The sequence below is a fragment of the Nyctereutes procyonoides genome, unplaced genomic scaffold, assembly GCF_905146905.1.
Source record: "Nyctereutes procyonoides isolate TBG_1078 unplaced genomic scaffold, NYPRO_anot_genome, whole genome shotgun sequence".
In the NCBI taxonomy this organism is placed as follows: Eukaryota; Metazoa; Chordata; class Mammalia; order Carnivora; family Canidae; genus Nyctereutes; species Nyctereutes procyonoides.
In genome coordinates, this window is record NW_026575048.1 from 24,888,546 (window position 1) to 24,960,634 (window position 72,089).

Consider the following 72,089-nt stretch of genomic DNA (forward strand, 5'->3'; position numbering starts at 1 on the left):
GTTTTAATAGTCAATTTTCAATGCCATGGAGAGAACTGGAAGTCTCTTATTTCACAGAGCCCAAGCTACACCTTAAGATTTATTTCTTTTTTTTTTAAAGATTTTATTTATTTATTCATAGAGACACAGAGAGAGAGGGGGGCAGGCGAACAGGCAGAGGGAGAAGCAGGCTCCATGCAGGGAGCCCGATGTGGGACTCGATTCAGGGTCCCCAGGATCACACCCCAGGCTGCAGGCGGCGCTAAACCACTGCGCCACCAGGGCTGCCCAAGATTTATTTCACTCAGAATTTTTTCCCATCTTTCCTGAACATCGGGGGTGACATCTAGCCTTAGCACATCCTCCAGTACCTTCCCTGCACCTTCTTACAGTTCTGAACCGTGGCTGAAAAACCCTATGAGTTATATTTCTCTTTTGTTTTCAACTCAGAGCCCCTGATTTCAAGTTGATAAATGAAGAGAGATAAGCAAAAAAGGAAGCTATACTTTTTTAAAGAAGAAAAAAAGTAAAAAGAAGGGTGAACAACAACAGAAAAAAAAATCACATACTTCAACACCTTATAAGCATCTTCATGAGCCCAGGAATCTTTTAATTCAAACAAAATTACTTAACATCCATGATTTGAGAGGCATTTAATAAACATAAAAACATTTATATGATTACAATTTGTATTTTTCAGTAATATACATCATCCTTGGACCTTTCTACTCTACTATTTCTTATACAGTAAATTCCTCTACTTAGCACCTCACCTGATAAAATTGATGTTCATTTCTCAAAAGGGCTTGCTAAATATTCCTAAGGCTTGCCACAAACCTGGACCAGAGGAAACGATTATTTTCCTACATTCTAATTATGAGTATTCAGCCCCTCCCTCAGCCCAGTGTCTAAGCATCCACACTAGGGTGACCCTTCCACCGAGGCTGCAAATTCTAATGCATACTCGCTGATCAGTCCCCATTCTTAGCAGGCTCTGTGGGCCCACAGCCTCCTACTGTTGCAAGGAAACTGGAATGTAGAGACCTAATTTTGAAATTTTGGAAACATCCAATGTGAAAGAAAGAAAGAAAGAAAGAAAAGAAAGTCAAACTATGTGTGAATCCCTGTCTGAGCAAACAAAACAGGTTTTCTGCTCAGCCCACACCTCTGGTGGCAGCTTTCAGCCTGTGCCCTCAGGAACTTGGAGGACTGATGTTCAGGTTGCCCCTAGGAAGTGTCTTTCTGAGTAGATCCCGAGGACCGCCACGAAGAAATTCCAGAAAAGTTGCCAAGCACTTCCAGAAATGCTTCAGTGTCATTGTAAATGTCATGTCCAGGCGAGCAACTTATGATCTTGCTCAGTCGTTTCCCTTTGATACTCTCTCGTTATTTGGCTATTTCCACAGGTTTCTGAGAATATCAGAGTGGGCAGCGTCTACTGTAAAACACTTTTCTACTCTCTCAGTAGCCAACCAGAGTCATGTCTTTCTCTTTGTGGTCATGAAAACCCAACCTTCAGTAAACCCCACACCAGTTTTCTGGGATATCTGACAGGGATTCTGGAACTTTCAGGAAGCCAGAGGAGCTGAGACAGTGCACAAATATGAAATGGGTTAATGCCTCCTTGTGACTTCGGTAATATGAAGAGAGGGCTCCTCTATTAAAAGTCCACTTGATCATCTCATATCTTTCATAATTAACAGAGGAAAAGAAAAGTGTGACTGGGTTTTAAGGAGTAGACTTACTCGGGGTCCATGCAGCTTCAGAATTTCTGAAGATCTGCTGATTTGTATGGACCTAAGTAAAAAGAGTACCTTTAATAAATTCTCTAAGCACTGCCCTCGACTGAAAACTTTCCCAACTGCAGAGCTGTCAGACACTGATCACCCAAAGAAGAAAATATATAGGGAATTTCTGCACTTTCTAGAAGGAATAGATAGGTTGCAGACAGATGCCTCTGTATGGAGAAGAGCCTTGTGGAAGCTTCAACAGGAGATCAGGAGAGAGACTCTGGGAGAGTAGAGTACAAAATAAGTAGCTGCCTCACAGCATCTCCAGGCCAGCTGTCAAAACACAAGTGGTCTCCAGTTACATATACACGGTGGAGCTTTAAAAGTTACAGGTTCAGCAGCTTGATGGTGTTCAACAGTCGTGTGGGAGCTTTGCTCCTTTTTTATCTGGTTTCTTTAAAAGAGAAATGGAATGAGGGCCTTCCGAGATTTGGGGTAGTCCTCAAACATCTTGAGGTAGAACCTAAAAGACAAGACAGGAATAATTAGAACAAGCAGCAATCAACAGTTATGGTTTGCTGGGTCTGAAATTCTTGTTCCAAACCAACCTACAGTTACTCAGGGCCTCACTCTTGCAGAAGATACCCATTTGTCCACCTCCTTTCTCCCTCCTGCATCCTCTCCTATAAATGTTGAAGCTTCTTATGATGGGAAATAACAAATAATAGCCAGAGGACACTGACAGTGGTTGCACAGCTTTATGGATGTACCTAATGCCACTGAATGGTAGACCGAAAATGGCCGAGACAGAAGATTTTAAGTTATGTGTATTTTACCACAATATAAAAGGGGAAAAGCCAGAAAAAACTGCTCAATGAATTCAATTGGGAAATAAGGGACCAGAGACCCCAAAGACCGTGGGCAAAGTTAATCCTAGAGAACTGGTAATGTTCCCAGGAAAATGTCCCCTCATGAGGCCTGGGAATGCCAAGAAAATATAACCTCATATTCTGGGTTGAATTATGATCCCCCCACCCCCAATATATGATTGAAGTCTTAACCTGGAGGACTTACCTGGAAACAGGGTCATGGCAGATATAATTTAAGGCAAGACAAGGAGTAGGAAAGGCCCTTAATCCAATTTGGCTGAAGGGGACAGGAAACACCAGGACTGAGACAGACAGGGGAAGAGGCCATGTGGAGAGGAAGGCAGACACTGGGGATGGCGCTATAGACCATGGAACACCTCGGATTGCAGGTGCAACCAGAAGCCAAGAAGAGGCAAAGGAAGGATCCTCACCAAGAACCTTCAGAGAGAACGTGGCCCTACATACACTTTGATTTCACACCTCTGCCTCAGGACCTGTGAGAGAATATATTTCTATTGTTTAAGCCACTCAGTTTGTGGTCATCTGCTTTGGCAGGCCTGGAACATTCATATGTGTTGTGAAATGGCTTTCACCTTCAGTGGTCAGGCTGCCCTAGCTAGTTGAAGCTAGTAGCTAAGTTTCTGTTAAAGTACCTTAATTTGAACTGGAGGACAAACAGTAATAGTACGTGACAAGAGGTGGCTGGGTTTGCGTGCTATGATTAGAGAGGTCTGATGAGTAGTTTCTCACAGAGCCTAGTTAGGCCTGTGGAAAGCTGCCCTCTGGCCCTCCCTCCGGAGCAGTCTGACCTAACAGGACAGGGCCAGGCTCCGGATTTTGTTGTCACACCAGCTTGAAACCTCTGGTGGAGATGCTACCCCTCCCCTGAGCACTAGCTGATGCCCTCTCTGCCTCTCTCTCTTTCCGCCCCCAGTGGGCGACAGACTGGGCCTCAAGACAGGAAGGAGAACGTGGACTGTCTTACAGGCTGGAGACTCTGCAGTCTGTCCCCACCAAGTCTAGGCAGTCACGAGGACAGCAACTGTTTCATTCACCTCTGACACATCTGCATGAATTCCACACTGTGGAAAATAACCCATTCTCGGTTTAACCTTCAAAACTACGAAATTAATCATTAGCCCAAATAAAACACCCATGCAGGAGCTAAAGGGGTCCCCCAGGTCCCGGTTCCAAGGCTGTTCCCCCTTTAGTTATCCCTCCCTCTCTCTGTGTCTCTCCAGCTGCAAATGCCATTTTAGAGAAAGGATCTGAAGTTCAAGTTCAAAGCCCAATAACAACTTAGAACAGTTTCCCTTGCAGGGATACCTGCAGATACTGCTTTTGTCCCCACCCAACCCAGCGACAGGGTTTGGGAGGGAGGTGGAAGTTAGTAAGGCTTTAGGCTAGACCTACAGAAGAGAGGCTCTAAACCCCTACAATTCCTGGCATTCCCCAGGTGAGGAGACAGTCCTGAAATCACACCGCATTAGGATTCACTCATCCTACCTTCCCAGGAAGCCAGCAATGACCTTGGCTATGATTTATGGAGGGTTGGGGTAGGGAACAAAAGGGAGTACCAAAATAAGCCCTGGTATTACACAGATTCTAGGAAAATAATCCTGGAGTTTCCAGGGCTCTCCGATTACCTGAACTATTAGCACCAAACCTAGAATTAAAGATAATAGCCGGGGATCCCTGGGTGGCGCAGCGGTTTGGCGCCTGCCTTTGGCCCAGGGCGCGATCCTGGAGACCTGGGATCGAATCCCACATCGGGCTCCCGGTGCATGGAGCCTGCTTCTCCCTCTGCCTGTGTCTCTGCGCCTCTCTCTCTCTCTGTATGACTATCGTAAATTAAAAAAAAAAAAAAAACAAAGATAATAGCCATACTAGACTAGACCAGGGGCTAGGCTTTTCCCTCGTAGTACTGTCTCCTGGCTGACCTCAGGATTATCTGTGAAGCAGTGGAAAGTGCTGCCCATGGAACACACTTTGAGAAATCTGGCAGAAGTGTCACCCAGCTAAATCCCAAGTTCAGTGAAAGCCTTCTTTGGTAAGGTGGCAGGTGGCTTCCCAAGTCACCTCAGGCACGCCTCTCCCTACATGGGTTTTGTTTTGCTCATAGGAAAAAAAATGTTTATAATACTGATACCCAGCTAAATCCCAAGTTCAGTGAAAGCCCAGGAAGTCAGAATTTACCAGTGTGGATTACTATATCAACCTTCCCTTATAAAAATACATGTCTTAGGTTTCCATATCTGACTCCAAGAGCTAAAAGACTGAAGAAAAAAGCTACTTGACTGCTGCCATCCTAATTGGAAAGTTTACCTATGGTGGTGAAAAGCTCGCAGACCCAGGAAGCAAAGTGAGAAAAACGCAAATGCAAGTGCTGGGAGGGACCAAGTAGCCAGGGCATAGCCGATCCATTCAATGATCTCACCAAGGAAATTGGCTCCAGAAACATATGTAAACAAGCCACCTGTGTGCAAAAGAATGAAAAAGTCAATTTTCGGAACTGGATCACTGCCACATTAAAACTCCTCTGTTTTGTTCCAAAATACATAAAGGCAGTTATGACAAATAACTCTTGGGGAAAATGGAAAAAGTGACAACAGCCTGTTGCCCTCAGAACATCCTGGAATCATGAGTAGCCCCCACTGCTGCTTGACGGGCTCCAGCCAATCTCTAGCAACTGCTGTACCACTGGCTCCGGACAAGTCCAAGATGAGGGGCAGTAGACCTGATTTTGGTTTTGTTCTATTAAATAATGTTTCCAAGCCATCCCTCACCTTCTCATTTCTCCCCTGGACACCCATACAGCCTATTTCATGTTGGCACTCAGACAAAACGAAAAACACACTATGTAGCAATAATAAATATCTGAGTTGATGCTAGAAGTTATAAGATTTTCCTTTGCCATTTGCCCTCCCACCCCTGCAAAGGAGTGTGTATACTCTGTTCAACTTTAAAGAAGTGAGTGGGAGCTGTGAGGGCTGGTGAGGTCTGCTTCTGCTGATTTTCAAGATTTACTTTTCTATCGAAACATATATGTCTGATATCAAACCTATAAGTAAAAATCAACATATTTCCAATGATAGTAAATATATCCACTTTCTGCCCCACATTCAACTAAATTATTTCTTTCCATACTTATATAAAGAATATGTTGTTTTTAAATCATTCTGTAACCTATCTTAATAGTTGGAAATTAACTTTGACAATCTAGCTTTTAAGAGAATTTTAAGAGAATTCTCCACTCTTTTTTGTTTAGCTAGTTATTGAGTGAATATTTAAAATCCCAAAGCCCCTTAAAGTTATATTCCTTAAAGATGACACTGCCTCAGCAGTTCTAGACCTGTGATTTGCCAGGCCCTGGGAGAAACCACTGAACTCCCGCAGAGGGTCTATAAATTGCCTGTGGTATATGGGTCTATAATTGCAAATGGTATATCTTAATATATGCTATTATTTTTGGTTGATGTAGACACCAAGAGGATGTCAGCAACATTTAAATTCATTTAAATGTGTTACTGAGTTCATTGTAGCTCTGCTTTATTAATAAATGAATACTAATACCATATTGTAATTTAGGAACAATTTTGATGCAAATAATAGGTTCTATTTACATCAAAAAGGAGGAGAGCCATTAGCCTACACAAATACCACCTAAAATAGCAAAGGATTACTTGGACTAATTCACTCTCACCTCATGTTTGTCAACCTCACACCCTGGTTTCCTGGGAACAGTTAGGGTTTCAAATATGTAGTTATGGCAGGAAATATACACAGAACTGCCTGAGTACTCACTAGATAAATCCAGGTCAACTGGAGAAGACAAGTCATACACAAATCAGCTTTATTGGCTAACTCGAGAAGGACTAACACTCTGCACACATGATGCTTAATTTTCTTTGTTAACCTGACTGGGCTATAGTATGCCTTAGATATTTGATGAAACATTATTTCTGGGTATGTCCATGAAGGCGTTCCTGGATAAGATTAATATGTGAATCTACTCCTTGACTGAGACAGATTACCCTCCCTGAAGTGGGTGGGCCTCATCCAATCCACTAAAGGCCTAGATAGAACAAAGAAGCCAGGTAAAGGATAATTCACTCTCTCTGCCGGACTGTCTTCAAGCTGGGACATCAGTCTTCTCCTGCACACAGACTAGAACTTATACCACCCACTCACTCCCCTGGGTCTTGCTGATGACAGACCATGGGATTTCTCAGCTTCCATAATCATGTGAGCCAACTCCTCAGAATAAATCTCTTTATGAATCCGTATCTGTGTCTGTATCTATAGCCTATTGGTTCTGTTTCTCTGGAGAAGCCTAATACAGCACATGATAACCTTACCTACTGTAACGAGGTGGCAGTCTATTTCCACCTTACCCCAAACCTCGCACTTCCCCATTTTTAAGGCATTATGATGTCACAACCTCCTAAGGGTGGCTCTATCTTCCTTGAACTTCTAGGTTCAGATCAGAAACGCAAAGGTATCGTGGGGTGAGAAGGGATATGAAGGAGAAGTCAGGGGCAAATTGGGATATACTGTATCATTTTTGCCCCCTCTCCATTTACTATTTATAACATAATCTAGGACAGGCTCTCAAGGAAGTGGAAATCTGAAGGGCAGAGGAGATATTACCTTGTGGAATCCTGTAGATGACTTCTCCAGGCTTCCTGAGCTGGCGCAATATATAGTCACTATGAATGTTGATTCCCATTCCCAAAATAAATAAGAAGATACCTTGGCAAAGAAGACAGAGGGAAGAAGTTAAAAATATATCCGGGTTTTGGTGCTTTTTTCTCACAAGCTAAGTTTTTTTTTTCTAAAAATAAAGAGAAGTGCATTTTATTTCAAATTCTGAGAATGCTACGAATATATAACAAAGGGTGACCAATTAGCCATTGTCCCAAATTTGGGTAGAGAGGCCACAGTGTTTCATAGACCAAAAGACTGACAATATACAGTGTCACATGATGGAGGTAGGTGGGAGAAAAGAGAAAGGGACTAACACCATTGTCCAATACTTGAATGAATGAATGAACGAACGAACGAACAAATAAATAAATAAATAAATAGCAAACTTTTGGTTCATTCATAAATAATTAAATTGTGGTTGGCAAACTCAACTGCTAATTCTAAACCCTTCTCCTTTGCTTCCCCCACTAAAGAGGCTGGAAGTCTGAAAAGTGGTCATGTGACCTATTTCTGCCACAAGGATATAAAGAGAAATGAATGTTCTTGGGGTTTCCTTGGAAATTGTTTTGCTTTTCTGAAAAAAGGGCGGATGGGACCAGTGTCTCTACTTCCTCCCTCCTCTTTCATTGCCAGATGCGATGCCTTGAGCTATAGTAATGGTCTTGCTTGCAATCACGAAGTGATATGATTAGGATGACAGGTAAACATGTTAAGACCAGTGGAACAGGAAGTATAGAAAGTTCCTGGGAACTTAATATCTGTAAGCAATTAAAGGAATCCAGAAGCTGTCTACCTTTGGACATCTTGTTATATAAGAAATATAAAATTCTTATTTAAGTCACCATGAACTGGTTTTCTGTGACTCACTGCTGAGAGCATTCCCAATTAATATACTCATTCTCATGAAAGTAACATGAGCCAGATTGGGGAGCTTGGCACCTCGCAAACTGGTTTCCACCACTGCCAGTTCATACACACATTCTTGTTCTTCCATTCATTGGTTCAGAAAGAAGCCCTGGTCTGACGTGAGGAGAACCAGGATTAGGGATGCTAGGGCTTGTACCTCAACGGGCACCTTATAGTCCAGAAACCCTCACTGTTCTGCATAGATGCCCAACTTCACCTCTCAACAATGTTGTTTGTGCTGATCAAAATACAGGAGGCAAAAAGCAAGAAAACTTGAATTAAAAACAGATCTACTCTCACATCATTTGCTGTGATAGGAAAAAAACAATGATTTGCAATCTTGTCTAGTCCAAAGATCATTGGCCGTTTATGGTGACAGATGCTGACTACACTTTTCTTGGTCTGCACTGAATAATATATAGAATTGTTGAATCACTACGTTATGCATCTGAAATTAATATTCAACCATACTTCAATAGTAAATTTTTAAAAATTATTGTTCTGGAAGAAAGGGAAACTGGAGAAAGACCCCAATGGCAGGAGGTTGAAAGAAGGAGGAGAGAGAGCGTGCACCGATGTGGACAAAGTGGAAACCTTGGATTCATTTTCTGTGTGTCCTCAGCAAGTCACTGGCCCTCCCTCAGCCTCAGTTTTCTCATCTGTAAAATGTGGATTTGAATAATACCTATTTCACAAGGATGAGACAAGACTCACTCATGTGTTCATTCATTCATTCATTCAACTAACATTTATGGAGAGCTTACAATAGACCAAGCAATATCCTAAACACCAAGGATACAGTTGTGGGAAAACAGTCAAGGTCTGTCCTCATAGACCTCATATTTTAGCAGAAGAAGACAGAGATGAATTCAAATAATTAAAACATTTTAAATCATCGAATGTCACTGCAAAGCAGAAAATCATAGGATCATGAGATAGAGAGTGAGCTGGGGAGGAGAGGAGGTGTCTCTACTTTAGATGAGGTGGATAGGGAAAACTTTTCTGAAGATTTGACATTTTGTCCTATGATTTGAATAAGAAGAACTCACAGATCTGAGGGAGAGCAATCTAGTATAGGAATTAGCAGGTGCAAAGGCCCTAAGGCTAGAATAGGTTTACTACATCTAAAAATGGAAGGAAGGCTGGTGCAGTTGAAACTTTTAGAGGAAAAAGTGAGAAAATGTGGACAGAATGATAACTACAAAAACACACTAAGCATTACAAGCCTTGGTGAGAAATTTGGATTGGTAAGTGCAAGAGAAAGCTACTGGCATGTCTGAAGCAGGAGAGAAATAGGAACTGATTTCCATTTATGATTGTTATGAAAGAAGTAAATATGTTATGTGGATTAGAAAAAATAAGGAAACCAAGACAGCTTATACCCAACACCCAGAAATCACAACCATTAAGCACCTTAATGCATACTCTTCCAGATTTTCATTCTATGTAATTATCTAAGCCATATTTCAAATTCCCCAGATAGCCTAAAAATGCTTCTTACAGCTAATTTGTGAAAACCAAAGTCCAGGATAGGACCACACCTGGGCATCTGGTCATTATCTCTTTTCAGGCCATTTTAATCTTGCCCAAACCCTTTTTTTTAAAAGATTTATTTACTTATTTTGGGGGTGGGGGATGCACATGTGTGCACAGGGTAGGGGGGCAGAGGGAGAGAATCTTCGAGCAGACTCCTCACTGAGTATAGAGCCCAACGCTGGGCTACATCTCATGACCTGTGCAATCATGACCTAAGCCAAAACCAAGAGTCAGATGCTCAACCAACTGAGCCACCCAGGCGTCCAATCCTTACCTTTTAAAAAATTGTTCAGGGCACTGACTTCTTGAAAAGACCAGACAGTTGTACCTCAGAATGTCCCCCTTTCTAGATAAGACTGGCTCACTTTCTGAGAGTGGCATTCAATTTATTTCTTCATTCTCTTTATTTCCTGTAAACTGGCATAAATCATTTCCCATAAATCATTTCCAACAGGAAATGATGTTGAAATGATGTTGAAATGATTCAACATACAGTTAGGTACATTTCTTTGTTTGTTCTCAATGTTAGGGAAGTTTCTTCTATTTAGATTTTTTAAAAAGTTTTATTTATTTCATCTCTACACCCAATCTGGGGCTCAAACTCAGGATCCCAAGAGCAAGAGTTGCTCACTCCACCAACTGAGCCAGCCAGGGTCCCCCATTTAGATTTTTGTTTCTAACTAAATTATAAATTTTCATGATTTAAAGGGCAAAACTATATTGAAAGAAAAGCTCTGCCTCCCATCCCATTCTTTTTCCCCCAGACCCTACATGTCACCTTTTTAAAATTAGTCTCTATATTTAAAAAAAAAAGATTTTATTTATTTATTTGACAGAGAGAGAGAGAGAGAACACAAGCAGGGGGAGTGGCAGAGGGAGAGAAACAGGTTCTGACCTGAGCAGGGAGCCCGATGAGGGCCTCGACTCCAGAACCCTGGGAGCATGACCTGAGCCCCCCAAGCACTCCAATTAGTTTCTTTTTTTTATCAACCCAATATTCCTTTTTCCAGTTTTACACACACACACACACACACACACACACACATACTTCCTTTCATCATTTTTACATGAAAAGTAGCATACTAGATACACTGTTCACACTTTTTTTTTTTTTTTAAATTTAACCACATAGTCTAGAGATGTCTCACAGGAGCACATAAAGATCTTCCTTGGTTTGGTTTGGTTTGTTTCTGTGGCTCCAGAACACTCCACTGTGTGCATGGATCAGCATTCATACAACCAATCCTCCAGTCTTTTGTATTTTCAGACGTTCACTGGGACTGCTGTATGGAGCAAGGACTATATCAAAGGCCAGGGCCAGTGGCAGGAAGCTGTGAAGGTCACTGTGGCAGTCCCAGCAAGAGATCATGATGGTTCGGACCAGGATGATGTCAGAGCAATAAGGGAGAAGGGAGAAGGGAATTCAGTCGGCACATGTTATGGAGCTAGATGCAGCTGTACTAAGCTGATAGGTAAAACTTGATGTGTGATGTAAAAGAGTTAAGAATTAAGGCTAATCCCTGCATTTTGGTTTAAGCCAAAATAATGTGCAAACAATTGAACCTTTCTGACTTGAGTTCCTCTTGCAGATAATAAAAAAGAAAATTCAACAGTGTTTTCTACTATTTTAGATAAAATGGTCAGGAAGTCTCTTCGAGGAGGTACAAATTGATAGAGACCTAAATAAAGTGAGGGACCAACCTCCATGAGTATATGTGGACAGAACATTCTAGAGAGAGGGAACAGTCTGTGTAAAAGCTCTGAGGCAGGACCAGCTTGACTGTTTCAGGCCTAGCAGGAAAGCCACTGAGGCTCCAGCATAGTAATTGGATGAAGGTAGGAAATGGGGTCGGGAAATCAAAGCGGGACCAACAACATTTGGGCGTCACAGGCTCAGGCAGTATAAGGAATTTGTATTTTGTTCCAAGAGTAACAGAAGTGCTCTAGAGGATTCTCAGGTGCCGAGTGACATGTTTTTCAAAGAGCTCTCTGGCTGCTTTATAGAACAAAGACCCAGGTGGCAGGAGGAAAGAGGAGAATGGAATTCACTAGGGGGTTATTGCAGTAGTGTGGGGAAAGGTGATGGGGATTTAGGCTGTGGGAAGTGGTATTCACTGCGGTGTGGGTAAGAAGTGGCCAGGTTTACTTACCCAGGCTAAACCGTACGTCCATGTACCACTCAGCAGGGTACTCAGCACAGTAAATCAGATAGTAGCCTTGGAGAAGTCCATTTCCCGCACAGAAGATAAATCCTCTGACCAGGAATACAACTGGAAAAGGCCTCCCTCTAGTGAGCAATGAGTAAATAAATGTCCTGGAGACAGGAAAGAACGGTCAGGATACAGAGTTTAAAAAAAAAAAAAAATCAAACAATGAGATGAAACAACAGACAACTGCATCAAACCCATTTTAAAAAATAATTTTCCCTTGAATTTATGCAAAAAAGAACATTATTATTCCATTCTAGAGCACTTATGCTATTATTTGTCTTGCTTCATTAAAATCCTTAGTAGTCACCATTTATTACCTTATTTTATTCTCCAACCAGCCTTGAAAGGTAAATTTCATCTCCATTCACTAGTTAATAAATTCAATCCTATGAGCCCAGGATTGGAGCTGAGCTTTATATCAATCTACAAACGAAACCCAGATGACAAAGGAGAAAGAGAGCGCCTGGCTTGCCCCTGCAGCAGTGAGATGACATTTTGATAGCAGCCATTCAATCATACGGCTTTCTATTTGTTGCTCTGATATGATTTAATTACCAATATTGTAGCATTTCCTAGGAAGTGGACCACAGAATCTCTCGAGAAAAGAGATTCCTCTAATTGTTAGGAAGCATGAATCTAAAGGAATCTAGGAAAATGGGATTAAAAATATATAAACAGCCTCAAAATAAGAATTTGCCCAAGATATAATGCTAAATACTAGACATCAACTACATCTTCTTTATCATTTTTCTTCTTTTATGGTACAATATAATAATCATACAGGTGAGTTCATAAACCTATGTGAATAGTTGAATGCATAACTATTAATTAAGCACCTATATAGTCACTAGGCAGGTTAAGAAATAGAACATTCCCTTCACCCTGAAGCCTCCCTCCCTATTCACCACACCACCAACACCCAAGAAGTAACCACCATCCTGATTTTTGTAATAATCTCTTCCTTTTGCTTCTTTACAATTTTACCACATTTGGATGCATCCCTAAAAATGTATTTTGTTTATTTTAATTCCATATTAATGGAGTCATATTCTGATTCTTAGAGTATCTATTAATCTCTTACTTCTATAATTTATCCTATTTCTCAGACTCAAGCATGTTGTTGTATATAAGCTATAGTTCATATATTTTCATTGTTATGTATGAATATTCCCATGTGTTTATCTATTTTATTTTAATGGATTTTGGGTTGCTTCCAAAGTCTTGTAACCACTCAGAGCTGTTTTCCCATTATTTAATGATTTTACATTTTCTGTTTAAACCTTTGATACATCTGGGATTTCTTTTGTTGCAAGAAGTTAGACAAGAATCAAACTCAATATCTTTCCTAATGCTTGTAAATTTATTAAATTTTTTTCTTTCATTGACATGCACTCCCATTGGTATTATATACTACATCATCATAAAAATTGATTCTTTTTCTGGACATTTGATTCTGTTCCATTGATCTGTTTATTGCCAATACTAGACTGTTTTAATAATTATACTTTTAATATATGTCAATACTAGGTGGGGCTACTTTTTTAAGCAAATTTTACTCCCAACGTCGGGTTCTAACTCATGACCCCAAGATCAAGAGCTGCATGCCCTACTGACTGAGCCAGCCAGACCTGGGAGGGTGGGAAAGGGGCTATTCTTATATAATTACTGTTTTTCAGGATTTTCAACTTAGTCTTAATTATTTATTTCTTCATATGAACTTTAAAACTAACTCATGGAACACCCCCTCCCAAATTTTAGAAATACTCTTAAATGTAAAAGTTAATTAAAGTAGTGAAATAGCAAGAGGACCTCCAAGAGCTCACACCTCCATAAAAGCAAAGAAACAACTGGCAAAAAATATATATATCTATCAGAAATATATAAATGTGTATCAGAATATACATATACATGTATATATATGTATACACATATATATTGTATGCATATATACATATATACAGTATACTATATATATGTATGTATGTATCTGATATATATGAAACAACCCAAAAAATGAAACAACCCAAAAAATGAAACAATCCAAACGTCCCTTAGTTGATGAATGGATAAACAAAATGTTGAATATCTGTACACGCACATATTATTACACCACAAGAAGGAATAAAGTAGTGACATATGCAACAACATGGATGAATCTTAAAAACAACACCCTACGCAAAAGAAGCCAGTCACAAAAGTCTATGTCTTATATGACTCCATCCATATAAAGTGTCCTGAATAGGCAAATCCTTAGAGGCAGAAAGTGGAAGGTGGCTGCCAGGGGCTGGGGGTTGAGGGATGGGAAACTGACTGCTACCAGGCACAGGATCTCTTTCCAGGCTGATGAAAGTTTTCCAGAATCAGATAACAGCGAAGGTTGCACAATTTTCTGGATACTAAAAACCACTTAATTCTACTCTTTAGAATGGTATGAGTTTTATGGTATGTGAATTCACCTCATACCTCAATTATACCTCAATATTTAAGCTAATTAAAAGAAAATTCCAGCCATGGTGCACTCTGTGGTTAAGTTGTGGGGCTTCTTCCCCTGACTAGCTGTATGGCCCTGGCACCTAACCTCACTCACTATGTCTATCTCTTCATCCACCCGTCTCGTACGGTTGTGAGGATGAAGTGAGCCAAAATATGCAAAGTTCTTAGAATGGAATAAATAATAAGGGCTCAGTAAATGTACTGTTTTTGATAATAATATGTTTATTAGACATTACCTTTCTATTCAGGTACGAGTGGTCCCTTTGTACTCACTCAGGTCTTTTTTTGTACTCTCAGTACATTTTTAAGTTTCTTCACATAGATTTTGTACAGTTTTTGCTATGTTTCATCCCCAATTTTTAAAATCTCTTTTTGTGTGACTATAAATGGGATTTTCCACTTACCTCTACTAACTGGTTGTTTTACATATAGAAGAAAGCCTTCAATTTTTCTAATATTAATATGTTAATTTTGTTCCCAACCACATCCCAAATTCCTTACTATTTATAATAGTTTTTCAGTTTATTTTCCAAGATGTCCCAGGTATATCAGCATCTGCAAATAATGTTAGATTCCTGTCTTTAAAGGACCCTGGAAGCCTTTTCTCTCTCTCTCTCTCTCTCTCTCTCTCTCTCTCTCTCTCTCCCTTGCTGTCTCTCTCTCTCTCTCTCTCTCTCCTCCTCTTCTTCCTCCTCCTCAAAAAGGTGGGGAGCACCTGTTAAGTGCTCAGTTAAGCTTCCAATTCTAACTATTGATTTTGGCTCAGGTCATGATCTCAGGGTTGTGAGGTCAAGTCCCGCATCAGGCTCTGTGCTCAGTGCAGAGTCTGCTTGAAATTATCTCCCTCTGGCCTTCTCCTGGCTTGTGCTCTTTCTCTCTATCTTTCTCTAAAATAGATCAATAAAGTAAAAAAACAAAAGATTAAGATTTTCAGTGTAAAAGAAAAGGATACAAATATAAAATCAAAGAAAATGTAATGTTAAATTTGAATTGGAAATAGGAATATGAATTCATGACTTTTAATACGGACCCACTCAAAGACCTAGGAGTAATGACACACCAGTAGCAATAAGCACTGGGTCTTCATTTGTAACTAGTCTTCTCCAAAGGAAGCAGGCCACCAAGGAGAAATAGCTCAATCCATGTCAGAGACAGGAAAAGTACAAGGTGAGACATTTTTTGGTGTTGGAAAGTAAGGAAATAATCCAAGATTAAAAGGGGGGGATAGGAAGGGGCCTCCAGGTGGCTCAGTAAGTTAAGCAACTGACTCTTGCTTTTGGCTCAGGTCATGATCTCAGAGTCCTGGGATTGAGCCCCACATCAGGCACCATGCTCAGTGTGGAGTCTGCTTGTCTCTCTCCCTCCTTTCCTCTCCCTATCCACCCCTGCACTCTCTCTCTCATAAATAAATAAAATCTTTAAAAATAAATAAGTAAATAATAAAAAGGGAGGACGGGGGTTGTCAAAATTACATAGGTGCCAACTGGGTATCAAATTTGTGACAAACTGGGTATCAAAAAGAATCATGACAACAGTTGATTGTAAACATCTGTAAACTGCTGGTAAAGGTTAACCTTTACTATCTCGTTAGATTCCTGTAAAAATTAAATATGATTATACAAGGAAAAGTGCCAGACACAGGATAATTTGTTTCTCTTTCCATTCACAACCTATGAAGCCTTGAGGACTGGAAGGTGGCTTTAGTTCCTATAGGGAAAGGGTCCTGGAAGGCTACAGAAAGGCTATTTTTAAAATGGTGTTTGCATCCCAATGTGGCCTTGTCAGTGCCAACAATGCCCCCAAACTGGTCCTTACATGAAACCACAATTCCAAATCAAATTATGTATCTGCCCTACCCCTAACTTCTGGACTTTTCAAGTCTAAGGCACAGGCTAATCCAAAAGAGTGTGTAATAATCAGAACAGGCTCACGGCTACAATAAACAACTCTAAAGTATCAGAGTTTTCAAAAAATAAAAGTTCATTTCTTGCTCATGCCACAGCGCAATGCTGTTCAGGAGAGGTGCTCTGCTCCACAATCAAGCAGGACTCAGACTCTTCCAGGGCAACTTCCTCCTCTGATCTGCAGACAAACAGAGAGAGTGTGGAGAAGTGTGTGCAGGTTTTCCCAAGGGCCAGGCCACAAGCTGGAAATTGAATATATTACTTCCACCCTCACTCCTCTACCCATCCACCCCACCCACGCACCACCAGCTGCAAGGGAGGCTGGGAAACATAGCCTCGCTGGATTTTCCAGCAGGAAAAGGAAAAGAGAGTTGGTGAAACAGAGCACAAGCAATAGGCTCTGGAAAGCCAGGAGCCCTGGAGAACAAATAAAATCCTTCTGATCAGAATGACTATGCTGCTGGAAAGCTGGAAGCATCTCAAAAAAAAAAAATTCAATGTAGAAAGTGATAAGAACAATGAAGAGAAAAGAAAAGAGAGTCAAATAGCCCAAGAGGTTGACAAATGGAGGGTTGCTGGTGAGTCTCACTTTCAGATCGCATATATGCCCTAAGACTCAGTTTCCTTGGTTTGGGACCACTTTGCTTTAATTCCCTCCTCCACTGCTAACGCTTTCATTCTTCTGTGTTTGTTCTGATACAGAGACTGATAAGTACTCTGTAAATACAAAGTTTTCTATCACTGCTAAGTAAATATTCATTTGCGGGGACTCTTATTGGAAAGGGTTAACTGAAATTGCAAATCCAAATTAAACTAAAGAAACAACCTTTAAAATTACACATCTTCCACAGGCCAACTCATATTTAACTAAGTCTTCTTCAAATATAAATGCTATTGCTAAGATTATCAAGCCTATTGAAGACTTTTCACTAAATGAAATTTTAGATTTCATTGTCAATCAAAATAAATTCAAACTCTATATATAAATACAAGCTTCTCATGTGTATATTTACTTGTTATGTGTAGTAACGACTCCTTCCTTTACCCATGTCCCCCTTCACCCACCACCCCATTGTTTTGCTTTCCTTCACAGCAAAACTCCTCCCAAGAATTATCTATACTTGCCAACTCTTTGTCTTCTCCCCTTTCTTCCCTCTCCCACCATAGAAACTGATCTTGGTGAGACCACCAGAAATCTCTACACTTCCAGATCTGAGAGTCAATTTTCAGTTCTCTTCTTATTTAACAAGTTAATCACTCCATTCTTCTGGAAACACCTCCTTCTCTCAGCTCCTAGCACACCACTTTCTCTTGGTTCTTCTTCTACTTTACTGATTTCTTGTCACTTGCCTTTGCTGATTTCTCTGTATCTCCCTAGCCTCTAAATATTGAAGTACACCATGGCTGGGGACTCTTTTCTTTATTTACAAGCCATTGTAGATGTGACCATACTAGACTCATATCTTTAAAAATCATATCCAGAATGACAACTCCCAAATCTATGTCTCCAGACAGGATGTCTGCAGTCCTTGAACTCAGACTTATATAGTCAATGTCCCCCTAGACGTCTAGTTTAAAGGATATCTCAAACTTAAAATATCCAAACCCAAACCCCTGATCCCCCATCCTTCCCCAAAATTGCACCTCTCTAATCTCAGTAAATGGCAAGTTCATTCTTCCAATTGCTCAGACTGAGGACCTTGAACCACTGTTGATTTCTCTCTCTCTCTCTCTCTCTCTCTCTCTCTCTCTCTCTCTCCTCTCTCCGGTTCTCTCTGTCTCTGTCTCTCTCTCATACTCCACATTAAATCTATTGACAGATCTTGTCAGCTCTACCCTCAAAATATTTCCAGGATTTGACTGCTTCTCTCCCAACTCTATCCAACAGAAAGATAACAAGACAGAAAGATAACAAAGTTCCAAAACTTGGGAACTTAACAGCATACTTCTAAATAATTTATGGTTCAAAGAGGAAGCTTCAAATGAAATTAAAAACTATATTGAAGTCAATTAAAATGAAAATTACAGGGATCCCTGGGTGGCGCAGCGGTTTGGCGCCTGCCTTTGGCCCAGGGCGCGGTCCTGGAGACCCGGGATCGAATCCCACGTCGGGCTCCCGGTTCATGGAGCCTGCTTCTCCCTCTGCCTGTGTCTCTGCCTCTCTCTCTCTCTCTCTCTCTCTGTGTGTGACTATCATAAATAAATAAATAAATAATTTAAAAAAATGAAAAATTACAATATTTTAAAATTTGTGGGGCACAGCTAAATCAGTGCTGAGAGGGACGTTTGTTCCACTAAGTGCAACAATAGAAAATAGGAAAGGTTTCAAAGATCCCACCTTAAGAAACTAGGGGAGAAAAGAGAGCATAAAAATCCAAAGAAGGCAGAAGAATGGCAATAATAAAGATAAAAGCAGAAATTGTTGAAATTCAAAACATTAAAACTAACTAAAATGAACAAGACAAAGAGCTATTCTTTGAAAAGATCAATGAAATTAACATACCTCTGAAAGACTAATAAAGAAAAAGAAAAAAAAGAATAAGAGACACCATCAGGAATGAAACAGGGACTATTATTACAGAACCTGCAAACACAAGGATAATAAAGAAATACTAGGAACAACTCTACATGCACAAATTTGCCAATTTAGATAAAATGAACCAAATCCTTGAAAAACACAGCTATCATAGCTCACTTTAATGAACAGCCCTGTAACTATTGAGAAAATTGAGAAAAGCCCTGGAACTATTTAAGTCATAATTTTAAAACTCCCCCCTCAAAAAATCTCTAGGTCCAGATGACTTCACTGGAGAATTCTACAAATATTTAAAGAATTAACATCGATTTTACATAATCACTTCATTTTATAAAGCTAGTATTACCTTGATACAAAAACCAGACCAAGACAGTACAAAAAAGACGCTAAACTACAGAACATTAATTCTCATAAATATGAACACAGAAATATTTAACAAGTTGTTAACGAACAGAATTCAGCAGTATATATAAACAATTATATAGCATGAGTAAGTAGGATTTATTCCAGGGATGCAAGACTGGTTCAAAATTCAAAAACCAATCAATGAATTCAACCACATTAGCAAAATTAAAAAAAGAAATAATTGTGGTCATATCAGTCACTGTAAAACAAACAAATATTTGATGAATTTTAACACCTAGTAATGATAAAAATGCAGAAAATAAGAATACAGTAAATCTTCCTGAACTTGATAAAGCACATCTACAGGTAATATTACACTGAATGGTCAATGACTGAATGCTTTTCCTCTGAGATCATGAACAAGACAAGGATGTCTAATCTCACTACTCTTACTTAACAAAGTGCTGAAAATTCTAGTCAGCGCAATAAGACAAGAAAAAAAGAAGCAAACATAACAGAAGGGAAGAAACAATACTGTCCCTCTTTGCAAATGACATGATTGTCTCTATAGAAAAATCCCAAAGAATATACCAAAAATACCCCAACCTCCTAATAAGTGAATTCAGCAAGTTTGCAGGATACACCATGTTCAATTATATTTCTACATGCTTTTAATGAACATATGGACACTGAAATTAGAAATATAAAGTAACATTTTCAATAGTTCAAAAATAAAATACTTAGGTGCAAATCCAAACAAATATGTACAGGACTTATATGGTGAAAACTACAAAGCATTAATGACAGAAATCAAAGATTTAAATAAATGGAGACATACTATGTTTATGGGTTGAAAGATTCACCGTAGTTAAGATGTCAATTCTCTCCAAATTGATAATGAAATTCCTATTAAATTCTAACAAGATTTTTTATAAATATAGACAACATAATTAAAAAATTTATATTGAAAGGCAAAAGAGTTTTGATAGCTAAAACTATTCTGAAAAGAAGAATAAAGTGGGAGGAATTTATCTACCAGATTTTAAGATCTATTATATAACTACATGAAACTGCAATGGTATTGGTGAAAGGATATACACATAAATCAATGTAACACAGAACACAGAAACACACCTAAACAAATAGGCCCAACTTATTTTTTATAAAAGTACAAAAGCAATTAAATGAACAAAACATAGCCTTTCAACCAGAAAATTCTCAGAATAAGGCTAATCAATGAGGTCTTAGGTTTGACACAAAAGCATCATCCATAAGAGGAGAAAAATCATAAACTGGACTTTGTCAAACCTTTTTAAACTTTTGCTCTTCGTAAGAGCTGAAAAGGATGAAAAGAAAAGCTACATGATGGGAAAAATATTTGCAAACCACATATTTTACAAAAGACTAGAATTTACAACACTAGAATTTAGAAGAACTCTCCAAACTCAACATTAAAAGCAAAAAAATTCAATTAGAAAGTGGGCAAAAGGGATCCCTGGGTGGCGCAGCGGTTTGGCGCCTGCCTTTGGCCCAGGGCGCGATCCTGGAGACCCGGGATCGAATCCCACGTCGAGCTCCCAGTGCATGGAGCCTGCTTCTCCCTCTGCCTATGCCTATGTCTCTGCCTCTCTCTCTCTCTCCCTGTGTGACTATCATAAATAAAAAAAAAAATTTTTTTTAAAAAAAAGAAAGTGGGCAAAAAACACGATGAGTCACTTTACCTACAAGTACATAAAGATTTCAAAAATGCATATGAAACAATGTTCAACGTTGTTAGCCTTTAGGAAATGCACATTAAAACCATAATAGACATTATTACACACCTATCAGAATGGCTAAACTAAAAACTGACAACACCAAATATTGGCAAAGATATGAAAAAAATTGGATCATTTGTACATTGCTGGTGTGAATGTATAGCCACTCTACACAGTTTCTTCAAAACCTAAACGTGAATCTGCCATATTACCCAGAAATTGCTTTTCTGGGCATTTATCCCAGAAAATGAAAACATGTTTTCCAAAATTCATATACAAATGTTTATAGCGACTTTATTCATAACAATCAAAGACAGGTAACGCAGATGTCCTTCAATTTGTGGATTATTAAACAAACAAGTACATCCATACCATGGAATACTACTCAGCAGTAACAGAAAGAATTAACAATACACATGACAACCTCGATGAATCTCCAGATAGTTACACCGAGTGAAAAAGAAAAAGCTAATTTCAAAAGGTTACATGCTATATTCCGCCATTTATATGACATTGTTGAAGTCATAAAATATAAAAATGAAGAACAAATTAACGGTTGCCAGGGATTTAGGTAGTGGTGGGAATAGGAGGAAAAGTGAATGTTTAAACACTAGGAATCACCCTGGTGATGGAAGTGTTCTGTCTCTTGACTATACAAAAATGCCAATATTCTGGTTGTGATACTACAGTATAGTATTTGGAGATAACTGGAGTAAAGGTGACACAGGATATCTATGTATTATTTCTAACAATTACATGTGCATCTATAATTATCTTAATAAATACGTAATATCCTATGTATATATGCCATAATGAATGGTGGCTGACTTGGAGAATCAGTTTTTAACCATGGATGTCTATAGAGGTACTTTCTTTGGTTTAAAAGACAGCCCTTAAATTCTACTGGTCAGTGGCAGATATGGTTGAGTATTAAAGCTACCGTACCTACTAAATTAAACTCTTTCAGAGATTTATGAAAGCTCTCTGGAAGATTTTGATGCCACCAGTCATGCACTCACCCACAGATCAGTTCTAAGAGCTCAGTTGTATGAAAGGTAACCCAGAACCTGGAATAATTCTTCAGGAAAAAAAATTACTCAGTAAATAAGTACTCAAGAAATATAAAAAGTACTCAGTAAATGAGTATAGATTACTCCAAGTTTTATCCATCATCTTTGTATTTGGTTGTTTCTATTTGGGTAACTGTGGCAAAGTGAAAATGGATGGTGGATACACCACTTCCAAAATACATGACTGTGTTCATTATTTTTTTATTACTGCACAATACACCACCCTAAAACTTAATGGTTAAAAACATCAACAAACATGTGTTTTCATTCATGACATTGTGGCAGGCTTCCCCCAGAACGAGCAATCTAAGATATAGGGCCAATAGTAGCTCCCTTTTTGTGACCTAGTCTCAAAAGTCACATACCATCACTTTGCCACGTTGTATTTGTCAGAAGCAAGTCACAAATTCTGGCCCCCATTCAAGAAGATGGCAATTGGGTACCATATTTTCAAGGAAATTGTGTCAAAATAATTCATGGGCATATTTTTAAGCTACCACAATGACCTTGACCTTGGTAATTTAACTCCTCCAACCCTCAGTTTTCCATTGATGAACAGAGGATAATAAGGATGCCACCCTCAGAAGGTAATTAAAAGGATTAAATGGTATAATTGAATATAACTGGTACATATTAGAACTTAACGACTCTTTCTTTCCCAACCAAAGGAATATATCAGCTTCTCTTTATAAAGCTGAGGGCCAGCACAAGACCAACAGTGAAGCTGGTCTTTGTGCCCTAGTCATTGTGCCTGTTCACATCACATCTATGAGCCTCTCTCCTACTGATTCCCTTTTATCTCAGGTTCTCAAGATCCTGAGACTCACTCATTTCCAATTGGAAAAACAAATTGTAATCGACATATACAATTGGAAAAAAAATCCCACATGCCCTTCAAAAGAATCCAGGTTTGGTTTTTAGACATGTTAACCCAAAGATCTATTGCATCTGTTGTATTTGCCCCCAATACTCATTCTTCTTTCTTAGAGTACCTAGCTTGGGTCAGCCTCCTATCCTAGCCTGTGAGAGGGTGCATCCTTGTCAGGCTCCTGGGCCAATCAAAACTGGGATAGCCTTATCACACTGGTTGTTTCAGAGATCAGCATGTGACCCGATAAACCCCAATAAGGTCTTGCTTACATTTTTTTGAGAACTGTTCTCCATGTAACCTGGGTCAAAGAGGATATAAGCTCTTAGATCCTACAGTTGTCTTGCCACCACTTATGGACAGCCTTTCTGAGAACAGAACCCGTAAAGGAAGAGCCAAGAGCTGGAGAGAGAAACTGAGTCCTAATGGGATCTTTGGAACCACTGCATCAATCTGGATCTGTTGCTGCAATTGTTCAGTCATAAGAGTTAATAAATTCAGGTCCTAACTTCAGCATATTTGAATTGACTTCTCTGTCACTTGGAACTGAAAGAGTCCTGATTAAAGCACCACCACACTGTTCTCTTTTGAAATAAGCATCAAACTTTTCCAAATATAAAGCCAGAATTGGTGAGGGTTTTGGGTTGCATTTAATAATAAAATAGAGTTTCCCCCAAATTATTCTCTTTGGAGCAGAACCCACCAAGAGGTTCTTTCCTTGTTGGAGCCTCTCTGTATGCCAAAGGCATGGGGCCAACTGGTCCTCTGAGCCCTTGGCTCACTTTCCTCTGTCCTTCCCAAGAAATAACAAACACTGACAATGAATAGTCACTTGTCCGTATATACAAAGATGATACCTGTTATTGTAAATAATAGTTTTGGATATATTAGAGAGTGGGATGTGAAGGCCAAACGCAAAGACAACTAAACACAAAATGAGTCAGTAATACATCCCATCCAAGCTTACATTTTTTATGGACCTTGTGTAGAGTGTTGAATGGTGGCCCCCTAGAAAAGACATATCCATGCCCTAAATCCCTAGAATTTGTGAATATTACTTTATAGCAAAAGAGTGAATATTGTGTTATATGACAAAATATGTGCTTAATTAAGCTTTTTGAAATGATTTTATTTATTTGAGAGAGAGAGAGAGAACAGAAGCAGAGGGAGAGGGAGAAGCAGACTTCCCGCTGAGCAGGGAGCCTGAGGTAGGACTTGATCCTGGGACTCTCAGATTATGATCTGAGCCGAAGGCAGATGTTTTAACAACTGAGCCACCCAATGCCCCATAAATTAAGCATCTTGAGAAGAGGAGATTATCCTGGATGTACCCTAAATGCAATCACATTTATCCTCATATAAAAAAGGGCAGAAAAAGAGAAGACAGATACACAGACAAAAGGCAATGTGAAGACAGAGAACAGAGTTGTGACCACAAGCCAAGGAATGCTGACAGCCACCAGAAGATGGAAGAGGCAAGGAATGGATTTTCCTTTAGAGTTTATTCAGGGAGCATAGCCCTGCTGACACCATGATTTCAGACTTCTGGCCTCCAGAATGGTGAGAGAAAAAATTTACGTTCTTCAAGCCACCCACTTTGTGGTATTCCCTGTAGCAGCTACAGGGAACACCTTGCTAGAGCACTATTAAGCCATTGAATTTAATTTCAGTTCAGACATTTGGTAGAGAAATACCAGTGAAGGTCAACAGACAGCTAATATTTATATAGTGCTTACTCTGTTCTTCGCACACATGAACTCATTTAATCCCTGGAGATAGCTATTATTATAGTTACCCGAGGAGATAGGTATTATTATAATTATCCCATTTTATACATTAGGAAACTGAGGCACAGTGAGGTTAAGCTAGCCCAAGGTCACACAGCTATGAAGCATCAGAGGTGGGATTTGGTGGAGCTAGCTCCACTAGGTGGAGCTAGTTCCAGAGTTTATGCTCTTGAGCACTCTGCTCCATAGCAGTTACTATGTGGAAAAGAAGAATCAGTCACATGGGCATTTGTGAGAACATCTGAGGTTCTCACTTCTGGTTGCACTTTCAAATCACCTGAGGGGCTTTAGGAACACTATAAAGAAGAAGCACACTGAAGACAAATTATTCGGAATCTTCAGTATAGAATCTTGAACACCAGCAGTTCTTAAGAGTTCCCTCAGATGATTCTAATGTGCAGCCAGGACTAAAAAACACTGATACAATAACCTCCAGTTGCAGATTTAACTAATTTTTTCAAGTTGGCATCAACCAGATGTTTGGCTTCTCCAAAGGCTATGTCTACGCAGAGAAATTAGATTGCAAACCTAGTAAAACGCCCAGTTCAATAAGACCACATTGTTTTTCCCTGCATGGAGTAGCTGACCATTTCCTATCAAGGGCTGTCCCAGGGGAACAATTCAACGTGAGGTTTCCCCCTGGGATCCTGCGACTTCTCATCTTGCTCCAACATCCTACAAGTGAGGATAGTCAGGTCCCATTGTCAACCCCCAGCAGATGTCATCGGGTTTGAATTGTCTAGTGGTCAAGATCCAGTAGATCTTTTTTAATTATGAAAAACATTGAGATGATTAGCTCATGAAAACCTAAAATACAGTAAGCCATCTTTAAGTTTTCTATATATGTGTTTTTATATCTTCATATTTATGTCCTGGTAGTTCTGGGAAATCCTGAAACTGCTCACTCACTCACTTCTCTTTCTTCCCGCTTCTATGTCAATATAGTAGTTCAATCTGAACATATACTGAATTGCCAAATTTTTGAGGAACTTTGAGAGTTGCCTCTGAGTGATAGAAAGATAACCATTACTGTGGTACAACCTCTTACAAGGGACATATTACTACTGACCACCATTTATGCCCTCAAAGGTGAGAATCTGAGTATACAAAGAGAATCAGATCAAATTCTTGGTATGAGTAATTAATCGATTAATTCAAGTAACTAGTCTAACTTTTCTTTTTCTTTAAGTTGATAAATTTGAGGTGGATTTTGGCATTGTGTAGGCATACCTGCTCAGCCACTCATGCTAACTGCTCATGACCAAATAAATAAATTGTAAATGGAAACATGGGGTGGTTTCCAGCTTGAAGCACAAAGTTCAGCAAGCCTATTATTGTAGGCTCAGGGCAAGACATGTTCACTGTTAGACACAAACACATCATTTCTGTAAGCGCAATTTTGCATCCTTTATTTCTCATTGTTTGCAAAAAGAAATTTCTGGTTTTCTAATTCCAGCTGTTCAGCTTCATACTGCAGCTTAGATTTATAGGGCTTCTCATGTGGTTTACAAACTGTTTTATATAGCCATGTGGCAATGAGGCCTATATAGTGCCATCATTCTGAGAATCTCTGAGAGGTTTCTACCTTCATTTAAATATTGTCCTGGGACTCAGTAGCCCTGATCAAAGGGCACAACTTTCAAAGATAGATCTGCCTCAGTGCATCTCCCTCCTACATCTTCATTCCATCGTTCATGCCGATGAAAAAAGAAAAAGCCTTTTCTGAGGTCTCTGTGGCAGAATTTACCACGTGAAAGTTTCAGATATGTCACTCATAAGCATCTGCTGATATCTCCCACACTCTATTCTCCATCTTATACTTTTAAGGCCACCTTGCCAGCAATAGCTACATGGAGCCGCACAACTCCTACAAAAGAAACCACCATTCTCCTATCATGCTGAGCTCTCCACAAGTTCAAGAATTTATAACATGGGACCTAAAGGTCATTGCACATTAAGCCTGAGAATGGTAAAAGCAATAGGGTCATAATGAAAAAAAGGAAACTGTTATGGACTGAATATTTGTGTCCCTCAAAATTTCATATCTTGAAATCTAACCTAAATCTAATACAATGTGATGGTATTTGGAGGTGGGGCCTTTGGAGGTAATTAGGTAATAAAGGTTGAACTTTTGTGAACAGGATTAGTGCCCTTATAAAATGAGGCCAGAGAGCTAACTCACCCTATTCCCACCATGTGAGGATACAGCAAGAAGTCAGCCACCTTCAACCCAGAAAAGAACTATCACCTAAACTTGCTAGCACCATGATCTTAGACTTCCAGCTTCCAGAATTGTGAGAAATAAATTTCTGTTTTTGATCAGAAATTTGATCAGATCTGTTTTTAACCACTCCAGGTTATGGTGTTTTGCTATAGCAACCTGACCTGTGACAGAAACACTCTGAACAAATTGGTGGAAGGTTTAGAAACACAAACCAATGAGCTTTGATATAATAACACTGAGTGCAAGCAGAAGCCACTAAAACCAGCAAGTCAACAAGCACTGAAAATGATCAAATCAGCAAAGATAAATGTTAAACCCCATTGGAAGGACTTCTGCTTCCAGTCAAGATGAAGTGACAAGGATTAGACTTACCCTCCACGCTGAACAACAAAAATACAAAACAACAAGACAAATTCTATGAAATAATGATTTACAAAACATTGAACATCAGGCAATGAAAGACAAGGATCCCTGAGAGACACACACAAAGATGATGTGAGCCTTATAACTGATCCAGGTTATTTCTTTGAGAGAATTTTCCTTCTCTGAGAAGGGAATCTCAGACAGAGGTTTGAAGACTTGCTGAACTGAGGAAACACAACTGAGATTCCAGATCAATACATCTAGAAGTCGCAGGACAAAGTAATGAAGATGCAAGAGATACAAAGAGACCTGCAGAGAATACTTAAGTATTCAGCAAAGCCTTAATTAACATACTTATGTAAGGAAGGGATCACTCAAAAGGACTAAAGGGAACAATGCCCAGTGCTCACACATGATCAACCAGACAGACAGAGAAAGTCATAATACATGGAACATTGGGTAGAGTATTCATAAAGGCCTTACCTCAGAGGAGAGAATTAATTAGCCTTGTCACTAGCACTCTTCTAGAACCACTGAAAAAAAATTAGATCAAGACCTGAAAGGATCAAATTATTTCCAAGTAATTCAACTGCATTCCAGAGTAGAGCTCAAGAATATTTATAGGAATACAAAAGTATTTAACACCCAAGAAGCTACATCTGACCATCCAATCAAAGACTAAAGACTGCCAGGTATGCAAAGACACAGGAAAACACCCATATTTTGAAGAATAATCAATCAAAACTGACATAGAAATGACTCAGATGTTAGAATTAGCAGACAATGACATTAAAATAGCTATTATAATTGTCCCAGTTATGGAATGAATAAGTCATGGGGATAAAAGGTATATAGTCAATGGTATTGTAAAGCATTGTATGGTGACAGATGGTAGCTACACTATGGTGAGCACAGCATAATGTATAAACTGGTTAAATCACTATATTGTACACCTGAAACTAATATAACATTGTGTGCCAACTGTACTTCAATTTAAAAAAAAACAGCTATTATAACTGCATTCCACATGTTCACAAAATTAAGTAGAAGCATAGAAGACAGCAGAAAGACGAAAATCACACTTCTAGTGATTAAAACTACCATGTCTGAGTTGAAAATATCCCAAATGGAATTAAGAAGATAAGACAACGCAAAAGAAGAGACTATGAATTGAAGACATACCAATGGAAACTATTCAAAATGAAATAACTGAAAAAAAAAGAATAAAAAAAAAGAAAGGAGTATCAGTGAGCTCTGGGATGGTTTTATACATGCATAGGTCTCATAGATATGTAATTGCAGTTTCTGAACAACAGGAGAGAGAAGCAGGGAGATGAAGAATATTGCATAAAAATGGTCCAAATTTGATGAAAACCTTGTCTATGGATTTAAGGAGTTTAAAGAACCCCAACATTAAAGTCATGAAGAAAACTACACCAAAGAATATAATTGCTCTAAACCAATGATAAGGAGAAAACAATAAATGTAGACAGAGATAAAAAGACACAGGTATAGAGGAACAAAGATATGAAGGACAGCCAATTTCTTTTTATAAGATTGCAAGCAAGATGACAGAGGAGTAACATCTTTAAAGTACTGAAAGGACAGCTGTCATTCTAGAATGCTATATCCTAGAAATATATATCTTCAGAAAAAAAAGGAGACATAAAGATATTTTCAAATATTCAATCTAAAAGAACTGTTCTAAAAGAAATAAAGTTCTTTAGGTGAAATAAAAAATAATCCCAGATATAAATATGGACCAATCCCCAAAAGTGAAGAACATCAGAAGTGGCAACTACGCAGGTAAATATATAAGTTTTTTATTATTTAAATCCCTTTAAAAGATAACTGACTGCTTAAAAAATAATAGCAATATGGTGGAACTTTTTAAAGCATGTATATAAGTAAAACAAATAATGACAATCACATACATTCCAAGAGAAAAAATGGAAGTATTTATTTCATATTCTTATACTGTACATGAAGTGGTATAATAATACTTGAAGACAGGATGCCTGGGTGGCTCAGTTGCTTAAGTGTCTGCCTTCAGCTCAGGTTATGATCCCAGAGTCCCACATCAGGCTCCGCACCAGGAGCCTGCTTCTTCCTCTGCCTATGTCTCTGCCTCTCTCTGTGTGTCTCTCATGAATAAATAAATAAATAAATATTAAAAAAAAGAAATTCATAGCAATAAATGCCTATATTAGAAAAAAGAGGTCTCAATCTGTCTTAAGAAACTAGAAAAAGGAGATTAAACCCAGAGCAGAAGGAAGATAAATATAAATATCAAAACAGCAAACAGCAAACAAATGAAAAGAAAACAGAAAAGTTAACATAGAAACTCAGTGAAACTAAAATCTGGTTTTTTGAGAAGATTAATAAAATTGATAAAGCTCTAACTAGAAGATGGGGAGATAGTGAGGAGACATAAATTACTATTATTAAGAATGAGAGGGGTGACATCCCTCTAGATTCTACAGATATTAAAAGGATATTTGTGTGTTGACAATTTGCCAAGTAATATGATTACATTCTAAGGGATCTTCAAAATCCTAACTCAAAGTATCATTAGGAGAGGTGACAATTTCAGGAGCTAGTGATGTCATAGTGGCTCAGTAAAACAGAATTTACGCATACATGGTGACTTCCCTCAAAGCAGTGCCTACTTGTAGGAGTGTCTTGATCTCTAAGGACATTTAATTCCCTGGTCAGTTTGGAAGGTACTTCTTAAAATCTTATAATATCAGTCTTATTTCTTCTATTAAGTTTAGTAGGACTTAAACCACTAAACACAGAAAATATTACAAGAAAAATGCAAATGCAGGGTGCCTGGGTGGCTCAGTTGGATGAGCATCTGACTCTTTATTTCAGTTTAGGTCATGATCTCTGCTCAGGTCATGATTTCACGGTAATGAGGTCAAGTGAGGAGTTGCTTGAGATTCTTCCTCCCTCTGCCTCTCCCCCCACTCTCTCTCTCTCCAATAAATAAATAAATCCTTTTAAAAAAGAAAAAATGCAAACCTGAAGTATCAGCTATTTACATCATTTTGTACTCCAATCATTATCAATTTTAATTCATATATGTTGATGTGGATTTTTCAGAATGCAGGTCTATTTTTTTTTACTAAATGACTTTACATATTTATTTTCATCGTGTAATCCAAAAGCTAATATTTTTAAGTATACATGATATTCAATCCTATTGATTATAATCAGCACTCAATTATAGAGCATTTAAGTAAATTTTAGTGTTTCACAATTGTGAATAGTAACACCGTAACTTTATATAAATTGATTTCTTTCTTTTCAATTATGTCCCTTCATTATGTCCCCTAAATGAAATTCCTGGGGGGGGGGGGGAAACACACAAAAAAAATGAAAAAAGTGAACAGTTTTTCAGCTATTATTAAACATTGCCAGATTAGCCTCACAGAAACTTAGAGCAATTCTCAGGGCCACACACATATATAATTTTCTCATGGGTCCATCTACAGTTTTTAAAAAAATCTTTATTGAGGTATAATTAAGAACCAACTGCACATATTTAAAGTATATAATCTGATAAATGCAGAAACTATCATGATATCAAATCCTAAACGCATCCATCACCACCAAAAGTTTGCTCATACCCTTGTTTATAATCCCACCTCCTATCCCTCTTTTTTCCCTAGGAAACCACTGATACTTTATATACTCTAGATTAGTTTCAATTTCATAGAATTTTATATGTTATGGAATCATAAGGCACTTTTTTTCGCTTGGTTTCTTTTACCCAGAATAATTATTTTGCATTTCATCCCATGTTGTGGCTCTCATCAAATAGTTCATTCATTTTATTTTTATTGTGAGTAGTATTCTATTTTATAGATACAACAGTTTATTTTCGCCGGTTGATGGACATTTGGGTTGTTTCCAGGTTTTGACTACCACAACTAAAGTTGCTACAAATATTTGCATACAAATCTTTGTATAAATATGTGCTTTTATTTTTATTGGGAAAATAGCTAGCAATGAAATGGCTAGGTCATATGGTAGGTTTATGTTTAGCTTCTTAAAAGACTGCCAAAATGTTACTCAAAATAAATGACTGCTGTTGTAATTCCCATCAACAATGTAGATGAATTAGTATGGTCAGTCTTTTTAGTTTTTAGCCATTCTAGAGTATGCATAGTGGTATCACATTTTGCTTTAACTTACGTTTCCCTACCAACTAATGATGTTGAGCATCTTTTCATGTTTTGTTTTTGTTTTTAAAGATATTTATTTATTTATTTATTTATTTATTTATTTATGATAGAGAGAGAGAGAGAGAGAGAGGGAGGGAGGGAAGAAGGGAGGGAGGGAGGCAGAGACACAGGCAGAGGGAGAAGCAGGCTCCATGCAGGGAGCCTGACATGGGACTCGATCCTGGGTCCCCAGGATCAGGCCCTGGGCTGAAGGTGGCGCTAAACCACTTAGCCACCCGGGATGCCCATCTTTTCATGTTTTTATTTGCCTTTATGTTTTCTTTAGCAAAGTATCTGCTCATATCACATGATGCAAATGCAATTCGTTAAGGAAAGAACAGTATTTTCAATGAATGATGCCAAAACAATTGGATACACATACACAAAGAAAGAAGAACTTTGATTCATACTTCTTACATAAAAAAAAAATTAACTCAGGGCACCTGGGTGGCTCAGTTGGTTAAGCATCGAACTCTTGATTTCAGCTCAGGTCATGATCTCAGGATTGTGAGATTGAGCCCCACATCAGGCTCAGCACTGGGCATGGAGCCTGCTTAAGATTCTCTCCCTTTCCCTTTGCCCCTCCTCCATCTAAAAAAATTAACTCTAGATGGATCATATACTTAAATGTAAAATCCAAAACTATAAACCTTTTATAAGGAAGCATAAGAGAAAACCCTGTGACCTAAGATTAGGCAAAAATTGCTTAGCTATGACATTGAAAGCACACACACACACACACACACAAAAAAAAAACAGAAAAATTGGATGGCATTTAAATTTTAAACTTCTGATTTCCAAAAGACATGGTCAAGAGAATGAAAAATAAAAGCTACACAGACTGGGAGAAAATACCTGCAAAGCATGTATCTGGTAAAAGATTTGTATCTGGAATATATAAGGAACTTTCAAAACTTGATAATGTGAAAGAAAGGACCCAATACTCTAATATTTAGATTTGTTTATCAGATTTGGGCAAGTAAAGAACATTTACTGAGGGAGTAAATGGGAGACTGAGGGAGGCCTTATACTGTTGTTACAGAGAGCAGTCAGAGGCAGGAGAGAGAAATAGACACCAAACACAGAAAAGGATCAAGGGATGTTTCACAGTCAGATAGGAAAAAATGTCAAAAGCTTGTTGCCTGTTTTCTTCACAGCAACTTCTAGGATCAGCCTTGACAACATGGCCCAAGTATAATAGAAGGGTTTTGAAAAGAGCTTGGAGCCTGATTAAGGTTTGGATAGTAGAACTAGATATTATGGCATATATTCAAATGATATTTGGTATTAAAAAGAGGAGAGGCATTCCAAGTCAGAGTGTATGAAGCCCTGGGCAATTTTAAGTCATAGATCCTCAGGTCCCTTTTCCTGACTGAGCATCACCTTCTCACCCACAGATCTGGGAAGAGACCATCCTTTGCAGGACCAGCTCAGGTGCGTGCCCATCACTACCACTCACCCTCACCAGTCACTGCAATCAGATGGAGTGCAGTCATTTGCGAAATAGCATTAATGATAGTGATTGTCTCAAAGACAAAATGAGATAAGCAATGTAAATCATGTAACATAATTCCTGGAACACCCAGAGCTCGATAAATATTGGTTCCCCCTTCCATTTCCCTCTTCTCTAACCAAATGGAAGGCAAATTGCACTGCTGGCCCCAGTTCATAGGGTTTTTAAATTTAGAGCTTCTAGGCTGAGCTCTTATTAAAGGATCCTGGGTTAAGCACGGAGACTTTTTAAACAACTTGATTCCAGATTTTGATGGCCTCATTGCCATATGTGGCAGGGAGTGAAAAAGCAGAATGAGAGGTGCTGCAGGCTCCAGAACCAAGTTGCCAGGCTCTGGCAAAAATCAATAGGTAGACAACTTTTCTATTCTATCTAGAAACAGAAAAGCATTCATGACCACCCCCCACTCCCCACGCTGGCTGAGGGCCCATCATGAGAGTAACCCTCCTGGCCTTTCCACTGTCCCTCGCTTACTCCTCCTTAGCGAAAAAGTGAATTACCTGCTTGGTGAACTTAAAAGCAGCACCTCTCCAGAGGTGTGTACAGCTCAGCCCATCTCTCACTCTAATGTCTTTTCAGAACAGGCTCCGCTGGGAAAAGCCTGTGGTTGTTAGCTGTGAGCACTGCTGGATATTTTTTGAGGTACTGTGTTAGCAGGCCCACATGATCTAAAATGCAAGCCATATTGCCCCAAATCAGCTTTAATTAACTCTAATAAGGGTGGTCATTTTTGCTTAATTCCTAGGTTTATCTCCCAGTTGGTTCTGAACTTGGGTGGGGGAGAGGAGAACCCTCTATTCTGTGCAAACTCAAGCACAGACAAACACCAGAGACAGCACATTCAGTGGCATGACTGGGTCCCCCTTAGGTCTCCCTCAATTTGCATTTTCCCACCTGCTCTAGGCCTCTCAGACTGACATCACCACCACCAACTTTCACACCAGAAAGAATGATAGACACGTGGGACACCTGGGTGGCTCAGCGGTTACGTGTCTGCCTTCGGCTCAGGTCTTGATCTCAGGATCCTGGGATCAAGTCTTGCATCAGGCTCCTCGCAGAGAGTCTGCTTCTCCCTCTGCCTATGTCTCTGTCTCTCTCTCTGTCTCTCATGAATAAAGGAATTTTTAAAAAATGATAGACATATAACGATGACTCTTTCTTGCATTCCTTCCAGAGGGCAAGCACCAGATGTAGTATTTCTGTGTCTCTCACAGGACCTAGCATGGTTCGGAGCATATGGAGCTCTGATAAAGAATCAGAACACTGGGTTCAAGCCCCATTTCACCCCTTCCTAGCCATGTGATTTTATATACATTACTTAACCAATTTGGATCACTGTTTGCTCATTGTATTTGTTCTTTTTAAGTGACATTATGTTAGAATGAGCTTTTCTTCAATGTGGCAAAAATGAAACAGTCAAGATCTTTAAAGCTGGTTTACATTTTTGGCAAACAGCTAGCTCTGCATTTTTCAGATGTGCTTATGATGTCATCTCATTTAAAATGTAAACCCCAAGATTCCTACTATTTCCCACAAGTGTTCAGATAAAGGACTTGGAACCTAGGAATTCTCAGAAAAAGATATTACTACCAAATTCCTATTTAAATGTACCAGATATGTTCTAAAATTTGCCCACTGCTTTGCTACAGGATTTAACAAAATTTAATCATAGTATTACCAGGAATACAATCAATTAACTGATTGCAAAGCTATGCCATTCATGGTTTTCTTAAGGAGGAGCTGGCAAGAACTGGGGCCCACAGGCCAAATACTGTCCACTCCCTGGTTTTGTAAATAAAGTTTTATTGGTACACAACCACACTCATTTGTGTACATATTATCTGTGGCTGCTTTCACGCTACAACAGCAGCGTACAATAGTTGTAACAGAGACTGTATGCTTGTGAAGCCTAAAAGAGTTACAATCTGGCTTTTCTACAGAAAAAGTTTGCTAACCCTCATTCTAAAGAATCTTTCTTTAAATTAAAAAATATATGTGTGTGTGTATACATAAAAATCCCCCCAAATCTATATATATATAGATTTTATGTATATGTACATATATACATTTTAAATATATATGTGTGTATATATATATAAAGTCCCCCCCAAAAAAAATCTTTCAGCTAATCTTACTTGATCAAATTATGTCTCAGGAATGTCCTTAACACATGATTAAGTGACTACAAGAATATGGCTTGCCCTGCATGGGCCTTTCTTCTCAATCCGCAAGAGAAGAAATTTGTCTAGGTGGTTTCCAGTGTGGGCATCAATCAATACTCTGACTCTCAGCCAATGAGTAATTTCCTTCATGAGGTTTTTGGAGAGTTTTCTTGAGTTTTTATTATTTTGTTTTATATTTAAAGACACATTTCTCAGGCACCTGGGTGGCTCAGTCAGGTAAGTGTCTGCTTTGAGCTCTGGTCGTGATCTTGGAGTCCTGGAATCAAGCCTCACATGTGCTCCCTGCTCAGCTGGGAGCCTGGTTCCTTCTTCCTCTGTCCCCTGCCCCCCACCTCATGCTCCCTATCTGCCTCTCTCTTTCTCAAATAAATAACTAAAATCTTTTTTAAAAAAAAAGACATATTTCTCTTTTTTTAATTGAAATGTTGTTGACACACTATGTTACATTAGTTTCAGGTGTACAACATAGTGCTTTGACTACTTTATATATTATGCTATGTTCATCACTAGTAGAGCTACAGTCTGTCACCATACAACACTATTATAATACCACTGACTGTATTCCATGTGTTGCACCTCTCATCCCAGTGACTCATTCATTCCATTACTGAAACCCTGTATTTCCCATTCCCCTTCACTCGTTTTGCTCATTCTCCACCCCCTCTTCTTGGGCAGTCATCAGTTTGTTTCCTTCATGAGGTTTGATTACATCTGAATATTTGAGATATCTGCATCTCTTATGAGATTGGAGAAGTATTGGCAAGGTTCATCAGGAGACTCAAATTCCAGCCTCCTCTGCCGTTCATTGACTAAACCTCTTGGTGCTTTACTTCTATAAAATGAGGATGCTGGACAGATGAGGATGAAGTTTCCTTAAAGCAGATAATTATGGTCAGGTGTGTGTAGTGCATCATAGAAGGCCACACTGGCTGCTATGAAAACCCAAGGAATGGTACCACTCCTGGATTTACAGGGAAGGGACTCAGAGAAGGCTTCTTAGAGGAAGCAATCCTGATCTGACTTTTGAAGAACAGGAAAGAATTCATGCTGTTGGAAGAATGAATTGACAAATAAAGCAAAAATGCATCTTATAGAAGCCATCATTTTATTTGGCTAACTAGGAAATGTCATCTGTTTCAACATTTAAGCCTCAGGAATAATCTAAGTTCAAACAGACTCTAATGAGTCTGTTACACCTTGTTTCTGGATACTCATCATGAAAAGTCACTCTGCAAGCAACTTTTCACAATGTAGTCCTCTTTTTTGTGAAAAGATATTTCTTTTCCTTCTTCAGTTAAATATCAAATCTTGAAAAAGATATCAACTGCCACAGACATAGGTGGTATGATGATCATTGCATGGGATACAAAGACTTCTTGGGAAAATGAAGATCAATCAGAGAGTATGAGCAAAGAAAGGATCATTCCAGGGCTATAGGCAAGGTCAACGAAAGATAACTGACCTCACACAATTTTGGCAGTGGATTAGACAATATGCTTACACAGCAATCATTTTCATGTGGCTAGACCATCCAAACATTCACAACAATAGATTCTGAAAGGAGGAGAATTATCTCAGTTGACCTAGCCATGCAATCTCAGCAGTGATTTCTAAGTAGTCACTGGCTCTCCCACAATCCTCATCACCTGCACCAATGTCAGAGGTAGAACTCATTCGTGCATTCAACAAATTTAGTGAGTACCAACTATGTAATACCAGCACTTTTCTATACACTAGGGACATAGTCGTGAACAGATGAGACAAAAACCCTTGCCTTTGTGGAAGTTAAATTCTAGTGTGTGATTTTTGGATGGAGAAAAATACAAAGAGTTTTAGCTTCTAACCAAAAAGACGTATTGCTGTTCTGCACAGTCCTGAAGGAACATTTTGTAAAAGAGTCCAAGCCACCCGTGAGCCAGCCTTCCTCCTGATCCCTTGTCCCTTCATCTCAGTCTCTGTGTCACAGCAATTTGCAGAACACAGTAAAGTCAAGGCAGTCTGATGCTTTTTTCTTAACGCACCCTCATTATCAAGCCACATGACTCCTAAAGCCTCAAAACAAAAATGTTCATAGGCCTTGAACCACTTCTGGAAATCTTGGCTGAGAAAACACACCTAACTTCTGAAAAGAATTCAGGTTGCAAAAATGTGCATCACTTTAAACTACCTTCCCTCCTGCAAAATAATGGGGCGAATTAAATGCCCAACTATAAATTAATGGATAGGTAAATTATTGCTTTTACATAAGGTGACATCACATGCAGCCATTAAGATTATATTTACAAAGATCCTATGATAATGTGGGAAAATACTTATTATAAAATATTAAGTAACCAAGCAGAACAAAACTATATATCTTCAATACAACAAGCATGTGTAAAAATCAACTAAGAAAAATAAAAGCCTTGATGGAAATGTCCCAAAACATTAACCACTGATGTACTTAGGTGTTGAAACTATGGGTGTTTTCTACTTTTTTGTATTTTCCTTTTGTTCTTTAGTGAGTATTTCTTATCATCAGAATTTAAAAAATAATAATTCAAGTATAGAACAGCTTATCATGGTAGCTAAGAGCCTGAGATCTGATTCAGACTCCCTGTATCTGAACTATGTGTGGCTCCTCAAATTACTGTGAGACCTTGGGCAAGTTATTTAAACTTTTCTCCTCCTTAGTTTTTCACCTGCAAAATGGGGGCGAAAATAGTGCCTCTCTACACAGGTTGGTGTGAAAATTAGTAGATAATTCATGAAGAGTGCTCAGCAGAGTATAACATCTCATAAGCACTCTAAATAACAGATTCAAGACTCCAGTGGCCTCAAAGAAAGAGCTCACACAAGAGAGAAGGTGGACACACATTACATTTTTACATCTCAGGAACAACTAACCCAGAGCTGTGTTTTCAGTGGATAATTCTCCCTCAGTCAGAATCAATCCCCAAATCCTTGACGTATAGTTTAAATTTTCTCCTGAAGAAGATGGACAGTATGTCAATACTTATTTTGTGGGTGATTACTTCCTTGGTCTTTGTTTCTTTTTTAATGTACTGGTCATCATTTATTGTGCACAGTAACTTTTATTTTCAAAAACAAGTCTGAAAATAAAAATAAATAAAAACAAAATAAAATAAAAAATTAAAAAGCAAGTCTGAAATTATGTTAATAGGACTATCAGAAAATACTAATCATTACTTTAAGATGAAATGACCTCATAAAAATACTGTTTATGGTGCTGACAGTTGTTAATTTGAAGATAAAAGCAATGTCTGATAGAATCATATTTTTTGTCAAATGTTGGTTCCAAAAACAGTGAAATGAAAAGCTAGCTTCTTAACTCCTGCACTCAACGTCCTTTTTTTTTTTCTGTACAAATTAAACCATTTAAATCTGAGTAAGATAATGTGGTTGTTCATTAAACCTGCACCTTGTCCACAACAGACTTTTAGTAAATATTTGCCGAAAGGACACCCATTTCTGAAATTTTAGTTCTTATGGCTAATCTTATGGCTAATACTCATCTTTTTAAAAGAATGAGAACTCAGTTCAGATTGCATAAATGTTCCTTGTCTGAGGAAAGCATCTGCATCCTACAGACCAACTGGAAAGCCAAGGCTCTGGGTGAAAGCAGTAACCTCTGCCTCTAGACTTCTTCCAGCCTACTGCTACCTACAGGTTCAGGTCCTGGGCCTGAGCTGTGGCCTCCAGCCCAGTCATCTCTGCTGCAGACAGGCTGCCCCACAGCTCATTCTCCTGCCTAAAGGGCATTTGAGCAACTCAGAGTTTTTCCATAAACTGACCTTTGTATTATTAGAGCCTTTAGGAGATTTTTGTTAGAAACCAGAGACCTCCCTTCAGCCCCTAAACAAGTTTTTCCCTCTATTCCAACTACCTTTCCAACTTAATAAATTTGTGGATGGCTTCACCCCCTTTACTATCCCACATTCTTAGTTCTATGTTAGCTTTACATCTCAGAAATGGTGAAATGTACATCGGCCCAATAAAATAATGAAATAACAAAACAAAAAAAAAAGATGGCACAAATATTAAATCTTGACCGATAAAAGAGATCCAGAAGACAAGGCAGGTTAAAATGCGTTTCTTTACAACTCCTTGTCTCGAAATGAGGCATCCTTATGAAAAAAAAAAAAAAAAAAGGAGTTGTGCCTTTCAGCTTCCCGCATTCTTCACCCTAATTTCCAATCTAGACTTCCTGGATCTTTGACCCTAGAAATTCTCAATTCAAAAATAAGGCTGTGCGTCCGGTCGTTCTTGGTTTGGTTTGGCAACTTTCCCGTCGTGGAGTCTTCTCGCGCCGAGTTTGTCTGCGTAACGCGGGGGAACGTCCTGGGCGGCGGAGAGCCACGGGCTGAGACCCACCTCGCGGGGCGCCCGCTGCATCGCCTCCAGGAAGCCCCTCGCCCCGCTCAGCCCCGGCTTCTGCGTCTCTCAAGCGCGCGTGCCAAACGCGGAGCTCGCAAGGGGACAGGGGCCGCTGGGGACCACAGGGAGGGAAGGAGTGTGCGCGCCTGGCACCTTGCTCGGGCGCTCTTCCCTGCCCCCGCCTCCCCCCGGGGTCCGCAGTCCTTCTCCGGGCTCTCCTTATAGACCAGGAGGCAAAACTGCCCCCAATTTGGGATTCCTAACTCGGAAGACCGTTTGAGCCGCGCAGCACCCGCGGCTCTTCCTCGCTTGCGTCCCGGGGAGCTGTCCAGGTAGAGGGGTGCGGCAGGGGCGCGGGCAGGCGGGGCGCCCCTCTCGCTGCGGCCGGCGGGCCCCATCGCATCCCCTCTCGCACCCGCCCAGGCCCGCGAACACCCCGTCGGCCGCCCCTCGGAGCCGGGTTTCCTTCGGGAGATGCGGCTCCGTGGCCTCCCTCCGGATCCCAGCCGCAGCCCGCCCCCGCCCCGCCCCGCCCCGCCAAGGAAAGGTGTCGGAAGCTGGAGCGGGGAGAGGGGCCGAGGCGCCCCGGGCGACGGCGGCCCGCGCGGCTGCGGAGGGAGCAGTCGGCGCCAGCGGCTCCCGGCCCCGCGCGCCCGACGCTCCCGTGCCGCGGGCTCCAGCTCCCGCCCCGCCGCAGCCGGCGGATCTGCCCCGCGACGGCTGCTCGCCCGGGCCCGCGCCCGCTCCGGGCTGCGGCCCCGCGGGGCGCTCCCGGGGGCGCCGCGCTCCTGGACGCCGAGAGCCGGGCCGCCGCCGCGCCCGCAGGGGGCAACCGCTACCTGTGGAAGTAATGCGCGCAGAAGAGGCCCAGGAGCACCGTCGCAGGCTGGCCGAGGAGAGCGCGCGGCTGCCGGGCGAGGATCCCCGCGGGCACCACGAAGGAGGGCAGCTCCTGCAGGAACCAGGCGGCGCGCGCGGGCAGGCGGGGGGCGGCGGGCGTCAGGCCCTCCGAGTACTTCCCGTAGCCCGAGGGCTTGGCCAGGTACAGGAACAGAGCCCCCATGGCCGCCAAAGCGGCGCTGCCCGCCAGCACCGGGCTCTGCTGGCAGCGAATGGGCATCGCGCCGCGCTCCCCGCCGGTGCCGGTGCCGGTGCCGGGGCCGGTGCCGGTGCCGGTGCCGCCGCCCGCGCACAGGCGAGCGCGGTCTTCACGGCCCCTTTATGGGGCGCTAGACGCCACCCTGCGTCCGCCCCTTCGGCCTTGGCTCCCGCCCTTCCATCCTGCCCGCGGCCCCGCGCGGCCAGCCCTCGCTCGGCTCAGCGTCGATGCCCCTGTCGCAGCGCTGGCGCCGGGGCAGGACCGAGGGTCCTGGGGGCCCCCGCCGCGCGCCCACCTCGCCACCGCCTTGCACCGGCGCCCCCTGGAGCTGCCCTTCGAAGACCCGCTCCTCACGCCTCGCCCCCTGCGGCTGCCGCTCCTAGGACTAGGAACTCAGGGGAGAAAGCCACGGGGCGACTGCGCCCTGGGCCGTTGTCCGTCCCGCCGCCTCGCAGCCTCCAGATCCCCTCCGAGCCCTCCCTGCCCGCCCCCCCCCGCTCCCACCCGACCCCGGGCTCGGCCTGCAGCGCCTCCCGCGCCCGCCACGCCTTCTGCCCAGGGCCTCGGTGCTCCTTCGCCACGCTCAGTCGGCGGCCCCTCTGCCCCATCGCGCCCCGGGGCCCTCGGTCCTCCGCGGTCCGCCTCTGTCGCGCTGGGTGCGCCCTGGGCCGCCCGCCTCCGTCCACGAGGCGCGTCCCCAGCGCGGGGGCACCAGCCAAGCTTGCGGCCCCGAGTAGTGAGGCGGGAGGCGTCGGTCCGCCCTGGCCTCTCCGCCGCCCCCGGATCCCTGCAGCCGCAGGACCCAGGCTAACGTCCACGGCTAAGGCCGCAGGACGCCCTCTCCGCGCTCGTCGCGTGAGTCGGGTCCCACACGGTGGTGGCTGGAGATGCTACTGTGCTCTGAACATCCAGACGTGGTTCTCCCATCTATTTCCCACCCTCTTCTCATCCCTCACCCCCTTGTTCACTATCCATTTCTTCCTCCCTCCGCCGATTCACTACGCAGACGTCCTTGGCTGCCCTCCGCCTATGTTTCATGCCCCTTTTCATCTCTTCCGTCTCACTTTGACCTGGTTTCCTCCTCTACCTTGGCCTTCTCTTCCCGAGTGCTGCTCACATCACTCTTCATCTTCTCGTCCCATCTCTAATAAGCATTACTTTATCCCTATTATTGTTCTCCTCTGGTCCCTACTTCAGGCTCCACCCTAACCCTCCCTCTTTCCTTGGCTTTCTTTATCCTTCTTTCTTAACTCCAACTCACTACCTCTCAGGAGCACCGCTCACTATCTCCCCATCACCCCTGCCCTGTCCTACTGGCTGTACCAAGGAAAGGCACACTGTCCCATCTGCCCAGTTTGAGGGTGTTTCCTGATACCTGTGACATTTTCCAAATTTCCTGAGAATCCCATCTTACAGATCTAAGAACCTTGGTAAACCCCAAGCAAAATAAACACACACCCCTAACACACTCAGCAATCACAAATTTGATGGCTTGAAAAACAAAAGTTTATTGCCACACAGTTCTGGAGGCCAGAAGTCTAAGATCAAGGTTTCAGAAAAGTGAGTTCTTCTGAGGGCATTGGAGGATAATCTGTTCCATGACTCTCCTCTAGCTTCTGGTAATTTGCTTGAAATATTTGGCATTCCTTGGCATGTAGAAGCTTCATTACCATTTCTGCCTGAATCTTCACATAGCCTTTACTCTGTGTGTATATATCTGTGTCCAAATTTTTCCTTTTTATAAGGACATCAGTCATATTGGATTAAGGGCCCACTCTGCTCCAGTATGATCTCCTCTTAACTAATTATATCTTCCATAATCCTATATCCAAATAAGATCACATTCTTACATGTTTGGGGTTAGAACTTCAACATAGAAGTTTTGAGGGAGAGGGACACCTGAGTGGCTCAGTCGGCTACAAGTTGTACTCTTGGTTTTAGCTCAGGTCATGATCTCGGGGTTCTGGGATGAAGCTCCCCATTGGGCTCCATGCTGAGTGTGGAGCTTGTTTAGGATTCTCCCTCTCCCTCTGCACCCCCATTCGTGTTCTCTCTCCAAAAAGAAGAGGAAGAATAAGAAAAAGAAGAAGAAAGAAGAAGAAGGAGAAGAAATTTAATCAGCAGCAATGATTAACCTCAGTAAACTATAAAACAAAATATGCTTTCAATGCCTGAAATCACAGTATAGAAATGGGAAATGGTGAGATATCGAAGTGATTTTTTTAAGATGGAAATTCTAACTAATAATACACTATATGTTAATTGATTTTTAAATGAAAGAAAGGAAGAAGGAAAGAGAGAAAGAAAAGAAAGAAAGAAAGAAAGAAAGTTCTAGAACCAAAAAATCCAATTTATGGGATAGACATACAACTGAACAAAGAAGATGGAAGGAAGAATAAGTGGACTTCAAGATAATTTGATAAAAGGCAAAAAATTACAAATTCAAATTATTCAGTGAGAAATAAGCAGAAAAATTACAAAGTCCATGCTGAGGCAAGTCATTTAAGTTATTGAAGGTCAAAGATAAAGGACAAATCTTAAAGACAGCAATAGAAAAACAACATATTATATTTAGGACAACAATCTGATTAACAGCTAACTTCTAAAAAATTTTAAGAAAATAAAGAAAAAGCTAACTTCTTATCAGAAGAGAATGTAAATCAGAAGAGAGTGGAACATCTTTAAAATGCTGAAAGAAAAAAACTCTCTACCCAGAATTCTACCTATATCCAGAAAAAGTATTATTCAATAATGAAGGTGAAATATGAATATTTTCAGTTAAACAAAATGAGTATTCATAACCTCAGTACAATAAGCAGTAAAGTTCTTGTGACTGAAGGGAAAAGATAACTGATAAAAAATATAAAGGATGGTGAGATACAAGTTTATAAGGTTGCAAAATTTCTATTTTTTTTAAGTGAAGCAGTATATCGCAACTATAACTACATTGTGACAGTTACGATGTATGTTGAAATCTATAGGACAACCCTATAAAAATTTAGTAAAAAATAGCTACTATGTGTAAGGTTCAATGTTAACTAGACTCTTTGTGATCATTTCACAATATATACAAACATTGAATCATTATGTTGTACACCTAAAACTAATATAATATGTAAATTATACCTCAATTTAAAAAAAAGAATAACTACAAATTCAACAGTAAAACTAAAATAAAAATCTTTTAAAAATCAAATAATCAGAATGAGGGGACAGGAAGAGAACAATAAGAACAAAACACAGAAGAGATAAATGGTTGGAACAGCTTGGAAAGGAAGAAGTGAAATTATATCTTCACAAATGATATGATTTTATATGTAAAGCACTAAGGAATCTACTAAAAAACTACTAGCACAAATAAGGAAGTGCACCAAGGTTACAAGATATAGGATCAAATATCCATTGAAACTAGCAATGAGGATCTGACGTGAAATTACAGAAATGATCCATTTACGATAGTATCAAAAGTCATAAGAGACTCTTAATCACAGGAAACTGAGGGTTGCTGGAGGAGAATGGGGTGGGGGGGATGGAATAACTGGGTGATGGAGGGCATGTGATGTAATGAGCATTGGGTATTATATATAACACTGATGAATCATTACACTCTACCTCTAAAACTAATAATACACTATATGTTAATTGAATCAAATAAACAAACAAATAAATAAAAATAATAGCACCAAAATACTTAGGGATAAGTTTAACAAAAAAGGAATGAGACTTATATACTGAAAACTACAAAACATTGTTGAAAGAAATTAATGAACACTTAAATAAATGGGAAGATATCCCATGTTCATGGATTAGAAGCCTTAATATTTTTAAGATGTCATACTTCCTGCTATAGACTCAGTTGTGTTCCCCTAAAATTCATATGTTGAAGCCCGAACCCCTAATGTGACTGTATCTGTATCTGAAAATAGGGTCTTGAGGACATAATTAAGGTCAAATGAGATCATAAGCATGGGGCTCTAATTAGATGTAGGACTGTGGTCTTATGAGAAGAAAAAGACCTATCTCTCTGTCTCTCTCTCCCCCATGTGGAGAAACAGTGAGAAGGCAGCCATCTGCAGCCCAAGAAGAAAACTCTCACCAGATACCAACCCTGCTAGTACTCTGATCTTGGATTTCTAGTCTCCAGAATTGTGAAAATAAATTTAAGTTTAAGCCATTCAATCTATGGTATTTTGTTATGGTAGTCTAAGACATGCCAAACTGGTCTCCATAGTCAATTCAATTCCTATCAGATCAGAATCCCAGCTGACTTTTCAAAAATGGAAAAGCTGATCATAAAATTCACATGCAAACGCAAAGGGCCAAGAATAGACGAAACAATCTTTTAAGAGAAGATAAAATTGTAGGACTTATACATCTTGATTTCCAAACTTACTACAAAGAAACACTAATCAAGACAGTGTGGTACCAGCATAAGAATATACATATAGATGGAATAGAATTTAGAGTCCAGATAAAAATTCATACATCTCTGGTAAACTGATTTTCAACAAGAGTGCCAAGATCATTCAATGGAGAAAGAATAACCTTTCCAAAAAATGATGTTTGTACCATAGCTGGGGGCATCACAATGCCAGATTTCAGGTTGTACTACAAAGCTGTGGTCATCAAGACAGTGTGGTACTGTCACAAAAACAGACACAGAGATCAATGGAACAGAATGGAGAACCCAGAAGTGGACCCTCAACTTTATGGTCAACTAATATTCGATAAAGGAGGAAAGACTATCCACTGGAAGAAAGACCGTCTCTTCAATAAATGGTGCTGGGAAAATTGGACATCCACATGCAGAAGAATGAAATTAGACCACTCTCTTTCACCATACACAAAGATAAACTCAAAATGGATGAAAGATCTACATGTGAGACAAGATTCCATCAAAATCCTAGAGGAGAACACAGGCAACACCCTTTTTGAACTCAGCCACAGTAACTTCTTGCAAGATACATCCACGAAGGCAAAAGAAACAAAAGCAAAAATGAACTATTGGGACTTCATCAAGATAATAAGCTTTTGCACAGTAAAGGATACAGTCAACAAAACTAAAAGACAACCTACAGAATGGGAGAAGATATTTGCAAATGATGTATCAGATAAAGGGCTAGTTTCCAAGATCTATAAAGAACTTATTAAACTCACCAGCAAAGAAACAAACAATCCAGTCATGAAATGGGAGAAAGACATGAAGAGACATCTCACAGAGGAAGACATAGACATGGCCAACAAGCACATGAGAAAATGCTCCGTATCACTTGCCATCAGGGAAATACAAATCAAAACCACAATGAGATACCACCTCACATCAGTGAGAATGGGGAAAATTAACAGGCAGGAAACCACAAATGTTGGAGAGGATGTGGAGAAAGGGGAACACTCTTGCACTGTTGGCGGGAACATGAACTGGTGCAGCCACTCTGGAAAACTGTGTGGAGGTTCCTCAAAGAGTTAAAAATAGATCTGCCCTAGACCCAGCAATTGCACTGCTGGGGATTTACCCCAAAGATACAGATGCAATGAAATGCCGGGACACCTGCACCCCGATGTTTATAGCAGCAATGTCCACAATAGCTAAACTGTGGAAGGAGCCTCGGTGTCCATCGAAGGATGAATGGATAAAGAAGATGTGGTTTATGTATACAATGGAATATTACTCAGCCATTAGAAAAGACAAATACCCACCATTTGCTTCGACATGGATGGAACTGGAGGGTATTATGGTGAGTGAAATAAGTCAATCGGAGAAGGACAAACATTATATGGTCTCATTCATTTGGGGAATATAAAAAACAGCGAAAGGGAATAAAGGGGAAAGGAGAAAAAATGAGTGGGAAATATCAGAAAGGGAGACAGAACATGAAAGACTCCTAACTCTGGGAAACGAACTAGGGGTGGTGGAAGGGGAGGAGGGCGGGGGGTGGGGGTGACTGGGTGATGGGCACTGAGGTGGGCACTTGACGGGATGAGCACTGGGTGTTATTCTATATGTTGGCAAATTGAACACCAATAAAAAATAAATTTATACATAAAAAATGATGTTTGTATAAATGAACAGTCCCATGCAAAAGAATGAAATCTGACCCCTAGGGATTCCTGGGTGGCGCAGTGGTTTGGCGCCTGCCTTTGGCCCAGGGCGCGATCCTGGAGACCCGGGATCGAATCCCACGTCGGGCTCCCGGTTCATGGAGCCTGCTTCTCCCTCTGCCTGTGTCTCTGCCTCTCTCTCTCTCTCTCACTGTGTGTCTATCATAAATAAATAAAAATTTTAAAAAATATTTAAGAAATCTGACCCCTAATTCACTCAAAATAGATCAAACACATAAATGTGAGTTAAAACTATAAAACTCTTAGAAGAAAATAGAGGTGTAAATCTTTATGGCTGTAAATGAGGCAATGGTTTACTAGATATAACATAAAGCACAAGTAACAAAAGGGGAAAAAAGATAAATTAGTCCTCATTAATACTAAAAACTTTTCTCCAAGTAATACCTTCAAGAAAGTGAAAAATCTGGGATACCTGGGTGGCGCAGCGGTTTGGCGCCTGCCTTTGACCCAGGGCGCGATCCTGGAGACCCGGGATGGAATCCCACGTCAGGCTCCCGGTGCATGGAGCCTGCTTCTCCCTCTGCCTATGTCTCTGCCTCTCTCTCTCTCTCTCTCTCTCTCTGACTATTGTAAATAAATAAAATTTAAAAAAAAAAGAAAGTGAAAAATCCCTATTAGAGCTCCAGAACTGACTTATCTATTTGTTGCAACTTTGTACCTTTTAACACCATTGCTCCAGTTGTACTACCTCCCAGCTCCTGGTCACCACAATTCTACTCTTTGTTCCTGAGTTTGGCTTTTTCACATTTCACATATAAGTAATACCATACAATATTTGTCTTTCCCTGTCTGGCTTATCTCACTTAGCATAATATCTTCAAGGTCCATCCATATTGTACAAATGTTGGGATTTCCTTCTTTCTCATAATAAAATAATATTAGTGGGATTGCTGGATCATATGGTAGTTCTATTTTTAATTTTTTGAGGAACCTCCATAGTTTTCCATAGTGGCTGAACTAACTTATATTCCAACCAACAATACGTAGGATTTCCTTTTTCTCCACATACTCACTAACACTTGTTGTCTTATCTTCTTGATGATGGCCATTCTGATGAGATGATATCTCATTGTGGTTTGGATTTGAAATTCCATGTGTTTAATGATATTGAGCATTTTTCCATGTACTATTAGCTATTTGTATGTCTTCCTTGGAAAAATGTCTATTCAGTTCCTTTGCCCACTTTTCATCAGATTTTTATTATTAAGATTTTTGCTATTTAAGAACCTAGAATATATAGCTTCTTTATATATTTTGAACATTAACCTCTTATCTGATATACAGTTTGCAAACATTTCCTTCCATTCCACGGGTTGCCTTCATTTTGTTGATTGCCTCTTTTGCTGTGTAACAGCTTCTACGTTTGGTGTAGTCCTACTTGTTTATTTTTCTTTTGTTGCTTGTGCTTTGATGTTATAGAAAAAAAATAAAAAATCATTACCAAGACTGATGCTAAGATTTTTCCCTATGTTTTCTTCTAGATATTTGATGCCATCAGATCTTATGTTTAAGTCTTTAATCAATTGCAAGTTAATTTTTGTGAGTGATATCATACGGTTCCAATTTTATTCTTCTGCATGTGGTTATTCAGTTTTCCCAGCACCATTTATTGAAGAGACTATCCTTTCCACATTGAGTGTTCTGGTTCCCTTGTCAAATATTAGATAACTGTGTATACAGGGGTTTCTGGTCTTTAATATTCTGTTCCATTGATATATTTGTCTATTTTAATGCCAGTACCATACCATTTTAATCGCTATAAATGTGTAGTGTAATTTGATTTTCAACAAAAGTTACCAAAGCTATCCAATGGAGAAAAATGGTGCTAGAACAATTGGATGTGTCTTTGTAAAAAATGAACTTCAACTCTTCTTTCACATCATATACAAAATTAACTGAAAATACATTATAGATTTAATTGTATGAATTAAAACTATTAAAATTCTAGAAGGAAACATAGCATAAAATCTTTGTGACATTGGGGTAGGTCAAGATTTCTTTAAAAAGACACTCCAAAGAAGAAGATCTAAAAATATTGATAAATACCGGGGCACCTGAGTGGCTCAGTTGGTTAGGTGTCTGCCTTCTACTTTGGTCATGATCCCGGGGTTCTGGTATTGAGCCCCACATCAGGCTCCCTGCTCAGCAAGGAATCTACTTCTCCCTCTTCCTCTGCCCCTCCCCCTTGCTCATGCTCTCTCTCTCTCAAAACAAATAAATAAAATCTTTAAATTTTTGCCATGCATATATTCAACAAAAGAATTATATCTGGAATATACAAATAACTCTCATAATTCAATAAATAGAAGACAAACAACCCAATTAAAATGAGCAAAATATTTTAACAGCTATTTCACAAAGATCTACAACAGCCAAAGACACATGAAGATATGTTCAACATAATTAGTCATCAGAAAATGCAAATTAGAGCACAATAAGATACTACTACATACCCACAACAGTGATTAAAATTAGCAACTTAAAATTTCATATATTGCTAATAGGGATGCAAAATAGTACAGTGAGTTTGAAAAACAGTAAGCACTAATTTGTAACATTTACCATGTGACTCAGTAATTCCACTCATTTGAGTATTTACTCAAAAAGAAAAGAAACTTATGTCCACATAAAGCATGTATCTGAATGTTCAAAGCAACATTATTCATAATAGCCAGAAGCTGGAATCATCCCAAGTGTTCAATAAACAGGTGAATAGGTAAAAAAAAAAACATATATATAGTATAACCAAGTAATAGACCACTACTCAGCAATACAAAGAAACAGAATACACATGCAATAACATGGATGAATCTTAAAAATATTATGCTATGCTATGCTATGCTATGAAGTCAAATACAAAATATTAGGTAATACATATCAACATACACACTCCCAGTTGTAACAACAAAAATATGTCCAGAGAGTGCCAAATGTCCCCCAGGGAGGCAAAATTTCCCCAGCTAAAGATCACTGGTTTAGACATATTTGAGTTTCTTGTACTTAACATATATATAAACACCTAATATTGTTCTATAAGCTTGCTCCATTTAACTAGGAAGTTAAGATTTCATTAACAATGAAATCTGACTATTTAATTCCCTTTGCTGAGAGAAAATTTATACCAATTTATTTTCAGATGGAAGAAAAAAATAAAAAGAGAGATGGAGAAAGAAAGAAAGAAAGAAGAAAGAAAGAAGAAGAAAGAAAGAAAGAAAGAGAAAGAAAGAAGAAAGAAAGAAAGAAAGAAAGAAAGAAAGAAAGAAAAGAAAGAAAGAAAGAAAGAAAGAAAGAAGAAAGAAAAAAGGAGGGAGGGAAGGAGAGTGTTTATTTCACTCCATAAAATAGAAAAATCTAGGAAGTATAGAGACCTCCATTCCTCTCCTTTCACTCATTCTCCCTAAATAAGAGGTGCATAAAGGGGGTGGGGCTGATATATCTGATGAGGAGATGTGGAGAAAGGTGACTGTATACATAGGCCAGGCTCCCCTCTCTCTTGTTTTCTGAGCAGCACTCCTTGTGACGCAAGTAGTCTTCTTTCTTCCAACTGTTGCTTATAGAAATGAGCTCTGGCCAGGTGGTTGGGAGAAAAGCCCGGAGTTGTCTTAGTTCCTCCACCTCATTTTGGGTAAACCAATACAAGAGAAAAATCCTAGGAAGTATAATCAGAGCCATGGGTCAAAGCTGTGTTCTCCAGGAATGCCTGGGTGGCTCAGTGGTTGAGCATCTATCTGCCTTTGGCTCAGGGCATGATCCTGGGGTTCCAGGATCGCTTCCACATGGGGCTCCCCTGCAGGGAGCCTGCTTCTCCCTCTGCCTATGTCTGTGCCTCTCTCTGTGTCTCTTATGAATAAATAAATAAAATCTTAAAAAAAAAGCTGTGTTCTCCAAAGCAACTTTACAAATAGAACTGATATTTTGATGTTGTTGTTATTGGTTTTTTTTGTTTTGTCTGAGAGCAACTTTTTAAAGGTTGATTCCAAATAAATAAAGAAAAAAATTCCACTGATAGATGAATGGTATAAATATTTAAATTTTTAGATTTGGGGATCCCTGTGTGGCTCAGCGGTTGAGCGTCTGCCTTTGGCCTAGGGCATGATCCTGGAGTCCCAGGATCGAGTCTCACATTGGGCTCCCTGCATGGAGCCTGCTTCTCCCTCTGCCTGTGTCTCTGCCTCGCTCTCTCTGTGTCTCTCGTGAATAAATAAATAAAATCTTTAAAAATAAATAAATAAATTTTTAGATTCAAAGGCTCTTATTATATAACACCAAAACTTACCTTATCTGCTTGGAAAACTCCTAATCATCTTCAAAACCCAGCTCAAATTTACCACTCCTATAAAGCTTTTCCAGGAAGACTTAATTATTCCCTGTTCTATAGTTTTATGGTACTTTTTGCATGTCTTACTATATCACTTGTCACAGTTTTCACAAATTTCTTTTTTTTACTTGAAAGGTTTCTTTTCTTTCTCCAAATTTTTATTTAAATTCTAGTTAGTTAACAGTTAATAACTAGTTACCAATGTAATAGTAGTTTCAGATGTAGAATTTAGTGATTCATCATTTATATACAACACTCAACGTTCATCACAAGTGCCCTCCTTAATATCCATCACCCAGATAGCCCATTCCCCTGCCCACCTCCCCTCAAGCAACCTTCAGTTTGTCTCTATAGTTAAGAGTCCTATCCTGTTTTTTTTGTTCATCTGTTTTGTTTCTTAAATTCCATATAGGAGTGAAAACATACGGTCTTTGTCCTTTTCTGACTTTTTTCACTTAGCTTAATAGTCTCTAGCTCCATCCACATTTTTGCAAGTGGCGAGATTCATTCTTTTTGATGGCTGAGTAATATCCCATTGTATATCTATACCACATCTTCTTTATCCATTCATCAGTCGATGGACATTTGGGCTCTTTCCATAATTGGCTATTGTTGATAATGCTGCTATAAACATCAGGGTGCATGTACCCCCCTTTGAATTGGTATTTTTGTATTCTTTGAGTAAATACATAGTAGTGCAATTGCTGGATTGTAGGGTAATTCTATTTTTAACTTTTTTGAGGAACCTCCAAACTGTTCCCCAGAGTGGCTGCACCAGTTTGCATTCCCATCGACAGTGTTAAGAGGTTTCCCCTTCTCTGCATCCTCACCAACACCTGTTGTTTCCTGTGTTAATTTTAGCTACTCTGACAGGTGTGAGGTGATATCTCATTATAGTTTTGATTTGTATTTCCCCCATGATGAATGATGTTGAGCATCTTTTCTTGTGTCTGTTAGCCATCTGGATGTCTTCATTGAAAAATGTCTATTCATGTCTTCTACCCATTTTTAAACTGGATTAATTGTTTGGGGAGTGATGGGTTTGATAAGTTCTCTATATATTTTGGATACTAAGCCTCTATCCTCTCCCATTCTGAAGGTTGCCTTTTAGTTTTGTTGATTGTTTCCTCCACTGTGCAGAAGCTTTGTATTTTGATGTAGTCCCAATAGTTTATTTTTGCTTTTGCCTCAGGAGAGATATTTAGTAAGAAGGTGCTACAGCTGACGTCAAAGAGGTTGCTGCCTGTGTTCTCCTCTAGGATTTTGATGGTTTCCTATCTCACATTTAGGTCTTTCACCCATTTTGAATTTATTTTTGTGTATGGTGTAAAAAAGTGGTCCAGTTTCACTCTTTTACAAACCAATCTACACATCTAATGCAATCCCTATGAAAATACCACCAGCATTTTTCACAAAGGTAGAACAAACAATCCTAAAATTTGTATAGAACCACAAAAGATCCTGAATAGCCCAAGCAATCTTGAAAAAGAGAAGCAAAGCTGGAGGCATCACAATTCTGGACTTTAAGTTATATTACAAAGTTATAAGGATCAAGACGGTATGGTACTGGCATAAAAACAGACACAAAGATCAAGGGAACAGAACAGAAAACCCAGAAATGAATCCACAACTATATGGTAACTAATCTGTGACAAAAACAGGAAAGAATATTGAATGGAAAAAAAGATAGTCTTGGGGTGCCTGGGTGGCTCAGTCAGTTGAGCATCCAACTCTTGGTTTCATCTCAGGTCATGATCTCATGGTCATGATATGGAGCCCAGCACCAGGCTCCCTGCTCAGAGGGAAGTCAGCTTGGAGATTCTCTCCCTCTGCCCCTCCCTCCTCTCTCTCTCTCCCTCTCCCTCTCTCTCAAGTAAATAAATAAATCCTTTTTAAAAAAAATCTCTTCAACAAATGATTTGGGAAAACTGTATAGCAACATGCAAGAGTTTTCACAAGTTTCTGTTTACATGGCTGTTTCCCCTGAAGAATGTGAGCCCCTTGAGGGCAGTATTGCATAAGTGTTAAGATAATCAGCTTGAACTCAAATTTTGACTCTTTTTCTACTATAAAGAGCTGTAAAACCCTAAGCATCACACTTAAACTCTCTGACACGGACTTTCTACATCAATAAAATGGGTATAATAATACTATAATGAACAGTAGTTTTTAAGATATAAAGTGACAGAAACCTAACTCAAAATATCTTAGCCAAAAAACAAAACAGAACTCTGTGTGTGTGTATTCATAAGTAGAAAGTTCAGGAAGGGGCTGCAAGGAAAGACTGGGCCCAGGGATCCAAACATTGTCACTAGACTCTCCTACCCATCATCTATTAACTCTAATTTCTTCTGCTTCTTTTTCAGGAAGGGTTTTCTAGCAGTTGCAGAATCAGCCAGGCCTTAGTTCTTGCAATCTAAGTAGATTCCTCTCTGAAGAAATCATTCCCCTGGGAGGGTTCTACCCTTGCTTAGGTCATATTCCTGGAAGAGGTACAGGCCACTCTTAATGGGGTACATTTTGTGCCTATCTTATGGCCAGGAGGCCTCTATTGATAATCCCATGAAACCTAAAATTCACATCGTTGTGTGTATAAGATATGTGTTCATGTGTATACATGTGTGTACATATGCGTACACACACCCAAGGGTGGGAGTTAGTCACAGTTTAGTGCAAAAACCAATAGTACTCGAACTGCTTCAATGCAGAAAGGCCTGTCTTGCAAGGGATTACAGATTTGTTGGACAGGGCTCCAAGAGCTAAAGTCAAGACACTGCTGCTGGGCTTCAAATTCACCTCACCATGGACTTCATAGTCACACTATTACCATTGACGTTCAGAGGTCATTCTTAATGTGTCCCATGAAGTTGAGGGAATATACTGGAAAGTGCGTTCTGGCAACTGCAAAGACTCACTTGTGTAAAACATTCTGAAAGCCACCATCAGGACAAATAGGCTGACCTTCACCTCCCTTTCACATTCTAACCCTCGTGGGAGTACATTCATTAGCAGGAACTAAATCACGTCTAGAACCCTAACTGAAAGGGAGTGGTAGACTACTCCTTCTAATACATCCAGATCACAGGAGGGAGGGTCATGGATACTGACTACCAATAAGCAACACTGAATACTGGCAACCAAAAGTAACAGATAACTAGTTTTCAATATTTCTTTTAATGCACGCTTCACAGTTTTACAGAGGAGCAATTGACACATATGAACTATAATTGCTAAATTTTTTCATGTGTAATTCTAAATACTGTGTTTTCTTTCAGTTTGGGGGAAGAGTTCACATCTTAGTTCCTGTGATTATAAAAATGGTTATAAATGAAATATCAGAATCTCTATTTGTCACCTAACAACTTTAATTCATTCCTGAAAAATATGCTATGTAACAAGATGTTAAATGGGTAAAAATTCCATTAATTTCAACAAGAAAAATCAAGATGAATTCCAAACCAAGATTCACCAAAAAAGTCAACTGAACACTGAAGTAACTTCATATACATAATACACAGCAATTTTTAAATGAATAAGTAAAGTTTGGACATAAAGTGAAATTTAAGGAAGGTTTATTGTACTCAGTAAAGAAAGTAAACCTGATAAGAGATGGTAATCGATGTAGGAGGGGGCTACAACAGAGGAATTTTTTGGAAGGCACATTTTTCTATCTGCATCATTTTGTTCATAAATATTTCAACCTTTGGAGGCTATGGTTATCTTATATTCAGAATGCACTTCATGTAAAGAAAAACAAATAGAACAAAATAAAAGCTAAACATAAGCACATTTTGAAATGCATGGAGTCATGTACACATACATAAGACTGAAAAACCACACCATTTCTTCACCCTTCTTGCTTAGCATATACACTAAAAGCAAAATGTCTGGGGCTCATCCAAACATGTAAAATTCAAATCTGTTCTGCATTCTATTTCCTGTCTAGAAACTGTTGTCAAGTACATTGATGAATCTTTGCCTATAATCATAATATTGAAATATTACTTCTCAGCATTTACTTAGTGTGCCTCATGATGGAAATGTATACAAAAAATTATCCAAAAAGTAGTCTATGTTTTCAATAGTATACCAAGGTCCTTAAATGAAAATTGTGTAAGCTAAGTCTATCCTTGAAAAATCCAAATTAAAAGCCTTACTGGTGGAGGTGCCTGCTAACTCAGTTGGTCAAGCATCTGCCTTCCACTCATGTCATGATCCCAGGGTCCTGGGATAGAGCCCTGAGTCAGGTCCCTGCTACTTGGGGGGAGTCTACTTGTCCCTCTCCCTCTGCCCCTGCCCCCCAGCTTTGTGCTCTCCTCCCTCCCCCTACACACACACATTCTCTCTCTCTTTCTCTAATAAATAAAATCTTTAAAAATAAATAGATAAAACTAAAAAATATAAGTCTTACTGGTGACCTGAGTCACCAGTAAGTAAGTAAGACTTAAAAAATATAAGTCTTACTGGTGACCTGAGTCAGGTCCCTGTTACTTGGGGGGAGTCTACTTGTTCCTCTCCCTCTGCCCCTGCCCCCCAGCTTTGTGCTCTCCTCCCTCCCCCTACACACACACATTCTCTCTCTCTCTCTCTCTCTAATAAATAAAATCTTTAAAAATAAATAGATAAAACTAAAAAATATAAGTCTTACTGGTGAAACTATTTACACTAGACTGGTTTGGGGGCAGGACAACAGAAAACACTACCTCAACACCAATCTAGCAAACACTGAATTATAAGTAATAGCAGTCTACCAAATGGGGAAAGGGCAACAGTGTAGTCATATAGAAAAAGCAAGAATCTGAGACTGGATCAGAAGCATTGGTATAAACTTACCCACATCCTAGCCTTCACCCAACACACAGGGTAACACAGAGGAATTTGAAAACAGTGATACAGTAAAGGTAACCATAGCAGCAACAATAGCCAAGCCTCATTTTCTGAACAAAATGACTCAACTCACAAACATGAACAGCCAAGCAGAATAAGATATGTTCTAATTTCCAGGCATAAATGTTATTTACCTCAAATTCTAGTGTTCTCCATACAATGTCAAACATTCAACCAAGAAATCTGAGATACAAAAAAAGGAAGAAATAAACAACCCCTGAGAAGACATAGTGCAATCAACAGAGACAGACACAGGGATAACTCAGATGTTGACTGTATCAGGCAGACAAGTTAGTGTGAGTATAATTAATATGCTAGTCTATACTGGAAAAGGTGGACAGTACAAATGAACAGGAAATTTTCAGAAGAGTCATGGAAACTACAAGAAGTTAAATGGAATGCTACAAATAAAACATATGAAAATAGAAATGAAGAACTATTTTGATAGGCTTATTTGTAGACTGGATTCCAAGAAAAAAAATTATTGAGCTTGGAGATAGGCTTACATAAACATAGTTTTAACAGCCTATTTTAAGCTGATAACAATTTTTCTTCCATCACATACAAAACATACATACACTGTTACTTCTCCTCCTCCCACACTTTATGCTCCTGATGTCACACTTTATGTCTTTTTATATTGTGCATCCATTCACAAGTTACTGTAGTTATAGTTACTTTTTATACTATAATATATATTAGAGATAAATAATACTAGAAAAACAAATATCTAGAGATAAAAGTGATTTACATACCATCAGTACAGTATTAAAGTATTCCAAATTTGACTATATATTTACCTTTACCAGTCAAAGAATTTTACACTTTTATATGTTTTCATGTTGTCACTTAGTGTCCTTTTGCTCCAAATTGAAGAAATCCTTGTAGCATTCCTTGTAAGGCAGGTGTAGTGGCAATGGACTCCCTTAGTTTGTTTGGGAATGTCTTTATTCTTCCATTATTTGTGAAGCACCATTCTATCAGGTACAGTATTCTTGGCTGGCAGGTTTTTTACTTTCAGCACTTTGAATGTATCATTCCTTCCCACATGGCCTGCAAGGTTTCTGCAGAGAAATTCATAAATAGCCTTATAGGGGTTCCCTTGTATGTGATGAGACATTTTTCTCCTTTTTCAAAATTCTCTGTCTTTGATACATATTTTTTTTTAGATTTTATTTATTTCTTTGAGAGAAGAGAGTGTGTGTGAGTAGGGGGAGGAACAAAGGGAGAGACAGAATCCCAAGCAGACTCCAACTCCCCAACTCAGGGCTCAGTGCCAAAACCATGAGATCACAATCAGCTGAAATCAAGAGTCGGATGCTCAACCAACTGAGCCACCCAAGCACCCCTGTGTCTTTGACTTTTAAGATTTTTTTTATTATAATGTGTCTCAGAGTAATCATCTTTGGGTTGATCTTGCTCAGAGTCCTTTGCGTTTCCTGTACCTGGGTAACTCTTCTAAGATTCATGATTTCTCTTCTCTTACTGGGGTTTTCATGATGCAAATGTTCATTTGCTTAATGATGTCCCATAATTAACGTAGGCCTTCTTCACTCTTTTTCATTCCTTTTTCTTTTTGTTCCTTTAAGTGGCTATTTTCAAATGATCTGGCTTTGAGCTTGTGGACTTTTTCTTCTGCAAGATCAAGTCTGTCACTGAAGCAATCTATTAAATTCTTCAGTCCTATCATTGTATTCTTCAGCTCCAGGATTTCCATTTGATTCATTTTTATGGTTTCTGCTTCATTAAATTTCTAATTTTGTTCATGCATTGTTTTCCTATTTCATTTCATTACCTGTTGTCTTGTATTTCATTGACTTCTTGAAGATTTTTATTTTTAACTATTTGTCAGGAAAATCATATATCTCCATTTCTTTGGAGTAAGTTATTGGAGTTTTATTAATTTCTTCTGTTGGAGTCATATTTATCTGATTCATCATGATCCATGTAGACTTGCATTGATGTCTATATTTGAAGGAGCAAACACCTCTTCCAGTCTTTATTGACTGTCTCCTTTCTATTCCCTAGGCCAATGGGATTGCCTCCAGAATCACAGTCATGCTAGGGTGGAGCCAGTTTTGAGGCTTTCACTGGATCTGCAATGAGGTCTATGGGTGATACGATCATTACCAGGGGCTTGGGGAAGCATGGACTCTGTCCCTGGGTGAATGAGACTGCCTCCAGTACCTTGTTCAGTAGAGTTGTATTGGGATAAAGGTCCACAGTTGGATCCTCACACAGTGGGCCTATTTTTAGGTGCAGATAAGTGTGTTTGCAACCAGGTCCCTAGAATAGCTATTACCTGGTCAATGGATGAGTCCCTGGATGGGAAAGACTGACTCTAAATCAAGGCTGAGAGGAGCTGGAATCAAGCCTTAGGGATGGTTCAGATCTCATAGCCAAGACTGAGGTCTGCAAAACCCAACTCTGGAGGCATGGATAGGTGTGTCTCCCACCAGGTCCCTGGGAAGACTTGACTGCTTGCTCCCTGATCATGGGTGAAGTGGTTGACTTGGATGGAGCTATGTATAGAGATGTTACAGGATCTCATGAGGTACAGATGCAAATGTCTCCCACTAGGTCCATGCCAGCAGGACTGCTCATGGACTGTGGCTAGGAGCGGCTAGAGCTAAGTACAGGGCTCTTCCAGAATCTACAGTCTGACCAAGTTTGGCCGACTGACCTCCAGGGTTTCCCAGACTATGGCCAAGAGGACTAAAGCTGGTTCATGGGCCATTTCAGGATTCATAGCTGGCACCAAGGCTCATACCTATATTACCTGATACACAGTTGGGCATGACTCCTCCCAAGTCCCTAGATCATGGTGCTGGTGTCAGAACCAAAGCCAAATGTGGCCATAGCTGAGTTCTCAGGGGGTATAGAGGTGTTCTGAATCTGCAACCAGCACCATCGTTGCCAAGTCAGTCACTTGGGTATGTGCCTGGCTTCTCAAAATGACTCTCCTTAGCCTTAGACTGCCCTGTGGTTTTGTGATCTCCTACCTGGAACCCAAAGCTCCCAAAAAGGCATACTTGTCGATGGATGGATGCTAAATTATTTTGTTGAGGGAGAATATGAGTAAGGGACATCTTACTTGGCCATCCTACTAATGTCACTCTAGGATTAGTTCATTCTTTCTAACAAATACATAAGGGTTTATTTTATGGATGTGCCTAACTTTTTTTTGTACATGAAGACCATTTTTGCCATTTTGCTATTATAAATAACCTTGTGTATTAATGTGTACATATTATCTTGCAGAAGTATGAGTGTGTTTGTAGGATAAATTCCCAGAAGCAGAATTCAGCCAAAGAGTGCATGCCTGTTTTGTTTTGCTAACAGTACCAAATCATACTCCTTACAGGTTTTTAACAATTTACATCCCATTCTCAGCAACATAGGAGGATTGTTCACTGTGAAACTACCATGTAAGGATGGCTGAATTGCCCAATATGTAAATTCAGCATGTGCCAAATGCACCAGCATAGTAAAGGCATTTAAAAGTGAGAAATAATGTTTTAGAAATTTGCTATGTGGATTTTCAAAAGAAGAATTAAAATAGTCATCTTGGAAAAAATAAAAACCTTACTGATTTTGTGATTTAGGACGGTTTTCTATTTGAATTACATGTATGAGGAGGCATAATATATTTCAATGGTTAAGCCAGTAAAGGTCAGTTCAACCATGCATGTGTGGGTGATTCCCTTAGTAAATAAGTGACCCTAGTAAGCAACCCAGAAACCACATTTTAATATAGCAATAACATCTACAGTTTGAAGATTGAGCTAGCCAGAATTGGTTTCTGTTGCTCATTATGCCAGGCCACATTAAAGGTAGTCAGACTCCATTAGTTTCAACCCATTATGTGAGTTCTCTTTAAAACATATATTTGTCGTTGGACCAACAGTGAGTCCAGAGTCACACCTTCTTAAAAAGAAAAATACTGGGCAGCCTGGGTACCTCAGCGGATTAACGCTGACTTCGGCCCAGGGTGTGATCCTGGAGACTTGGGATCGAGTCCCGCATCAGGCTCCCTGCATGGAGCCTGCTTCTCCCTCTGCCTGTGTCCCTGCTTCTCTCTCTCTCTGTCTCTCATGAATAAATAAGTTTTTTTTTTTAAAAGAAAAAGACTGCTCCGGTTCACTTTCCTCAATAGAGGGCAGCTTAACCACTGGATGCTTTACAGCCATTTTTGGTTTGAACATGTATGAACTTGAACCTAAACATCATTAGGAATATTGCACTCCTTTCCTTCAGACATATAAACTTTCCTGAGCTTCAATTCTATTTGGAACTTATAATTTACAATATGAAAATATGCTTCACTCTCTGGGTAGCATTATTGAATATTTATTTGTAATTTTTTAATACAGTTTTACATGTGTCAGTTGACATGGCACCTACGTTCTTAGGAAAGACTAGTAGAAAATGAAATGCCCTTGAAGGTTCTCTTAGATATACTTTTCTTTCTCGGGTTTCCCACTTTCATCAGTAACTGGAATTCACAGCCCTCTAAATAAACAGGTGCCTCAATTTCACAGATGGATTGTATAGTTATTTCTAGAACTCAACCATCTCTCCACAGAATATTTTCTGGTACACGACATTTCTAATTTGGAATGGATTGTTGTTCAATGCTTCTATCTCTTTCACAGTTTAATAGGCAGCTTGGCTATTCTATTTCCCTTGACCTTGAACTTAATACTTTAAGACAATGATGACTTTTTTACTCATGAAAGAGAAAGAATCACAATTAGTTGACTCAACCTGGTTACATACTTTATTGATTAGCTACATTGTAAAGATATGCCATACACCGACTCCTGACATATTAGACAGATGATTCTTGTGGAAATAAAGTGACATGCTACCAAACAACTGATGGATCAAAGAAGAAAGTAAAAGAAAAATAAAAAATACCTTGAGACAATGAAAATAAACATATAACATACCAAAACTTATTGGATGCAGCAAGAGCATCTCTAAGAGGATAATTCATAGTGATAAATGCCAATATCAAGAAACAAGAAAAAAATCTCAATTAACAACCTAACTTTACATCTGAGAGAAGCAGAAAAAGAAGAACAGATCCAAATTTAGAAGAAGGAAGAAAATAACAAAGATCAGAATAGAAATAGATGAAAAAGGAACTAAAAAAATAGAAAATATCAATGAAACTAAGAAATTACTTTTTTTAAAAGATAAACAAAATGTGCCAAACTTTAGCTAGATTTGCCAAGAAAAAAAGAGAGCATTCAAATAAATAAAATCAGAAATGAAAGAGAAAACATTACAACTGATACCACAGAAATATAAAACACAAGCTACAAAGAAGAATTATACACCAATGAATTGAACAATCTACAAGAAATGGATAAATTCCAAGAAACATAAAACCTACAACGACTAAATCATGAATAGAAATCTGAATAGACTGATTACTAGTAAGAATGAATCAGTAATCTTCCCAAAAAACAAAAGTCTAAGACCAGATGGTTTTGCTGGTGAAGTCTATCAAATGTGTAGAGAAGAATTAGTACCAGAACTTCTCAAATACTTCCAAAAAATAGAAAAGGAGGGAACACTTCCAAATTCATTTTGCAAGGCCAGCATTAACCAGATACCAAAAAGACAAGAATGCTACAAGAAAAGAAAATTACAGGTCAATACTTCTGATTAACATTGATGCAAAACTCCGCAACAAACTATTAAGAAACCAAATTCAACATTACATTAAAACCACAATGAAGAGGGATTTATTGTAGGGATACAAGGATGGTTCAACATCTGCAAATCAATCAATGTGATATGCCATATTATCAAAATTAAGGACAAAAATCATATCAGCATCTCATAGATGCAGAAAAAGCATTTGACAAAATGTAACATCCTTTCATGATCAAAAGTCTAAATAAATTGAGTATAGAGGGAACATACTTCAACATAACAAAGCCCACAGCTTTATGACAAGCCCATAGCTGGTCATATATGACAAGCCCACAGTTAACAACATACTCAATTGAAAAAAGGTGAATCTTTTCCTCTAAGATCAGGAACAAGACAAGGATGCACATCCTCCCACTTTTACTAAACATAGTATTGGAAGTACTAGCCAGAGCAATTAGTCAAAAAAAAAAATTAATGAAAGGCATCCATATCAGAAAGGAGGAAGTAAAACTGTCACTATTTGCAGATGATATTTATATTGAGAAAAGCCTAAAGACTCCACAAAAAAAACGAATTTGTTAGTAACAAATTCAGTAGAGTTGCAGTACACAAAATCAATATATAAAAATCTGTTATATTTCTATACTCTAATAACAAACTATCAGAAAGAGAAATTAAGAAAACAATCCAACTTACAATTGTATCAAAAAGAATAAAATACCTAGAAATAAATTTAACCAGGAATTAAAAGACTTATACATTGAAAACTATAAGACATGATGAAGGAAATTGAAGAAGACACAAATAAATGGAAAGATATTCCATGTTCATGGATTGGAAGAAAATTAATATTATTAAAATGTCCTTGGGCAGCCCGGGTTGTTCAGCAGTTTAGCGCTGCTTTTGGCCCAGGGCCTGATCCTGGAGACCCAGGATCGAGTCCCACATCAGGCACCCTGCATGGAGGCTGCTTCTCCCTCTGTCTGTGTCTCTGCCTCTCTCTCTCTCTCTCTCTGTGTGTGTGTGTATGTGTCTCATGAATAAATAAATAAAATCTTTTAAAAAATAATAAAAAAATAAAATGTCCATACTACACAAAGCAATCTACAGATTCAATGTAATTCCTATGAAAATTCCAGTGGCTGCTATGAACATTAGGGTGCATGTAACCCTTCAAATCAGTTTTTTTTTATCCCTTGGGTAAATACTTAGTAGTGCAATTGCTGGATCATAGGGTATTTCTTTTTAACTTTTGAGGAACCTCCATACTGTTTTTCGAGTAGCTGCACCAATTTGCATTCCCAACAACAGTATAATGGGGGTTCCCTTTTGTGTCCTCAACAGCACCTGTTGTTTCCTATGTTGTTAATTTTAGTCATTCTGACTGGTGTGAGGTGATATATCTATATCTATATCTGTATCTATATCTATATCTATATCTATCTATACATATATATACACACACACACATATATACACACACACATATACCTACAACGGAATATCACTCAGCCATGAAAAAGAATGAAGTCTTGTCCCTTGCAATGATGTGAATGAAGCTAGAGAGTATTATGCTAAGTGAAATAAGTCAGTCAGAGGAAGACAAATACCATATGATTTTACTCATATGTGGAATTTAAGAAACAAAACAAATGAACACGGAGGATGAAAAAGAAAAGAAAACCAAGAAATAGATGCTTAATTGAGAACAAACTGATGGTTATCAGAGGGGAGGTGGGTGGGAAGATGGGTCAAATAGGTGATGGGAATTAAGGAGGGCACCTGTGAGGAGCACTGGGTATTTTAAGTGTTGAATCACTAAATCCTACAGCTGAAACTAATATTAGTTTGCTAACTAACTGGAATTTAAATAAAAACTTGAAAGAAAAGGAAAAATTTCCAACAGCATCTCTCACAGAACTAGGACAAACAATCCTAAAATTTGTATGGAATGACAAAATGCCCCAAATAGCCAAGGAAATTCTGAGAAAGAATAAATCTAGAGGCATCATACTTCCTAATTTCAAACTATATTACAAAGCTATGGTAATCAGTGTAGCATTGGTATAAAAACAGATATATAGATCTGTGAAACAGAATAGAGAATCCAAAAATAAACACACATACAAGCAATCAATTTATGACAAAGGTGCCAAGGATATACCATGGGAAAAGGACAGTCTCTTTAATAAATAGTGTTGGAAAAACTGGACAGCCACATGCAAAATAAATGAAACTGGACCATTTTCATATATCATACACAAAGATTAACTCAAAATAGATTAAAGACTTGAACATAAGACCTGAAGCCATAAAATCCCTAGAAGAAAACATAGTCAGAAAGCGCCTTAACATTGGTCCTGGCTATGATTTTTCAGATTTGAAACAAAAAGTGAAGGCAACAATAGCAAAAATAAATAAGTAGGGCTACATCAAACCAAAAAGCGTCTGCACAGCAAAAGAGCTCATCAACAAAATGAAAAGGCAACCCACTCAATGGGAGAAAATATTTATAAATCATATCTCTGATAATGGACTAATATCCAAAATATAGAAAGAAATCATGTAACTCAATAGTAAAAAAATATATATCAAGTCAGTTTAAAAATGGGCAAAGGAGGATATGAATAGACCTTTTCCCAAAGAATACAGATAGCTAGCCAGTAGGTACATCAAAAAAGACTCAACATCACTAATCACCAGGGAAATGCAAATCAAAACCACAACGATATATCACCTCATGTCTGTTAGAATGGCTCTTATATAAAGAAATAACGAATATTAACAAGGCTGTGGAGAAGAGGCAGCCCTTGTGGTCTGTTGTTGAGAATGTAAATTGGTGCAGTCACTGTGGAAAACCATGTAGAGGTTCCTCCAAAAATTGAAAATGAAACTACTGCATAATCCAGCAAAAACATTTCTGGGTATTTATCTGAAGGAAACAAAAACACTTACTTGAAAAGACATATGTACCACCATGTTTATTGCAGCATGACTGCAATGGCCAAAATATGGAAGCAACCTAAGAAAATGTGGTAATTACATATATACATATACACACATGTTATTGAATAGGTGAATATTATTGAATATATGAATAATATGAATATTATTCAGCCATTAAAAAAAAAACAAGGAAAACTTGACATTTGTGGCAACAGGGATGGACCTTGAAGGCATCATGCTAAGTGAAATAAGCCAGACAGAGAGAAACAAACTGGATGATCTCACTTCTATGTGGAATCTTTTTTTATGTTATAATTTTTTTAATTTAATATCAATTAGCCAACATATAGTGTATCATTAGTTTCATATATAAAGTTCAGTAATTCATAATTACTAGGTATTTATTCCATAGATACAAATGTAGTGATCCAAAGAGGCACCTGCACCCCAATGTTTATAGCAGCAATGTCCACAAATAGCCAAAATATAGAATCATTTTTTAAAAAGTAAATTCATAGATACAGAGAACAGTTTGGGGAGGTAGGGGTTGCAAAAGTTAACTAAATTCCAGTTACAAAATATATAATTCCCAAGGATGTAAAGTACAACATGGTGACTATACTTATACTACTATATTATATATTAGAAAGTTATTAAGAAAATAGATATTAAAAGTTCTCATCATAAGAATAAAACATTTTGTTACTAGATTTAGTGATGGAAATCAATTAAATTTATTGTGGTAATTATTCCACAATATATACAACTTTCAAATCATTATGTTATACATAATATAATAGAACTAATATAATGTTATATATCAATTATGTCTTGATTATAAAAGAAAGAAGAAGGAAGAGGAGGAGAAGGCAGCAGAGTTTTCTCTTGATTGACCTCAGCTGGGAACATGCATATTGGGCAGCTCAAACTTTTCACCACTCTGTGAATGCTTATGAATGACCACAAAAGTGCTACAAGTATTGATTTGGGGCTAACAAATTTTAGAGGGAGGCAAATTTGAAAATACAGAATCCAGCAATATATAGTTGATCCATATTGTGAATCAACTACATATTTGCCAAGTTAAAAGGTAGAACATGTCTTAGTTGATAGTTGATTAGCTTGATTTATAACTTTTAAATACTTAGACATATGGAATTGGGACTTGAACTTGACCCTCGCCCAGGTGTTAGGGGAAGGCGTGCTCTTTACCCTAAGGGACAGCTCTGTTCACAATTATGAAGCATGCAGAATTTGTGGCTATTGCCTTTAATCCATACATTTTGGAGTATGTAGAACTTTTTTTTTAACTCCTGTCCTCTTATTCGTAAATCATCATTACCTCCCTATGCATGGAGACACACACACACACACAAACATACACAGTCAGGTATGCATCACAACTTTCTTCAAAAACTTATTCTATCCAGAATGGAAATAAACCTAAGCTAGTTAAAAGAAAAGTGACATTCGATCCCATCACTACATCAAAACCTACCTAACCTTGTCATTCTCTCAAGGCCCAGTGGTATGCTAGATAAGAAAACGATGATGAAATAAATTATCTTATGACAGTGGACTACTTAGCTCTATTAACTATGCTAATGTGCTACCACTCCCAAGTGATATCAAGCTCCAATGAGATTTACATTTTTTTTCCCTGCAAAACCTCTGAAGAATGATCAGTAAGAATTTTTAGACATGGTAGCAGATCTTTCTGGAAGATATTTGAGGGTTACACAAAGCTTTCAAATCATATCACCAAATTAGTGTCCATGGGACACTCTATGTATTAATGTGATCCTTTCCCCCTAGTAGTCAGCCAAAAATATCATTAGGAACAGGAAATGTCCCTTTCTGGGTCCTGAAGGGGAATGGACAGGCCATTAGCCAGGCAGAAGTGCAAACATCAAAGGATATAATCTATGGGAGTGGACTCACACCACAGCTCTGCTGGGCCAAGTTCACTGTGTTCTTGGAGAAGCAGGTCCACATAAGGAGGAAACTAGGTCAAGAGTAAAGGCAGATGAGGTCTAATAAAGGAATCGTGCATGTGGGGAGGAGGAGCTGAATGAATCTAGGAGAAAGGAGCTTTAAACCTACCTCTTCTAAAAAATACTTCAAGTCCCAAGCTTCTGGAAAACCAATTTTTCTTTGGAACACCCAAACCAGTGGTTCCTACATTTTGAAATTTCACAGACTACACTTAAGTTTTTTAAATTGGGATACTTGAATTTCCAACTTCTTACTTTGCTAATTGAATACATTTTTTTAGAAACCTAACATTTGTCATTATAATGACTTTATAGAAGAAGATAATATTTTGACATCAAAAAAAGTAGAAAAATACAATTACAGAATATAAAGGAGAGTCTTTCCCATTCTATAAACAACAGCTGACGCTCACATTTTATGGAACCCCAATGGAAACGTCATCGTGGACTGGCACGGTCCTGGAAGTGAGCAGCTGGCACCTCTGTTCCAGAACAAAGCTCAAACTCTGGGCTCACTGTCACAGGGGCATATTTGACATCAGGGATCTAGACTAGCTTTATGGCTGGGAGAAGTCCCTGTGGCTTCTTGGAACAGGAGCCTGTGGCCATGCTGGACTTCCACAATGGGCCTCATTGTGCTTTCTCCAATAAGCCTTCCGTTAAACTTCTACCTTTGATGTTAGTCAGAATTTGTGGTGAGTTCAGACCTCGAGCAGAACTTGGCACAGAAAGGACTTGCTATCAGATGATTCCTACCTGGAAAGTAACTCATGCTCCCCTCCTATCGAGAGGGCCTGGCTTAAACCCAGGGGGAATGGATGTTCAAAGCACAAAGGTAGCTATTGTTTCCTAGGGTGACTCATTCTTTCAGGAAGCAAGGTTTCTAACTGTAGCCAATAGACCAGTGGGAGGGACAAGTTAGAGAGAGCATGTGCACAGGTGGCCAGCTGAAGGTGTGCTTCAGACACCTTCTGGCATCTCATTGTATCTGCATGAGAGGCAGTCAGGCCAGCAGAGGTTTTGGCACAGCCCCACAGAGGCTGGGTGGCTCAGATGCTGGGCATCAGGTTGGGAAGATGTGGGGGAGCCATTGTTGAACCATAGTCAAGGTGTTTCCCCACTTCCCCTGGTGTTATTTAGTCAACATCACATAGGTCTGCTTTGGCCCTTAACTTCTTTTCCTGACTATAAACTAACCATGAGAAATCTTTTTATTTTATTTTATTTTTTAAAAATTTTTATTTATTTATGATAGTCACACACACACACACACACACAGAGAGAGAGAGAGAGAGGCAGAGACACAGGCAGAGGGAGAAGCAGGCTCCATGCACCGGGAGCCTGACGTGGGATTCCATCCCGGGTCTCCAGGATCGCGCCCTGGGCCAAAGGCAGGCGCTAAACCGCTGCGCCACCCAGGGATCCCAACCATGAGAAATCTTGACCTATTCCTAGCTTCTAGAAATACATTTGGAGCTGAAAACATGCTGGCATATGTTTCTAAGTTCTAGTGTCAACTCCATTGACCTGTGATATTATATTTGGGTATTATCACCTCATGCTATCTTACCTTACCTCATATCCTTTGTGTCAGTGAGGTCAGAGTAGTAACTCTGAAAGCCCACTTGTGATACAGCCATTGCTCCAAATGTGCTTTTCATGGATTTTCATTCTATGTGCTTTTCATGGATAATTTTATTCTACATGGGCACCTAAAGAGAAGACAACTCTGCCAAGGTGGTGGGTAACATGAGAATCTTATTCAAAATGGCCTCTCAGGGGTGCCTGAGTGGCTCAGTGGTTGGGCCTCTGCCTTTGGCTCAGGGCATGATCCCAGGATCCGGGATCGAGTCCCATATCGGGCTCCTTACAGGGAGCCTGCTTCTCCCTCTGCCTGTGTCTCTGCCTCTCTCTCCGTGTGTCTTTCATGAATAAATAAATAAAATCTTTAAAAAACAAAACAAAACAAAATAGCCTCTCAGAGATGGAGGCACTGACAACAGCCGTGGAGAAATGACTACAGAGCCACAACAGCCTTAAGCAGAGCTTCTTCAATGACTTCTGACCAAGGATAACTTTCTCTCAGTTATAGCACCAGTGGGGCTTCCTGTCTGGGAACCACTGGCCAAAAACACTCCGCAATTACTTGGTGCCTGGCTGGTAGCTACAGAGCAATGCCTCTGGGACTTTGAAGTAACTTACCATCCAGAAGTTGAATTAGAAAAAGCCTCATGGTATCTTTACCTAAAGCAACATGATGACTAATTGGTCAAAGCAGGAAGAATGACCTAGAAATCACACCAAGGTATGAACAAACTTGAGGAAAAAAATTATCTAACTGATCATATTAATTTATGTGAACAAATGAAACCAAAGGGCAAGTTTTAGCAAACATTAATCTCACTGGGCCCATAGGAGTTACAGTGAAGACACTGAACCAGATGAGTTGACAGTCTGATCACATTAAGTTTACCCTCCTAATCTACCCAAAATCCTTTGCTCTGATTCAAAATTCACCAGCAAAATGCTGTAATGGTTTTGATTCTTTGTCTCTTGAGGACAGGATACTCTGAATACAGGCACAAATTTTGGGGGTCTCTGGACAAGCATGTCCTCCCCATGAAAACCCAACAATTGGCATTCTGGTTTACACAGAAATCTCTTGTGAATTCCACTTGGGTGGGGTGGGCCTGGAAAGTCTTGTGCTCTCTGTGAACACAGACAGAACCAAGTTTCTGGCCCTAAAAGACCGACTACGATGTAAGAATCCCACTGAGATACTACCTGAAGCCTCAACCAGCCTCTCTCTGTGCATTTTTCCAAGCAGGATCCTCTGACATCAGCACACATTACTCATTTGCCCACTGAATAGGCTGCCCTGTGTTACAGGTGCTATGATATCCCCAATTCTCCGAGTAAAGCACAATCTGGTCATTTAAATGTTTATACAACTAGGTTGCAAAGTGCATGAGAGCAGAAACATCTAAAAAACTTCTTGTATCACCAGGGAAGGATCTGAATAGAGGCAAAGAATTTGGAACACCAAGTAGGAAGTATGGTAGGCTGAAAACAGTGTGAATTAAGAATGAAGAGTTCATTCTAGAGAGTTCTAGTCCCAGCTCTATCACTAATGAATTCCTTACTTTCTCTGCATCTCGGTATCTTCATCTGTAAAGGGCAGGACCACTTAGAATTTTCAAGTATGTACTACAGTAGATCTGTACATAATATGCTGAGTTTAAAAACTAGAACATCAACTATTTAAATACCAAAGTCTCTATTTCCCCCAAATCTGGTACTTTCAGGGAAAGATACTGTTATTTCATTTTATAAAGGAGTGTCATATTTTCTCATAAGCCTCAAGTTTCTATTGGGCCAGAGATACAAGGATGTGAGAACAAATGACCTCAGAGCTAAAGGTAACAAATAATTGACCCCAATTGAGCCTCCCTAAAGGGGTACAGGGAAGGCCACAGGCTGTGAAAGGCCATCTGAATGATGGCTCCCTGCTTAAGGGACTTCATCCAGGACATTTTGACCCCATGAGACAGTACTCAAAGCCTCGGGGCAGGAACTGAGAAAGAAATCCTTAGACAGTCACACCCTGTGATCTGTGTCCTGGCCAGTTGTCCTGCTGGCCACTTTCCAACCTTGTGATTAAGGGCCTTGAAGCTCACAGCCAGTAAGGGAACAATGCTATCACTGTGGCCAATAACTTCCAGCTCCCTCCCCACTAATCTCAAAGACAAACCAGGAACACATTCAGGCAGCCAGACATTTCAGTTGTCAGACATGTGTAGCTACATGTAGCTATGTTTAAAAACTACAAAACGTTTTTAAATTTTTTATTATTTCAACACTCAAACATTTAGAAAAACAGAGAAAGAATGTGATCTAATGAATACTCACATACCATATAGATTGTAACACTATCAATATTTTATATTTGCTTCTTTTTGTTTTCTTCTGTTAAAGTGTTTTCAAATAACAGATATTACAGTATCTCATGCCTGTATATTTAAGCATGCGTCTCAGAAAAGCAAGGACCTATTAACATTATTACAATAGCATTTTTCACACATAACAAAATTCATAATAATCTCCGATATCAACTTTTGCCTAGTCTATATTCCTATTTCCCAGTTACCTATGCCATGCCTCCAAAAAATACCTTTTATAACTAGTTTATTTGAACCAATGTCCGATCAAGTACCACACACTACATGTGGTGGATGTGTCTCTGAGGTCTCTTTTGAGTGAGAATACCCACCCTTTCCTTTCTTCTTCTCTCACTGAAGAGACCAAAGTAATTGTCTTATAGAACAGCCACGTCCTGGATTTGTCTATTTGTTTCCTTGAGATTTTAATTTTTTTTTAATCCTCTACATGTCTCATAAATTGAAGTTTGATCTAAAAGTTTAATGAGAATTTGTTTAAACATTTTTGACAAGAATACTTCATAGGTGATACTATGTGTGTCACCCTACCTCACAGCTGGAGACAACAAATGTCATCTGGTTATCGCACTGTTGGGTATTGATTTGATCATTAGGGTGAGGTGGGGATTACCAGATGCCTCCACCATAGATTCCTGGTTTTGCCCTTGGGACTAGCTCTGGCTCTGGCCAGTGATACTTTGTGATCATCCAGATCCTCACTCTTTTTATTTTTTATTTAGTAGACATTCTTCAGTAAGAAAGAGCTTTCCTTTAAAAACTGAAACAATGCAGTTGTCCTGATATAAATCTTTACTCTGTGCTTGATTCTTTCTCTTTAATTATTATATTCAAAGTAAGAAGCTGCTGTAGTAGTCACCCCCAATGATTAGTAAGCAAGGTTTTGCTTTGTTTGGGATTTTTCTCATTATGATCAGAGATTTTCTGATCTTTTTTTATGTGTTCAGTATGTTTTAGCCATCTATAGTCATTGAGGTTCTTTGGTTTTTTGGTTTTGGTTCTTTTTTTGGGATCCTCATCGTGTCTCAACTTTGGCCAGTGGGAACCCTCCAGGCTGGCTCCTGTGTCCTTCCAACATGATTTTATGACACTTGAGTGCATACTTGCTTTCTGCAAAATAAATTATTCCAGGCTCATCTTATTCATTCTCTGTCCCAGATTCAAGACCAGCCATCTCTTCCAAGGAGTCCTGCTCGGAAAATGGTGTTTGATAAACCAAAATTGGGCCACTAAGAGTATTCTGCAATGGGGGTGTCATTGAATAATATCTATAGTACATATCTTAGCATATTTTACCTTATCTTGGCTTCTATTATTGGATTTGACAAGTTTACATTATGTTCTTAATTCTCACCTGTATAGCCATCACTTAGTTTGTTTTATTTTCTTTCTTATTTCTCTAATATTTTTACAGTTTTGATGTTTTATCCTTTACCATAGACATAGCATTTAGATACTATGCTTCCACTCTTACTTCCTCCTTTGATTTAATCTAGGTCTACATTTGAATGTATCC

General features: G+C 39.3%; 1 protein-coding gene across 1 annotated transcript; it reads right to left on the minus strand.

Moving 5' to 3' along the window:
* Nucleotides 1-574: 574 nt before the first annotated feature.
* On the minus strand, nt 575-40,754 carry SRD5A2 (steroid 5 alpha-reductase 2). Its single transcript, XM_055327467.1, has 5 exons — nt 40,426-40,754; nt 11,878-12,041; nt 7,229-7,330; nt 4,904-5,054; nt 575-2,232 (listed from the first exon to the last, which is right to left on the minus strand). The coding sequence occupies exons 1-5, from the start codon at nt 40,704-40,706 to the stop codon at nt 2,166-2,168; spliced, it is 765 nt and encodes a 254-aa protein (XP_055183442.1). The 5' UTR covers nt 40,707-40,754; the 3' UTR covers nt 575-2,165.
* Nucleotides 40,755-72,089: the final 31,335 nt, after the last annotated feature.

Excerpts from the sequence above, each read along its gene's own strand:
- SRD5A2 (XM_055327467.1), bottom strand. The coding sequence starts at position 40,706 with ATGCCCATTCGCTGCCAGCAGAGCCCGGTGCTGGCGGGCAGCGCCGCT. Across the intron at positions 12,042-40,425 it reads TGCGCGCATTACTTCCACAG|GACATTTATTTACTCATTGC; the intron begins GTAGCGGTTGCC and ends TCCTGTCTCCAG. Across the intron at positions 7,331-11,877 it reads GGACGTACGGTTTAGCCTGG|GTATCTTCTTATTTATTTTG; the intron begins GTAAGTAAACCT and ends TTCTTTGCCAAG.